The following is a 72,089-nucleotide window of genomic DNA, read 5'->3' as shown; positions in this document are numbered from 1 at the left end:
TAGGATTTTACACAACACGGAGGAGATCTTCAGTGACACCTGGAGACCATTGCAACATTTTGGCCCAGATTCTCGTAGAATGGCGTAAAACTGGGCGGGCGTAACGTATCTGATTTACGTTACGCCGCTGCAAGGTTTTTCAGGCAAGCGCTTTATTCACAAAGCACTTGCGTGTAAAGTTGCGGCGGTGTAACGTAAATCACCCGGCAGAATTCAAATTCGGCGGGTAGGGGGCGTTTCATTTAAATGAAGCGCGTCCCCGCGCCGAACAAACTGCGCATGCGCCGTCCCTAAAATATCCCGGCTTGCATTGCTCTAAATGACGTCGCAAGGACGTCATTGGTTTTGACGTGGACGTAAATTACGTCCAGCACCATTCACGGACGACTTCCGCAAACAACGTAAATTTATAAATTTCGACGCAGGAACGATGGCCATACTTAACATTGGTTGCGCCTCATATACCCAGGGGCAACTTTACGCCGGGACAAGCCTAACGTAAACGTCGTAACTTTACTGCGTCGGCCGCGCGTACATTCGGGAATTCGCGTATCTAGCTAATTTGCATACTCGACGGGGAAAACGACGGAAGCGACACCTAGCGCACAAAAAAAAAAGAGACTTACGCCTGTCGGATCTAATGGATATCTATGCGTAACTGATTCTAAGAATCAGTCGCATAGATACGACGGCCCAGATTAAGACTTACGACGGCGTACATGGCGCTGCGCCGTCGTAAGCCCTTTGAGAATCTGGGCCAATGTATATACTGATGCCTATATTCAGGGGTCTCGCAATTGGGCGGAACCTTTGAGATACATTCCTTGAGCTAGAGGCTCCACCCCTCTCGCTGAAGCTCATCTCTCCTCTTCTGTACATTGGACGGTCGATCCCCTACTTCTACTCTTCACAACTGCCTCTTACTTTTTCTTTTTCTCCCTTTTCTTTTCACATGTGCTCCCCTTCCTGTTTTAATCAGCTCGCTCTGGGTGCTGATTTTTTTCAGATATCCAAATATCCTGTTCTACACTGACTCACTTTCATGACTTCCAGTATGGGTCCACCTGGCCACCGGAAGCCCTGCCTCTCTGCAAAATATATTATTCCGTTAAAAAATGGTTTCACAGTTTTAAGCTTACGAGTTTATTTTCTATTATAATATTTTTTATTCTATTTTATTCCTTTCGGAAATTTAAATTTAATTTGAAAAGTATATAAATTCGATTCGAAAAGTATTCAAATTCGAACTTTATTATATTTTTATTTTATTTATTTACTTTATTTGATTTTTATTTGATTTTAAAACTATTCAAATTAAATTTTTTAGGTGGATTCAGATAGAGTTAGGCCGGCGTATCAGTAGATACGCCGACCTAACTCGGAATCTGCGGCAGCGCTAATTTAAGCGTATTCCGGAAAACAGATACGCTTAAATTAGGCTCAGATACGAGCGGCGTAAGTGTCTTACACCGTCGTATCCTAAAGTGTAATTTTTAGGCTGACCGCTAGGTGGCGCTTCCATTGCGGTCGGCGTAGAATATGTAAATCACTAGAGACGCCTATTCACGAACAGATACGCCGTTTACGTAACGCATTATCAGGCCTAAAGTTATTCCATCAAATAGCTGGAATAGTAATGTTAAGTATGGCCGTCGTTCCCGCGTCTAAATTTTTACGTTGTTTGCGTAAGTCGTCCGTGAATAGGGATTTACGTCATTTACGTCCACGTCGAAACCTATAGGACCGTGCGGCGTACATTGCCGCAATGCACACTGGGATATGTAGGTGGACGGCACATGCGCCGTTCGTAAAATACGTCAATCACGTAAGGTCACCCCCCATTACTATAAAACACGCCCACTCAGCTAAATTTGAATTAGGCGCCCTTACGCCCGCCCGATTTACGCTACGCCGCCGTAACTTAGCAGGCAAGTACTTTGTGAATCATGTACTTGCCTCGCTAACTTACGGCGGCGTAGTGTAAATGCCATACGCTACGCCGCCGCAACTATGCGCCCGCCATCCTGAATCCAGCTATTTGTCCGTAATTTCGATTCATTGTTTTGGAATTGATGAAATTCGTTATAATTGTAATTCAGAGATTTGGATACATCCGAATTTCTGAATAACGAAAAATGTATCCGAATTTCAATGACCAATATAATTTATGATCTGCATAGGGTACCATGTTTTATTTTTCATACTTACTTGCAGAACTCATATCCTTTTTTGAAGGCTGTAGTAATTTCATCCAGAGTCGCCAGTCGGCTGTAGTGCATGGCACAGGCGGTTTTGGCCCCGTCGTAGTCCACATTGATGTTGTTCGGCATGAACACTCCAGAAATAACTGTAACACAGATATGAAGAAACGATAAAGCCACCTATATGGTCACAGTCACCAAACAGCCATCGGGACCTGCTCACCCGTGCCCGCCTACATTTTACAGCATTACAGTGCATTTTGTATAGAAGTGTCATTCATTACAATGCATCTAATTCTCATCTTTGACATTTGTCATTTTTACCAGAATAGGATATGAAGCATTTTTGCCGTACACAGGGCCTAAACTCTTTCGCTGCCAGAGCCGCATCACATCAAGTAGGTAGGAGGCAGACTGCCTCCCCTGTGTATCTATCACTCTCAGTGCCATCATGGGGCCCCCAATTACGGGGCAGCGTGGGCTCAAGGACCAGCTGCTTTGTGGAAAGTGCAGGGGCCCCCCATGCAGCTAGGGCCCCTGGGCAGTGTCCAGGTGTGCCCTCTCATTAAGACAGCCCTGTCTGACTGAGGTATAAACCCATTCCATACAACTGTAATAACAATAGGCACTCATAAGTAATGAAAGGCCTCTCCATACGACCTGGCCAGCAACTAAAAAAAAATTCAAGTCAGGCTTTACTCCAGCCTTTCTCATCCAGGGTTCCATAGAACCCTAGGGTTCCTCCAGAGGTTGCTAGGGGTTCCTTGAGCAATTTTCAAATCTCAGATAATCAACCAATGACAACAATGATCTTATAGGGCAGGCTATCTGTCAGAAGGAAATGTTCCCATTGGCCACAAATGTAAGGCGTATTCTCGACCATCTTGCTAATGTACGGTGATCTATAGATATAGTCATTGTTAGTAGGGGTTTCTTGAGAACGGAAAGTTATTTAAAAGGTCCCTCCACATTAAAGGGGTTGTAAAGGTTTGTTTTGTAGTTTCTAAATAGGTTCCTTTAACCACTTAACGCCCGCCGCACGACTATTTACGTCCGCAAAATGGCACGGACAGGCAGAAGGGAGTATATATACGTCCTTGCCTTCTAGCGGGTGGGGGGTCCGATCGGGACCCCCCCCCCCGCGCTGCGGGCGGATTCCCGCGGGGAGCGATCCGGGACGACGGCGCGGCTATTCGTTTATAGCCGCTCCGTCGCGATCGCTCCCCGAAGCTGAAGAACGGGGAGAGCCGTGTGTAAACACGGCTTGCCCGTGCTTCACTGTGGCGGCGTATTGATCGAGTGATCCCTTTTATAGGGAGACTCGATCGATGACGTCAGTCCTACAGCCACACCCCCTACAGTTGTAAACACACACTAGGTAAACCCCAACTCCTACAGCGCCCCCTGTGGTTAACTCCCAAACTGCAACTGTCATTTTCACAATAAAGAATGCAATTTAAATGCATTTTTTGCTGTGAAAATGACAATGGTCCCAAAAATGTGTCAAAATTGTCCGAAGCATCCGCCATAATGTCGCAGTCACGAAAAAAATCGCTGATCGCTGCCAATAGTAGTAAAAAAATAAAAAAATAATAAAAATGCAAAAAAACTATCCCCTATTTTTTAAACGCTATAAATTTTGCGCAAACCAATCGATAAACACTTATTGCGATTTTTTTTACCAAAAATAGGTAGAAGAATACGTATCGGCCTAAACTGAGGAAAAAAAATGTTTTTATATATGTTTTTGGGGGATATTTATTATAGAAAAAAGTAAAAAATATTGAATTTTTTTCAAAATTGTTGCTCTATTTTTGTTTATAGCGCAAAAAATAAAAACCGCAGAGGTGATCAAATACCACCAAAAGAAAGCTCTATTTGTGGGGAAAAAAGGACGCCAATTTTGTTTGGGAGCCACGTCGCACGCCCACGCAATTGTCTGTTAAAGCGACACAGTGCCGAATTGTAAAAACGCCTTTGGGCATTTAGCAGCATATTGGTCCGGGGCTTAAGTGGTTAAGCTAGTGCATTGTTGGCTCACTTACCTTTTCCTTAGATTTCCCTTCTACATTTATTTTTTTCTTTGTCTGAATGTCTCACTTCCTGTTCCTGCTCAGTAAACTTGCCCCCCATCATCCGAGTCATTCTGGCTGGGGGTTAGTCAGCGTGCTCACCCCCTCCCTTGGGACTATATCTCTGAGGGGAGACAGCATTTCCCCGCAGGGATGTAGTCCCAAGGGAGGGGGCGAGCATGCTGACTAACCCCCAGCCAGAAGGGCTCGGATGGTGGGGGTAAGCTTACTGAAAAGGAACAGGAAGTGAGAAATTCAAAGCAGGAACAAAAATTGTCTCTGGACAGCCGCACTCTCAACAAATTGTAGCCTTTATTGAAAGAAGGACAGCACTACAAGTCACAGCAAAGTAAAATAAAACCCAACTGCTGACGCGTTTCGCACTGCTTAGTCATAGCTAAGGTGAGAAAAGTGAAAAATTCAGACAAAGAAAAAAAACATTTAGAAGGGAAATGTAAGGAAAAGGTAAGTGAACCAACAATGCACTAGCTTAAAGGAACCTATTAGGAAATAAAAAACGAACCTTTACAACCCCTTTAAATGAGGTTGAGAAAGGCTTTTTTAACCTAATGCCCCAGTCCTAGCTTGATAAACAAGCTGCCTGAATATAGATTTCCTTGAATAAGGATGTAAGTCAATACACAAAGAAGAGATCCTCAGAAAACATATATGTAAAAGAATAAAGTTTTTGTTACCTGGGATGTCATCTGTAGAACATATCCCAATTACGGCAAGAAGAAGAGAGAGACACAAAGTTTGCTGAAGCATATTGTCAGTGTCTCTCCAAAACCTAGGTGTGTGATAAGACAAGCGAGGGAGCGTACCTGTGTCTATAGTGGGAGGGGTGGAGGATGGGCAGTATGTGAACATGACGCAGGTATGCAGCTGCACCTCTATGCGTCACCCCCCTCCAATCCTACTAAAGTCACCACAGTCAATGTTTATAAAGAGTTTCTCTTGGCACAGACAGTACAATTAGTACCTTTTCTTAGGAACTCACCACTTCCTACTAACAGCAATTAACACATTTTTTTTTTTTTTTTCAAAAAAGGATGTTTATTGAATAGTATAACAATGCATGGTTACAAATATTACATCAGTTTCATTTCTCCTTCTCTTTAGTACATCCATGCATAAGTGTAAAATAATAAAATAACAAGAAAAACAAGCCACACATAAACTTCCGGAATGCTACATTCTCCGCCCGCTAAACCAGCAATTAACACATTAGTACAAAAATAAACAATATACCATTTAGAGAGAATAAAAAAATATACAATATACTTTTTTAGATATAATACAACATGTACAATATACCTTTGGAGATAATTACAGTTAATTATATTTACAGAAGTGAAAACATTTCACTTTCACATTTCACAGTAAGAACATTTGTTCTCTCCAAATATAAGCGACATTTAAGGGTGACATTAATAATTACAAAATACAATTTTTTTTTTTTTTTAAAGAGTCAAGTCACCACTCTTCAAACTTATATTATATTCACAGCCAGGACAATCCGGCTCTTCAAAGCTTAGATTTGGCTAGAAGTAAAATTTATATTAGGTTAGCATTTTTTACATTTTAAAGCAGTGACATCACCAGGGCAAGACTTAGGGTGGTGGGGGACCCTGGGCTTGAGTGTTGAAGGGGCCCCCTGGAGCCGAGAAATTGGGGGGGGGTTTGAGATGTTGAGCGAGGGGGGGATCATAGTTGTTTAGCGCGGGGGGGGGGGTGCGCATTAAAGTTGTTAAGTTGTTTGAGCGGGGGGGCGAATTGAAGTCGTTGAGCGGGGGGGGCGCATTAAAGTTGTTGAGCGGGGGGGAGGTGCGCATTAAAGTTGTGGGGGTGCCTCTCACCTGTGCACAGAATGTGTCGGCTCTCTTCCCTTCAGCAGACATCCGCACACTGCTCCGGTTCCTCCTGGGGGGTGTTTTGCAGTTGGGAGTGCCTTTCACCTGTGCCGACAGCCGGGGCTACAGACTGTCATTAGCCCGGCTGTCGGCTTTCTTCCCTTCAGCAGCCACAGTCCTCCACACACCGCTCCGGTTCCTCCTGCTTCCGTGCTGCCGCCTCTTGCAGTGCAGGAAAATTAACCCTTTTGCGGGACTGCGGAAAGAAGTTGTCTGTGCGGGAAAGTCCCGCAGAATCCGTGCGTGTTGGGAGGTATGCGCAGGGCCGCCATCAGGAATTTGGGGTCCTCTTACACAGCTTAAGGCATGGGCCCCCTGGAGCAGGGGGGGGTAGCCATCCGGGGCCCTGGGGACCTCTGGGCCCTTTAATAAAAAGAAAATAGAAACCTCTGGGCCCTTTAATAGAAAATAAACATTTATAAAAAAAATACATTAAAAAAAAGGGAGGTTTCCATCCGGGGCCCTGGGGACCTCTGGGCCTTTTAATAAAAAAGAAAAAAATAAACATTTTTAAAAAAACATGGGGCCCTGGGGACCTCTGAGCCCTTTAATAAAAAAAAAAAAAAAAAGGGGGGGAGGTTGCCATCCGGGAGCCCTGGAGACCTCTGGGCCCTTTATTAAATGTATAATATATATAAAAAAAACATCTGTGGGCCCTGAAGATCTCTGGGCCTTTTAATAATAATAATGTATATATATATATATATATATATATATATATATATATATATATATATATATATAAAACATATAACATATAGAGGTCCCAGCAGTACCCTCCAAATATGTTGTATAGAGGGGATATCAATACCCCTAAATTATTATATGTTATATTATATAGGGGTGGTCTTAATACCCTCCCAATTTATACTATATAGGGGTGACTACTCTCTAAATAGTTTTAATACAGGTGACATCAATACCCTACAAATTTTATTATATAATGGGGTGACAACAATACCCTCTATATGTTATATAGAAGTGACATCCCTACTCTGCAATATGTTATATTATATAGGGGTGACAATATCCTCCAATATTGTATACTATATATGGTTGACACTGTTACCCTATAGATATGTTATATTATATGGGGGTCCCAGCAGTACTTTCTATATGTTATATAGAAGTGTCATCACTACTCTCCAATAGGTTATACTGTATTTTATATGGGTGACAATACCCTCCAATATATTATATAGGGGTCCCAGCAGTACCCTCCAAATATATTTTATAGAGGTGAAATTCATACCCTTAAAAATACTATATGTTGCATTTAATAGGGGTAATAATAACACTCTCCCAATTTATATTATATAGGGCTGACATCACTGCTCTCCAAATATATTTTATAGAGATGGCATCAAAACCCTACAAATATGTTATTATATAAAGGGGTGACATCAATACCCTCTATATGTTTTATAGACGTGACATCACTACTCTGCAATATGTTATATTATATAGGGATGACAATATCATCCAATATGGTATATTAATATATATGGGTGACACTGTTACCTTTTGGATGTGTTATATAGGGGTCCCAGCAGTACTCTCCAAATATGATATATAGAGGAGGCATCAATATCCTCTGAATATATTTTATAGAGGGGACATTGATAACCTTAAAATACTGTGTGTTATATACTGTAGGGGTGATCTTAATACCCTCCAAATATGCTGTATAGAGGTGAAATCACTACCCGCCAATGTGTTATATTATATAGAGGTGACAGCAATACCCTCCAATGTGTTATATAGAGGTGACATCACTACCCTCCAATGTGTTATATTATATAGAGGTGACATCACTACCCTCCAATGTGTTATATTATATAGAGGTGACATCACTACCCTCCAATGTGTTATATTATATAGAGGTGACATCACTACCCTCCAATGTGTTATATTATATAGAGGTGACATCACTACCCTCCAATGTGTTATATTATATAGAGGTGACAGCAATACCCTCCAAGATGTTACAGGGGGGGGGGGGGGGGCAATAATGCCTTCCAAATATAATATATTTTATACTGGTGACACCAATTCACTTCAAATATATATTATATAGCTATGACAATATCCTCCAGGTATGTTATAAAGTGATGACATCATTCGCTTGCAAATATGTTATCTTATATAGGGGTGACATCAATGCCATCAAATGTATTTATATTATATAGAGGTCACATCAATACCATCCAAAAAATGTATATAGTGGGTGACATCAATATGCATCAAATATATTATATTTTATAGATGCAATATCATTACTCTCCCGATATTAAAGTTTACAGTAGTAATATCACTACACACCAATTTTATATTACATTTTACAGAACTACAATACTACACCCCAGTTATGTGTTAAATCTTTACATCACTACCCTGCAAAATGTTATATTTCATAATGTTGAAAACCCTTCCAGTTTAAAAAATTCTAAATTTTATATACAGTAAATGACATCACTACTGCAAATGCTATATTTACAAAATGACATGACTAATTTACGTTTATTTTTTTTATAACTGAAATGTATAAGTCAGTGTGACGCATTGTCTTTATCCTGGGTGACCTGCATACTTTTTGAACCTCCAGCTGACATAGAGACTGGTTTAAAATGTTATGACAAGAGTCTGACTAGTCACATTCCTTCTCGGCCAACTCCTACACACCCCAATATGAAGTTCACACAGCGCTCCTGCCCACAGGCACAGCCCCAGAATACCTTCTAAGTCTGCTATACCAGAAGCACTGAGGACACAGCGCTCACCATAGGGAATGTGGAAGGACCTGTTTTGGTGTTAAACCTGCCTCTGGCTATCATGTAAGATTATGATTTGTGTATACATGCTACAGTCTTATATTTAAAGGTGTAGGGTTGGGGTGAACGTGGAATCAAATATACTCCTACAGAGGCACTGTAACAGGATGACCCGTGACACCCAGAGACTTTTGAGGGATGGGGGATACTCCTGTGCCAGCGGCCCTAAGAACTCTTGGGTCTAAGTTCACCCTGTGCCCCTTTTGGGCATAGGGTGGCTAATAAATCATAATTCATGTATTACATGAGATGGGACATTAATAATAATTCATGTTTGCATGATGTCTTGATATATCACAAGTTGTTGGCTATTCAACCTGGGGACACATTCTTTTGAAAGGTGTTAATTGCATCTACTCCTAGACATTTCATTGTCCATTGTGTAAAGGTGTTAATCCAGGTCTGCTCCCAGACCTCTAATTATGTATGCTAAATACTGTTTATGTGTGGAATGTACTTGTCTGAGACAGAACGTCTATCTAGGGATGTGGATTGAGAAGAGATCATTGTGTGATGGTGTTTTGTTTGAGTTCTGTTAATGAAGGAATGTGCAGTGATTAGATCATGATAATTATAGGCCGGCGCCGACATGTCTAGAATGTTTAGTAATTAGCTCAAAAAATGTGATTGAAGCCCCCCCAAGGTGTGATGTGTGGGTGGGGACAGTTTGATTGTTCCTGTGATTTCTGTAACCTGTGTACTGCATATAAGCAAGCTAAGTGTACCATTAAAGTAGTCTTCATTTTGAAACCAGTACCAGAGCTGTGTGAGTCTCGGTTATTCTGGCAAATGGGATGGATCGGGTCCTGTTGGTTGGAGTGTCGATAAGCTGTCTTGGATGGGATGGAAGGTCGTAAACGGCGGTGACCGTTACAGGCACCATCCCCCAAAAATATGCAACTATATTTCAAAAAAGGTAGAGTGGGATGGGACTTTAACCAGTTCCCGACCCCCGCATGTACATATACGTCCACAATATGGCACGTACAGGCACATGGGCGTACACGTACGTCCTCGCCTATTAGCGGGTGGGGGGTCCGATCGGGACCCCCCCCGCTACATGCGGAGGTCGGGTCCGCTCGGGGAGCGATCCGGGACCACGGCGCGGCTATTTGTTTATAGTCGCGATCGCTCCCCGGAGCTGAAGAACGGGGAGAGCCGTGTGTAAACACTGCTTCCCCGTCCTTCACTATGGCGGCGCATCGATCGCGTCATTCCCTTTATAGGGAAGACACGATCGATGACGTCATTCCTACAGCCACACCCCCAAACAGTTGTAAACACATACTAGGTGCACCCTAACTCCTACAGCGCCACCTGTGGTTAACTCCCAAACTGCAACTGTCATTTTCACAATAAAGAATGCAATTTAAATGCATTTTTTGCTGTGAAAATGACAATGGTCCCAAAAATGTGTCAAAATTGTCCGAAGTGTCCGCCATAATGTCGCAGTCACGAAAAAAATTGCTGATCGCCGCCATTAGTAGTAAAAAAAAAAAAAATTAATAAAAATGCAATAAAACTATCCCCTATTTTGTAAACCCTATAAATTTTGCGCAAACCAATCGATAAACGCTTATTGCGATTTTTTTTTACTAAAAATAGGTAGAAGAATACGTATCGGCCTAAACTGAGGAAAAAAAATGTTTTTATATATGTTTTTGGGGGATATTTATTACAGCAAAAAGTAAAAAATATTGCATTTTTTTCAAAATTGTCGCTCTATTTTTGTTTATAGCGCAAAAAATAAAAACCGCAGAGGTGATCAAATACCACCAAAAGAAAGCTCTATTTGTGGGGAAAAAAGGACGCCAGTTTTGTTTGGGAGCCACGTCGCACGACCGCGCAATTGTCTGTTAAAGCGACGCAGTCCCGAACTGTAAAAACCCCTTGGGTCTTTAGGCAGCAATATGGTCCGGGGCTTAAGTGGTTAATTGTGCCTCGGAGGAGTATCAACAAAAGGAAATACAATTCTGCAATTATAGAAAAATAAACAAATTTTTAATTGACTGCCATAAGCGACTCGGCTCTGTCTATTCTGGCGGATGTGCAGTGAGAGTCATGCCGCATACACAGACTTCGTGCATGCACACTGCAGGCTTGTCACACGCCAATTCGGAGGTGCCAGACAGGAGCCACACATATATACAGGTGACAACACGCAGTCCTACCGCTGCTGAAGCCCTGGGACAGTTTCCGCTCCGGATGGCAGGTGAGCTGGAGCTCTCTATGGACTGATAATATTGTTGTACACATCCATTGTGATTTCAGACCATTATTACCACTGCACTCCTCTATCCTTAGGGTAGTTCATGGGAGATGTGCACTGGATTCTGACCTAATCATTCTCTCTATCTATGCTCTTGTCAACCTTTGTAAGGTGAGCCCTAAATATGAAAAAATATATGCTATTATGGCAATACTATATGCTAGTGATGTCCCGTTACCGAGCTTTTTCACGGGTACTTGTATTCGGGGAAATGCTCCCATGCTTCACTCGATACCTGGGCAGTCAGGGTGATCGGTGTGGCAGGAGAGTTACAAGCACTGATCAGCCCCATTTTGAGCTGCTTTAGTTAAAGTTATACAGCGGTGATTGGTGCTTGAATGGAGGAGCTTCTCTCCATTCATTTTAGCTGAGGCTGCAGAGAAAGTGACTGGGGAATCTGTGTCCTTAGTCCCTTTCTCTGTCTCAAAGGGGAGATGTCTTATTGACACCGCATCTCTCCATAAAGAGGACCTGTCGCACACTATTCCTATTACAAGGGATGTTTACACTCCTTGTAATAGGCATAAAAGTGATAAAAAAAAAAAAAGTAAAAATTATACACATACATACTCAAAATATATATATAAAAAATATATATATATAAAAAATATATATATATAAAAAATATATATATATAAAAAAAATATATATATAAAAAAAATATATATATAAAAAAAATATATATATAAAAAAAATATATATATATATTTAAATGCCCCTGTCCCCCGTAGCTCACGCTCAGAAGCGAACGCACACGCAAGTCCCACCCACATACGTAAACGCTGTTCAAACCACACATGAGGTATCGCCGCGTGCAATAGAGCGAGAGCAATAATTCTAGCACTAGACCTTCTCTGTAACTCTAAACTGGTAACCTGTAAAAAAAAAATTAACCGTCGCCTATGGAGATTAAGTACCGAAGTTTGGCGCCATTCCATGAGAGTGCGCAAATTTTAAAGCGTGACAAGTTAGGTATCTTTTTACTCGGCGTAACATCATCTTTCAGATTATATAAAAAAAAAATTGGGCTAACTTTACTGTTTTGTTATTTAATTCATGAGCTCCGAGCTCACCTAGGCTGCTGCCGGGTGGACCAAGAACCTATGGCCGAGGCAGCAGCAGAGCTCCGCGGATCACGTGGTGTGCCGATCCGCATATGGTGACCCGTTCGGATCGCGGATCATTTACGATCCTTGCACCACTAGTACCGATCAAAAGAATTTTGATCAAAAAAAATGTACGATTAATCGAGGAATTAATCTTCAATTTCCACAGCCCTACTAAATAGCTTTGCAAAAAATCACACAAGCTCTCTCTCTCTGCTGAATTGAATAAAACAGACGCATTAAACCAAGCCATTTTGGTCTTAAACTTTTTTTTTATTTGTTTTAAAACATATTTACTGTATTCAATATCATAAAATTAGGTTATATAAATTAGGAAAAATTGCATTTTTTTTTTACACACAAGCCTAAATTCGCAATAAGCTGCGTTATTGAAAGTTTCTGATCCGATATACACAGCAGAGGACATGTCCACCTTTACAAGGCAAGAAGCTGAATAGCTTAAAAAGGGATGAAATAGGCCTTGACAACAAGGATAGATGTCCCTCTTCCACCAGATTGCCGCAGCAGTGTTGCAGGATGTAAATATTCAGTCGCAGCCATTTTGAAGCATCAGCCAATATTCACAGGATATGGCAAAATTGCTGCAAATATTGCTTCCGTATATTTACAAAAAAAAAAAAGATTAAAAATTAAGAAGGCTGCTTTGGCTTTTTTGGAATACGGAGTTCTGAACATTTGCAGTGTAAACTCCATGTTACTCTGTAATGAAGCAAACAAGTATAACAAAAAAAAAAACACATTGCAACTATATCAACATACATGTAAAAAATATTGCCACAAATGAAAGAATTGAGATTTTAGAAACTTGCGGTTTAAAAAGGAAATATCCACCTAAAGTAACGCCAGGACAAGGGCCCTTTACCAAAGAAGTCTTCAGTAATACTTGCCTAAACCTGTGGCTATGGTGGCCTCACTGCCCAACCGGTGCAAAGCCTCCGCTTTTGGTAGGTGCTTGTGATATAAAAATCGAAAGCCTGGTACACACGATCGGATTTTCTGCGGACAAAATCGTAGGACTTTTGTCCGAAGGGCGTTGGCCATGAACTTGTCTTGCATACAAGCGGCAAAGAATTGTAGCCCAACAAACACAAAACTACATGTTTTTTCAGCTCTTTAGCAGTTATGGTGAGCATGGTTTCTGAGCATGCGTGTTTTTACTTTGTACACAAGTCCTTTGGACAAAAATACACACGATCGGAAAATCAGACATGACACATATGTTGTCGGAAAATTTGAAAGCATGCTATCCAACATTTGCTGGCAGAAAATCCAACAACAATTGTCTGATGGAACATAGAAACGGTCAGATTTTCCTACAACAGCCTGTCATCACACAATTCCCATTGGAAAATCCGATCGTGTGTATGAGCCTTAAGGATTGGAATATGGTCTGGCCTATATACAGCCTAGCTGGTCCTGAACTGGGTGCTTGACCTGTTGCAGTGGATGGAGCACTAGAGGCAAACGACCTTGTGTCAGCTGCCTTAGCAGTGGGTTCAGGTACTAGTGTATGCATTTATAAAGCCCAACTAGGAGCCATACTAGCTCATTATGAATTACTTAGCCGAGAACGAAGCCCCCGCAGCGGTCCTCAGACACCTCCTCCGTCGCCGCCATGATACCCGGAGTGACTTCCAGGTATCGCTGCTCCGGCGCTGTGACTGGCCAAAGCAGCGATGACATCACTCCCGCACATGCACACGGGAGCCGCCACTAAAGACATGATGCCGTTAGTAGCGGCACGCTCTGTGCGCCATAGACATCGGTGCCGTCTTTCTTGGAAATATCTCCTTAACCGTGTAGGTAAAGGAGATATTTCTTGCACCTACAGGTAAGCCTTAATCTAGGTTTACCTGTAGGTCAAATGGGTCTGTAAAGGTTTACAACCACTTTAAAAAGTTTCATGTTTTTTTGTATTAAAACCAACATGTTATACTTACTTGCTCTGTGCAATGGTTTTGCACAGAGCAGCCCCACTCCTCCTCTTCAATGAGTTCTCCCACAGAAAGCTGCTTCCAAGGGGGGCACTCGTCCAGGTGTAGACTTGCTCCCAAGCTGCCTTGTCTGTGTCCATTAATAGACAGGCTAGGCCCCACCCCCTCATCACAGAATTTGATTGACAGCAGCAGGAGCCGTGAGAGCTGCTGCTCTTGTGTACAGTGCTGGATCAAGATCAGGCTCAGGCCCAGGCACCTATAAGTGGGGGCTGGGGGGAACACATGCAGCACAGAAGGTGCAGAAGTTTTTTTTTCTGCATCAAAAATAGGTTACATGGATTTCAATGGCAAAGTTCACACCACTGCACTGTCTTCCAGTACAGTCAAAAGTAAAATGTGCTGCATTTTTTTCAGCAAGGAACTGGACTGGAGCTTTGCAAAATGCATCAAAACGCATTATGAAAGAAAATACCCAAGAGGGGGAAATAAAAAAAAAAAACACATACTGGGAGGCATCAAAAATGCAACGGAATGCATAAAAAAACATGCATGCAAAGACACATATGGAAAGCGTATGGACTGCATTGGTTGTAGTGTGAACTGGCCCTTAGAACCAATTTAAATGTCCCCCCCCCACCAGGAGAATACATAAAACAGTAGGGCAGGCTGCGATATTCACTCTTAATCTGGAGACATCCTCTGCATTACTCTCTTTTCACCACAAGATATCCTCAGTCATCCAGGTTGAAGACTACCCTGCATTTGTAAGCAATGATGCAGATAAGTGACCACTCTCTCGATCATTGAGGCCACAAATTGCTGGGTAAAGAAGACCAAAGAGGCCCTTACATAGGTAATAAAGCTTTGGCCCTCCAGCTGTCCCATGAAGTATTGCAAGGCTGACCGTTACAAACATGACTTCCAAAGTCAGAAGCATGATGGGGCTTGTAGTTCAGCAACAGCTGGAGGGAGACAGGTTCATCTCCCACGCATTCCCTTTGATGCCTGCTGTACGGTCCTGGGACCCCAGTAGTTAGTAGTGGGAGTGGCAGCGTTTAATAGCATTTTAGTCATGGAAATGATCTATACTTGCCTCAGTTAATAATCCCCCCCCCCCAATCTCTTACTGTCTTTTGCAGCATGTGTCCAGTCGCCAACCAAACCTGTAGAATGTTCATCCCGACCATCATTTCCTCAAGTACAGGGGTGTCAAACTCAATTTCATCGTGGGCCGCATCAGAATAATGATTGCCCTCAAAAGAGCCGGTTGTGTCTGTAAGATTAGATGTCCAGCGCATCCCCTCCCCTTACATTAGCTGCCACCCCACTATCAGAAGTTGAGTCCCCCACTCTCCCTTACATCACAGTGCACCCCCCTTTCCTTAAGCTGCTGCTGGGAAGAAGCTGGATGCATTGCTTGAAAGCAGAAAGTAGGGGTCTGCAGGAGGACCAGAGGAGGCCTGGAGCTCTCCTGCAGCTGCAGGAGAGATGCGAGGGCCACATGAAATGGCCTCGAGGGCCAGATTCGGCCCGCGGGCCTTGTGTTTGACACCTGTGCTCCAGTATGTCTGCGGACTCAGTTCTTTTTAGCATTACATATATTGAATATTATGTGTGGTCAAACAAGGGACTGCAGTTGACATTCCCTACTAGTTGATGACCCAGCCTGTCACATGACTAGTCAGCATAAACAGACAAGTATAAAAAAAATAATAATAGGGGAATATAAAATACTACTGTGGGAACTCTGGGGGTCAGGGATTGCACTATAAACTCTGGCCCTGTTAGACCAGGGACGATCTACTGAAAGTGGGCTTCATCTTTAAACCAGTTTTACTTCAGTGTTGCACTACAAGTATGCAAATTGCTCAATGTAAATAAAACTAAATCCTTAACAAAAGACATTTTTTTATTTTGTCCTAAAGAGCCCAACACCCATTTCTGAGTCAAACTGAAATTGCACACCATAAAGGTTACTTTAGAAATATTAAAGATACAAAAAAAAAGTGGAATATGTCTGGGGTGTCCATTTGTTTCAACTGAAAACAACCAAGAATTCCATCTCCTGATGTCATAAAAATAAAATACACAAATGCTAGAAAAATATGGGGATTATAGCTTATAAATAAAATGAACTGCATACCTTAAAAAAAGGGCAAGAACAAGACTGTCTCACCTTAGAGGTCGCTCCCTCCAATATTGTAGTGCCTGCCCCAGATATTTAATATTTAAGGGGTTGTAAATGTAAATGTTTTTGCACCTTAATGCATTAAGGTGAAAAAACAACCGACGGTACCAGGCCCCCCCGAACCCCATCCGATGACGCGGCGTGCCCGAGTCATACAGTCGGCGGCTATACCCGCCGCTGTATCACGGGAGTGCGCCCACAAAAGCTTTCCACCATGCAAGCTCGCTCGCATGAAGGTGGAACGCTTTTGCGAGGAGGAGCCGAGACAGCCGTCGAGGGACCCCAAAAGACCGGATTCGGGGACACTCTGTGCAAAACGAGCTGCACAGTGGAGGCAAGTATAACATGTTTGTTATTTTTTTTTAAAAAACATTTTTGCCTTTAGTGTTCCTTTAAGGCGGGGTTTACATATATGCGAATTGGATATAGTTTCCCCGCATCCAATTTGCATGACAGGTAAGTGTGACCTGCTCTCAAAGTAGCCGGTTCACACATGTCCGGGGCAGCCGCAGTCTGCATTCAAAAAAGGATCCTGTGCGTTTTTGGGTCTGATTCAGGTGTGCAATCAGGCAAAAATTGGGACCCGATTTGCAACTGAACCGGTGGCCAGACATGCACCGGACCCCAGGCACGAACCTGCGGCAGCACATATATGTGAACCCGGCCTAACGGGAGATTCAAAACTGTGTAAATTCAGGTACAACTTGGTAACAGATAGATTGCCAGGAAGTACCAGGACCTCCACAAGCTCTTAAAATCCTCAGCAAGCAATAGATTTAAAGAATTTGCTATACAAATAAATGGATGGAAAGAGGGTCTTTAAAGTGATTTACAAAAAATAAAAACTGCAGGTTTACAAAAAGGACAAACATGTCATTCTTACTTGTTCTGTGCAATAGTTTTACACAGAGAAGTCCCAATCCTCTATTTCTGGGGTCCCCCGCCAGCACTCCTGGCTCCTCCCCACTGAGTGCCCCCACAGCAAGCCGCCTGTTATGGATGCACTCGTGCAGATTCACTACCAAGCCATGCTGTGTGCGTGTGTCTATGGACACACAGCATGGCTTGGCCCCGCCCCCTCATCACTGGCTGTCTCTGCACCTATGAGGAGGGGAGAAGTGGAGAGCCGCTGCTCTAGTGCTGGATTGGGATCGGGATCAGGTAAATATAAAGGAGAAGCTGCACACCTTCATGCAGAGAACGCACTAGGGTATTCTAGCTGTACAACCACTTTAACAAGTGTGCATTATTATTTTTCACAGTACAATATATGGAGGCCTAGATTTCCGCTTCAATACATAGCTCTTCTGGGTCAACAATCAAATGTTAACAGCTCTAGCCAATTAGGTGCTTGCATACTATTATAGAAAGTGAGGTCTATGGGTTACAGCAGATAGGGCAGCCTTACCTTATGTTTCTAAGCTCATGGGGACCCAAAAAATTATTCTTGATGTAGTATAAGTACTTAAAGGAAATACAAAGTGCCTGAACAGAGATAAATGTTGCTTTGTTAAAAAAAAAAAAAAAAACTCTCATAATAGGACAGGTTGATTACTCAATGGATATAGATGCTAACAGCAAGGCAGCAGAATACATAAGCACCGCCTTCATGTTCCACAGTGCTTGTAAAGAACTGTACCCGTTAGGCACATGTTCACATGGGATCTATGACAGGCCTGTACATCTCTTCCTTCACCGATGGGGAACCTTATGCTCTATTATGGCCTGCCCTATGTAAAAAGTCCAAAAAAGGGAAGGGAAGGGGGGGGGGGGGGTACAGGAAAGCAAGAAATTGGCCATGTTGATAATACGCAAGGCATCTGTCCAATATCCCTCCAACAAAAAAATTGTGAAATCTTGCACAAGTCGCTCTTCCAGAGCAGCCGTTAGCCATTCAGGTGAAGCGTGGGCAGTGGACTGGGGGGTTGGGCATATTGAAGACTCGCCTCCTCTCTTCATCATCAAAGTCATCGCTGTCATCAGGGTCATAGTCATCTAGGACGCAATCATTGCAGCTCTCCCTTTCATGCTGCAAAGCAGAAAAGAGCGATTTAGGTCTTTAATGCGCCAAAATTTACCAAACCCAATGCAAAAACAAATCTCCATTGCAAATCTCAGTATGCAGTTTCAACTTAAAAGACTAAGGCCCCGTACACACGGCCGAGGAACTCAACGTGCCAAACACATCGAGTTCCTCGGCCAGTTCAGCCCTGAAGCCGCCGAGGACCTCGGCGGGCCGAGAGCTCCCATAGAACAACGAGGAAATAGAGAACATGTTCTCTATTTCCTCGCCGAGGTCCTCGTCGGCTTCCTCGGCCGAAAGTGTACACACGGCCGGGTTTCTCGGCAGAATTCAGCCAGAAACTCGGTCGGAAGCTGAATTCTGCCGAGGAAACTGGTCGTGTGTACGGGGCCTAAGCCATAAATAAGCACTAATTGGAGTGTGAAACGCGTAGGCTGTATTCCATGTGTTCTGTTGTTTTGTAGTGCATTTTGTATCCATTTTTTACAATAAAGACAACCTTATGGTTTTTCTTGGAGTGCGGCTGTCCATCCCGTCTTTCCTTATATCAATTGCTTTGTGCATTGCCAGCACCCTTGATTTCCTGAACTGCTGCCGATTTTCCCAACACACCCACCTGGAGCGGTTACTCCCTTTCCTTCGTTTAGAAGAGGGAAGGTCTGGACAGCCGCACTCCAATAAAAACGCCTTATTGTACAAAATAACAAAAGTACAAACCACAGCAGGGTACAGGATAAAAAACGGACGCGTTATCACACTCAACTGTGCTTAGTCATAGCTATGACCGAGCACTGTTGAGTGTGAAACGCGTCAGCTTTTATCCTGCAACCTGCTGTGGTTTGTACTTTTGCACAATAAAGGCGTTTGATTAGGGAAGGTCTGGACAGCCACACTAATTGCTATATGCTTAGCCTGCACCTGATGCTTTCACCTTGAGGAGAAGTGTCATTTCCACGCATCCACCTGGAGCGGTGATCCCTTCCCCATGCAGTTTCAACAAGATCTATATGGCAACATGTATAGATGTACAAGGAGTCTCCATGCTAACTGTGAAACACATGAATTTGACAACGGTTATGGATTGCAACTCCTAGTCTCTGGGGTCTGCCCAGATAAACAGGAAAAGCAACCCTCATGTCCACTCTGTATGATCCTGGGTAACATTAGCCAATATCCCCCGTAAGCCAGCATTAGTAATCCTGGGTAAGGATGAGCTCTGGCGTGTTCGCATGCTACACGTGCAGAGCCCGCCAGGAAGTCTGCACGGCGCTGCGCTAATCACAGCCAGGGAAACATTGTCCCGATGTTTGGCTGCAGAGATAGGGAAATGTCTCCCTGGCTGTGATTAGCGCAGCGCCGTGCACACTTCCTGGCAGGCTCCGCACGTGTAGCATGCAAACACGCCAGAGCTCATTCTTAATCCTGGGATACCTGCAGAAGTGTTCCTAAATGAATGGAAAGAGTGCCAAAATGAAGAATCAGTCATTATACTCATGCCATTAGAGAAGGGGGCGCTGAAGTTAGAAACTTGTACAATTTCTTCTCTAACAAAAAACAAAAAAAAAAAAAAAAACACAAATACTCCACTGGTGGGTAGAATGTATAATGGGAAGAAGTTATCAGGAGGCAAAGTTGTGTTTAGAATTGTTGTAAATGTGTTTTCAAATTTAAAAAAAAAAAAAAAAAAAAAAAAAAAAAAAAAAAAAAAAACTTAGGAGTTGAGACAGCAAAGTAACCAACAACTAACCAATGATATGATTTATTTTGCTCCCAATAGTTAAACCCTAATGTGGGTGGGGCCAACTTCACCCAACGGCTGTAACGGAGCCACATTTACTATTGTTCACTGCTATATGGGGGGCAACTTAAACTATTGATTACAGCCCTATGGAGGCCAGTTTTACCACGGACCACTGCTGTAGGCAACCACTTCCCTAGTGTGGTTATTTCCTAAAGTATATTCCAGACACTCAGAGGAAGCATGGGAGTTTGCATGTTCTCCCTGTGTCTGCGTGGATTTCCTCCAGGTACTCCGGCTTCCTCCCACACTGCTGGTAGGTTAATTGGATTCTGTCCGAATTGGCCCAGTATATATGTATACATGTGTGTACGACTGTGTTCCAAGGGTGTCGAGATCCTACGGGGTAAATGACCGCACCAGCCAGGAAGACACTGGCTGCAAAAAGCGCCTAGAGGCGATTCAGTTTGCATGTGTAGCGCTATACAAGTCACTCATTTATAAGTGTTCAAATGTTCAACATCTAGGACCCATGGTTACAACTGTTTGATACTTGAACATGATGGGACTTCATGCTTTGGGAACAGTTTAGTAATCGCACCTTTCATATTTAAATTTTGTGGAATGCACTACCTTTTTTTACTTGGTTTTGTGTGTGGAAAATCCATCTGACACAAAAAAAAAAAAAAGTACTGTTACAATGTTATGTTTTCTTTCACTTTTTGTTGGTATGTACTGTCTTGTACATTTTCCTAAATAAAGTTTTCTGGTAAAAAACAAAAAACTTTAAACATCCCCAAATGGGTGCAGTTGGACGTGGCCAAGTACAACTATCCTTTATCCACATTACTATGAAATCAGAAACACTCGGGATGTTCAACATACTTTTACTGTGGCAATGTTAGATACTCGAAATGTGGGGCATTTCATATGGAAACGAGGAATGGTTACATTGAAGACCTCGCTCTTCTTGTCCAGCCGGTGGAATGTGTAATAGCCCTCCATGTAGCCAGAGGTTGTTGAGAATGTTGTGCAGCTTGTATACTCGTATGTCTGGCCTGGTCTCAGAATGGGGTAATCACCTGCAGGTACAATAAAAAGACATTAGATTAACTTATTACATAAAAAAGGGAACAAAACCCTGGAAGGCTGAACTCCAGGTATACAGCTACAGAGTTGAGATACAAATATATGGTCATACCTGCTTAAGAACTTATAATTCTGTCCAGCCACTGTTGTGATTTATAAAATAAGTGTGACATGATTTTCTATGTTGAGCGGAGCTCCACCTAAAGGGGAATTTCCACTTGTCTGCCCCCCCCCCTTCGGTGCCACATTTGGCACCTTGTGGGGGGGGGGGGGGGGAGAGAGAGTAGGGAGCGGGTACCTGTTTTTGACAGGTACTCACTTTGCCTGCTGAGATCACAGCAGTGAACTCAGCCAAAGTTTGGCCCCGCCGCAGCCGGCCCATTGAGAAAAAGCAGCACGTTTCACGCATGCATGTAGGAAACTGGCTGTGAAGTACCCAAAATGGCAATGCCAGCACCCGAGAGCCGATTTAAGAATCGGTTTGAGTGAGGACACCGTGGGATCCCTGGACAGGTAGGTGCCCCAATAGTAAAAGTCAGTAGGCTGGAGCTCCGCTTTAGGGACTTCAGAGGTGGCACCTCCCCACTTGCAGCCTGCCAATTTAGCAATGAAGGAACAGCAACACACTGACAAGTTATCAACTCAGCTCATTCTACTTGGTCCTCCCATCAACACACATGCATGCAGCAGAGGCTAGTTGGCCCTTAGTGCTACCTCTCCCTTTTGGTCTGAGAGGAGCTTTGCGGGAATTAAGGAGATTATATAAATACAGACTGAGATACATATGTTAGTTGAGTTGTATCCAACGATTTTTGCACTCACTGTAAAACCTCATCTTTGAGTTCAATTGAGGTTTATACTGCTGCATAAAAGGAGGATTGGCTAAGGACAAAAAAAAAAAAAAAAAAAACAAACACACACACACGCCTTCTACTACATGCAAGAACATGAAATTTTGCCCAGGACAGAATCCGATCTACTTGTCTTGCCATGCTGGTTCATTTCTGATTACCTACTTTAAAATGCTGCGTTTTTTTAATATTTGCCTGATTACTAGGGGTGTATCAAGACCGTGATTGGATTAAAAAGTTTATTCATTTGCAAATGTCTGCAAGATACGGGAGGATTCCATTATCTCGGGTAAATGATCCAAGTTAATAAAGCCAGAAGTTCAGCATGACAGTCAAGCAACCTATCGTAGCATGAGAAATCCACAAGGATAGCCTCCATGAAATCATTTCTCATGTGAACCAATACAGGATATGCACAGAAGGTACACCTACTGTAGGCCGGCTTGTGAGTAAACGTGCTACTTTGCATTGGGATAGCACAGAATATCCAACATTATGCAATTTAAAAATATATAGAATAAGCCTGAATTCTGCATTACGAGCACAAGACAGGTTTGGATAAATTATGCCAACTTCGAACCCTCACCTACTACTCCTGGGCCTTTCACCTCTTCCACGTGCCCTTTGGCATTGGTTATTCTCCAGTAGCGGGTATCCAACTGACATGCCTTCTCTGGTAAAGCATCTTTGGCCATTTGCAGTCTGGTGATCAAGAGAGAGAGCGGACATTACTGTCTGAAAGGTTGACAAGTATTTGCAGACAAAAACAGTTTATTATGTCGAAGCAGCATAATTTGCATTGTTTGGTACAAACATTAAAGTAAAGTGGAACCTTGGATTACAAGCATAATCCGTTCCAGGAGAATGCTCGTAATCCAAAGTACTCACATATCAAAGAGAGTTTCCCCCATTGAAATCAATGGACTTCAATGGCATGCAATACCGCATACAGCCAGAGATGGGGGGGGGGGGGGGGATAAGTTTCGGAAACGGACAGAAAGGCCCGAGGACAGTTCGGCTGACCTCGAAAAGGCTCCGTTTAGGAGCCTCTCCAAAAGGTCAGCCAAACTGTCCTCAGGCCTTTCCAGCCGTTTGCGAACCGCACCGATCGTCTACGTCACACCCCCCCCCCCACCTCAGGCCAAATGTGGTACTGCAGGCTCCATTAGCATAAATTCTGCTAGTTTTGCGAGACAACACTTGCAAACCGCGTCAGAATTATAAAAAAAAAAAGTTAGTTACTCGTCTTTCAAAAAGCTTGTTAACGAGTTACTCGCAAACTGAGGTTCCACCGTACATGTAAATCCTATCAATGACATTTCATTTGCGAAATACTTTTTTTTTTTGTGTGCAAAATAACAAATCTTGGTTGCAATTAATGTGCCTACATTTGTTGGAGTATTTTGTAGTATAGCGTCCCATAGAAAATGTTGATTCTGAAAGAAAGGTAAAAGGTTTTTCGAAAAATCTGTTGGGGTGTACTCATTATGCTAAGCACTGTACTTTTGGTCTCTGTATCCTCAGAGAATCGTGTAACCTTTATTCTACAAAAAAAAAAAAAAAACGTGCAATGTTTTTTTAGTAAAACCACCACAGGACAGGTTTGATGGTAACAGAGGACCATTTCAGTGCCATGTGTATTGGCACAGGCACTCATAGGACTTGACTGGGAGAGTGTGTGACCAGGCACGGTTGGGAACTCAGCAAGACCCCTTTCGCACTGGGGTCACCTGTGCGTTAGCATTTTAGCGGTGCTTTAAGTGGAGCTTTTCGGCCACTAGTGGGGCTTTTAACCCCAAAATAAGGGGGTTAAAAAATGCCCGCAAGCGCACAGGCCCAGTGTGAAAGCACTCGGGCGTTATTATAGGCAGTTTTCCGGCGCCATTTCTAGAGCTAAAAACACCTGAAAACTGCCTCAGTGTGAAAGGGAACAGCAAAAAAATGAAAACGGGATACACAGCTGACGTTTCGGAGTGGTGCTCAGTGCTCATATGGACTAAGCACCGAGCACCAGTGCGAAACGTCAGCCGTGTATCCCGTTTTAATTTCTTTTTGCTGTGGATTGTAGTGTATTCCATTTTTCACCATTAGAGGACATTTTAGGAACTTTTTTCAGGAGTGCGGCTGTCCAAATATTTCTCTTTTGTTCTCTCCTATATGCATTGCCAGCAACCATGGTCTCCAGGAGGCAATCGATCAGCCAAGCATTTTTATTTGGAGCATCATTTCCATTCTTTCTCATTGTGAAAGGGGTCTTAGACTTGATTCACACTTGTGCATTTTTAGTGCTTTTTGCACTACAGCCCATTGAACATGGTTTCCTATGGAACATGTTCTGTAGAGCAAATCTGCAAAATGCAAAAGGCATTAAAAATGCATAGATGTGAATCAAGAGAGCAAACGGGTTTTTGTTCAAAAATGTGTGTAGTTGTACCATTACTAGCTAGTAACCAATTACTAATGGAAAAAAGAGTACCGCTCCAAGCCCTGCGACCTATGCTGTGCTCCCGCCCTATAGTACTGACAGGTGCAGACTCTGCGCTGATCCGTGGAAAAAAGAAATGTTCCTGGACTGCCGCACTCTGATAGGCGATTTATTGAAACAAAATGAACAAAGGATAAAATCCAAAACTGTATAACATCCAAAAATTCATGCAACACTGCAATCAATTGCAGCTATGACTAAGCATCTATCCATGATGTGAAACATGTTAGCTTTTTTGTCCCCTATGTCCACTTTCTACAATAGATTGCAGTGTTTGAATACATTTTTGGATGTTATACAGCTTTGGATTGTATCCTTTGTTCATTTTGTTTCAATAAATCGCCTATCAGAGTGCGGCAGCCCAGGAACATTTCTTTTTTCAACTAATTACTAATGCTAAATTACTACGGTAACTAGTAACCTCTGTGGTCCCTCTGGTTTTGGGTTTAATGCTGCTGTCACAGAATCATATTACCTTTGTTTTTTAAATGATTAGTACAGTTTTTCACGCTTACTTGATTCTGTAGGTGAAGAAGAAGTGCGGTGGGTGAATAGAGCTCAGCTCAGGGAGGAAGGAAGTGGAGACTGACACTGAGAGCGCATCAGTAGTGGCCACACAGTCCTGATCATGTTCATACCTGGGAGGGGGAAGAAAAAGTAAAAAAAAGAAAAAAGAAAAAAGAAAAATCTGTTAAAAAGGACTCCATATACAACATGAACAGGCGGATTCTCAGGTACAGAATACTTTGTTTTAAATATTCCAAACACAATATACACAAATACTAACCACACACAAAAGCCTCTGGTTTATTCCACCAGATGAACACCATAAAAAGGATAAGTTCACCTTTTGACCAAAAAAAAAAAAAAAAAGGAATTTTTCGTTTAGGGAGCCTGTAAAGCATTGCACCAGTGATGCAGGAAGACTCAATGAACTACCACAGCGCTCTCAGTCCCTTGGTAGTCCATTGAAAACTACAAGCTGACAGCCGCAACTTTAAGAGGGCTGTGAATGAGTGAAGCCAGCATGACCAAGTCTTTTTTGAATTGTTGCAGCAGACATGGGGAGAAGATTCTCTGTCTGCTGTCACAGTGGAGGGGGGAGGGTGGTTTGAAGGAGCACTTGCAGGGGCCAGTACATTCAGGTTATGAAAGGTGAACTTATCCTTTAACAAGCTTGTGGTCAGGGCTCTGCAAATCCAAGTGCCAGGCCCGGTACATTTCGTTTTCTGTACCGTTTTTTTTTTTTCAATACATACAGTGCCTTAAAAAGGGGTTGTAAAGGTTTGTTTTTTTATTTTCTAAAATGGGTTCCTTTAAGCTAGTGCATTGTTGGTTCACTTACCTTTTCCTTCGATTTCCCTTCTAAAAAAATATATTTTTGTCTGAATTTCTCACTTCCTGTTCCTCCACAGTAAGCTTGCCCCCATCATCCATGGGGGTTAGTCAGCCAGAACAGCTTACCGAGGAGCAACAGGAAGAAATTTAGAAGGGAAATCAAAGGAAAAAAAAAGGTAAGGGAACCAACAATGCACTAGCTTAAAGGAACCCATTTAGAAAATAAACGAACCTTTACAATTCCTTTAAAAAAAAGTATACCTTTTGAAATTTTCCACATTTTGTCATGTTACAACCAAAAACGTAAATGTATTTTATTGAGATTGTATGTAATAGACCAACACAAAGTGGCACATAATTGTGAAGTGGAAGGAAAATGATACACTGCACAGGACCCTAAACACACCATTCCCACTGTGAAACATGGTGGTGGCAGCATCATGATGTGGGGATGCTTTTCTTCAGCAGGGACAGGGAAGCTGGTCAGAGTTAATGGGAAGATGGATGGAGCCAAATACAGAGCAATCGTAGAATAAAACCTGTTGGAGTCTGCAAAAGACTTAAAGGGGTTGTAAAGGAATTTTTTTTTTCATAATAAGCATCCTTTACCTGCAGACATTCCTCTTTTCACTTCCTCATTGTTAGTTTTTGCTCAGAAGTTGCTCTATTTCTTCTCTGTTCTGTTCACTTCCTGTTTGTCTGATTGTTACTGACCACCGTGATGGGAGGCTTTACTGCGGTGGTCAGTAACGTGCTCACCCCCTCCTGGGAACTACATCTGTGCGGCAGGACGCTCTCTACGTGTTAGAGACCTCAAGGAGGTGTGAATTACTGGGCGTGCCGCAATTCATACTGGGAAATGTAGTTCTTACATGAACAAACGATGCAAACCAGGAAGTGAATGAGAGAACAGAAACTAGAATGCCGGAGGTAATATAGATGAAGGAATTTAATAGGTATTTACTCGTTTTTTAACAGAATCATTATACTATTCTGTCTGTCTACCTTGCAGACATTCATTTTAGGCAACATTTTTTTTTCCTTTAGTGACCCTTTAAGACTGAGGCGGAGGTTCATCTTCCAGCAGGACAACGACCCTACACATACAGCCAGAGCTACAATGGAATGGTTTAGATCAAAGCATATGCATGTGTTAGAATGGCCCAGTCAAAGTCCAGACCTAAATCCAATTGAGAATCTGTGGCAAGACTTGAAAATTGCGGTTCACGGATGCGATTCTTCCAATCTGACAGAGCTTGAGATATTTTCCAAAGAATGGGCAAAAAATGTCCCTCTCTAGATGTGCAAAGCTGGTAGACACATCCCCAAAAAGACTTGCAGCTGTAATTGCAGTGAAAGGAGGTTCTACAAAGTATTGACTGAGGGGGGCCTGAATAAAAAATACATGCCTTTCACATATTTAATATATATATATTTTTTTTAAAGCATTTAGCATTTTCCTTCCATGTCACAATTATGCGCCACTTTGTGTTGGTCTATCACATAAAACACATTTACGTTTTTGGTTGCAACATGACAAAATGTGGATAATTTCAAGGGGTGTGAATACTTTTTCAAGGCACTGTACAGAGACAGTGGCAGCACAACTCTAGCCAGAAGCAAGCACAATTCAGATCTTATGAAAACCTTTAAAAAAAAAAACTTGCAATATATACCAATGTTCCACTATAAACAAAGCGCCTGGACTGCCCGCTTTCCCATCTGATCCCATATGATTGAATACGATAAGTTATGCATTTTGTCCATGCTACCTGAAGATCTGGTCCCTGATGATGGGGTAGTCACATGACACCACACGCTCCACATAGGTGGTGAACCACTGAGAGAAGGAGGTGCCTGATATGGAGAGAACAGACAAAGACTGACATCAGATAGTCTTATAAATCGAATAAAGAGCCGACGCGGCCTAATCTTCAAGTCACATGTAAAGGGAAACCATAAGGGTTTGGAGTTAACCTTTTTTTTATCCTTTTCAATATGTACACAGTACATGCACCACATCCATACACACAACACATTTAATAAAACATTAAAAAGCAGAAGTTTTTAAAAGAAAATGAAAAAGAAAAACACCCGGAACAATGCAGAGTCAGTCTGAGCAGCGCTCAGCCATTCATAGGCAGCTTTGTATTCTGTGAATTAAAACAAAGCTCCTCTGATTGGCTGAGGCAGAGGGGCAAGCTGAGGAAATCACGATCTCAGACTCAGCCAATTGGAGAAAGCTTTGTATTCAGTCACAGAATACAAAGCTGCCTATAAATGGCTGAGCACCGCTCAGACCTACACTGCATTGTTCTGGGTGCGAGACGGGAAGTCTCTGTCTTACAGCTGTAATCCAAAATGATGTACTATTTGTAGCTGATAATTACATGTAATACATACAGTGCTTCGAGCCAGTGCAGCACTTGGTGAAGGAAATAGCCAATTTGGGCCAGCTTGATCCAAGTGAACTATTTGAAGTCAAGCTGTTGAGCCAGCGCAACACTTAAAGCGGAGTTCCACCCTAAAGTTGAACTTTAACTCATCCGATTCCTCCCCCCCTCCGGTGAAACAATTGGCACCTTTTGGGGGAAGGGGGGAGGGGGGGACAGGGACAGGATACCTGTCTTTGATGGGCCGTGGCGTCGCCTCGGGGCTCCCTCCCCCAGGCCAATAGGAGAGAGGAGCGGGGCCTTGTGCATGTGCAGTAGGGTTCCCTTCCCTTGGAAACATCAGCTGCAGTGCCGACATCGAGGGACTCCAGGACAGGCAAGTGTCAGTTTATTAAAAGCCAGCAGCTACAGTATGTGTAGCTGCTGGCATTTACATTTTTTTTTGGCTGCAAAACCACCGCTTTAAGTGAAGGAAATAGTTTGTTTGGACCAGCTTGGTCCAAATGAAGTATTTAAAGTCACAGAAAACCTAGAGGTCAGCTTTAAATACAGATTGTGCTTTAAAACATGACAAAGGATACCAAAAGCACTTTGGGTTAGCCAAGGACAGTAGAAGGAGCAAGAAAAGCTGTTTCACTGACACTTTGGACCAAGCGGTCTAAAAAGATCACAACAGTAAGCATTTTGCTAAAAGTTGAAAGACAAAAGGAATCTGACTGGCTGCCATTATACTAATGGCACGTACACACGATCATTTTTCGGCATGGAAAAAAAAATAAAAAATAAAAGTTTTTCAGCATGTCCAAAAAAAAAAACAATGTTTTTCCAACTTCATCATTAAAAACGACGTTGCCCACACACCATCGTTTAAAAAAAATGATGAACAAAGTGCAGTGACGTACAACATTTACGACGGCACTCTGAAGGGGAAGTTGAATTTGCCTTTTGGCTGCTTTAGCCGATTCCTTGTTAGTAAAAGACGATTTGCGCTTTTCTGTCTGTTACAGCGTGATGAATGTGCTTACTCCATTATGAATAATAGATTTACCAGAATGAGCGCCCCCGTCTCATAACTTGCTTCTGAGCGTGCGCGGGTTTAAAATGTCGTTTTAGCCCACACACGATCATTTTTTTTACAACATCGTTTTAAAAAGACGTTAAAAAATGCAGCATGTTCGAATTTTTTTTTGGTCGTTTTTCAGAACCTGAAAAATGATGTGTAGCCCACACATGATCATTTTAAATGACGTTTTTCAAAAACAACGTTTTTTCCATGCCAAAAAATGATCGTGTGTACGCGGTATAAGAGCATTGCAAGGACCTCTCCAAAATTAGTATAGAACTGAAATACACATCATGCTAAATCTCGTCTCAGAAGTACCCGTTGTAAATGTTAAAAAGTACCCCTCTAAGTTAGAACCAAGAACAGCGTATCTTACCCGTGATGAACATATCCAGGGCAGCCGGGTTATGTGCAGTTTGGTCCTAAAATACAGAACACAAGCACTTACACTCAGTGACGTTTTAACACCCCACCCCCCTTTTTTTTTTTTACTTGTACGTTTCTTGCAGGATTAGTCAATTATCCCAATACATGATCCAAGAACACATTTCTATTTCACTTGACAATTACCATCAACCAACCAATATGCTGACTTCTCATAAGTTGGGAACTCAAGCAGCAAAATCACTTCTGAACTCCTAGCTTTGCCCAAACATCATTATAAAAATAAATGATGGCATCCTTGCCCAATACAGTCTTCATAATGTAGACCAGGGGTCTCCAAACTGCGGCCCGAGGGCCAGGTGTGGCCCTTTGCTAGCCTTTATCTGGCCATTTGGGCACAACTCCTCCCACTGATATGAGGCACTATTCCTCCCACTGACACCAACAATGGGGCACTATATCGTCCACCAATACCAATGACGGGATACTATTCCTCCTACTAACAGGGGGAATACCCCTCCTCCTATTGACCACCAACCCTGAGGCCATATTTGTTCTCACTGATGCCGGGCCCATGACATTTTCTTCAACTGCTGGCCACAATCCGGCCTTCCTAAAGTCTGAAGGGCAATAAAATGGCCCTTTGTTTGAAAAGTTTGGAGACCCATGATGTAGACAAACAGCTGGTGAACAAAATGTTCCTGGTAAGTTTTTTTGAGACGATGGATTTTAGAGCAAACTTGTTCGTTGCCCATACAGGCAAAGTTATGAGAGCATGTTGTAATTGGAAGCACTACAAGGATGTGCGCTTTTTATTTTTTATTTGCTCACGGATGCCTCAAAAATACCTTCAGGGAATAAGGGTGAAATGTGCATAATGCACACCCTTGGGTGCCCGAGTGGCCAAAAGCCCAGGCTTGAATACTACCATACGACTGTGAAGAGCAGTCACTTTGCAACACCCTTGCCTCATCAATCAAATCTTTACTTATCGGATATAAAATGAAGAGTCTATACTTAGACAGCCATTTTTTTTGGTAGAAGCACGAGACCTAAAGCAAAATTAAAAACATCAAAAAGTCCCTGATCTTTCTACCACCTACTGCATTAAAGCGGGGGTTCACCCGGACATACAACTTTTTAGCCTTAGATTCCTGCTCATTTTGTGAAGGGGAATCGGCTATTTTTTTTTTAAATCGAAGCTGTACTTACCTTTTTAGAGAGCGATCTTCTCCGCTGCTTCCGGGTATGGGCTGCGGGACTGGGCGTTCCTATTTTGATTGACAGTCTTCCGACGGTCGCATCCATCGCGTCACGATTTTCGGAAAGTAGCCGAACGAAGGTGCGCTGGCGCAGTATAGCGCCGCACCGACGTTCGGCTACTCGTGACGCGACCGTCGGAAGCCTGTCGGAAGACTGTCAATCAAAATAGGAACGCCCAGTCCCGAAGACCCATAGCGGCACCGGAAGCGGCGGAGAAGATCGCTCTCTAAAACGGTAAGTACAGCTTCGATTTTAAAAATACTAGCCGATTCCCCTAGACAAAATGAGCAGGAATCTAAGGGTAAAAGTAATTTTTAGGGTGAACTCCCTCTTTAAATTAGTATTTATGGATCCCATCTTTGACTAAAGCTCAGAGAAAGTTAGGGGTTTGTGCTCTTGGCAGCCCGGCAGACCCTGGTGACAACCATACACAACTTCGACACCTACACCAAATTTCTGAACATTTGGGATCTCTGGATAGCCTATAATGACCACATGTTAACCAATTCTTTACTCTCCATTTGACCATTTCAACGGACATCTTGTGCGTTTAGTAACCAGCTGGTCCTTATAGGATTCATGCCCGACGAAGGGGTCCTGCGTGTCTCAAAACGTTACTGTATGTTAATCATGTGACCTCGGAATATATATCCCTTTCGAGGAATCCTTGTGGTGTGCCTATGACCTTTTCTTCACTTCTAATTATATAAAGGGGCTATGCCCCGATGGTGGCAGTAGAAGGAATAGTCTAGTCAATATGCCAATCACACACGTTCCTGTAAAAGCGGCTCATAGAGGAAAAGTGGGTGCTGAAACGATCACCAGCTGGGCACTGGAACCATCAAACAAACAAACATATTCGCCAGCACACCATGGATCGTAGATTACGTCCAAAAATTTAATGCAAAACAAACATCACAATAGTGCAACGTTTCGAGGTCACACAGGATCTCTTCGTCAGGCGAGTAATGACGAACATTCGCCACTGGCCTGATGAAGAGGTCATGTGTGACCTCGAAACGTTGCACTATTGTGATGTTTGTTTTGCATAACATTTTTGGACGTAATCTACGATCGATCCATGGTGTGCTAGCGAATATGTTCGTTTAGTAGAAGGAATAGGGCATCCCTGTTGATGACATTTTCTTAACTTTGATCATCCGCGGTTTCCAGCCTATGTCTGAGCCACCCAGAGATGGAGGAACGAGAAGCCGGAAAAGGAAGTCATAAAAGGAACAGTCCACTCCCAAGGTGTAGGGGAGCATCTGAACCACCTAGAGATGGATGAACGAGAATCCAGAACAGGGTGTCATGAGAAACAGTCCACTCCTAAAATATAGGGGAGCATCTGAGCCACATAGAGATGGAGGAACAGGAAATTATGAGGAACAGTCAGTCCACTCCCGATGTATAGGGAAGTGCCTAAGCCACCTAGAGATGGTGGAACAAGGAGCCAGAACAGGAAGTCACGAGGAAGAGTCCACTCCCTAGGTAAAAAAGGGGAGAAGAGGACAGCGTTGGCTGCTGGGGGAACGCAGGATCTGGCAAGTAAAAGTTCTATATCGTGCCATCTTAGATGCAAATGAGCAATTAACCCTTTTCAGTGCATGGGGCAGCCACAATGCAAGGGAGAAGTTTTACTTCTCCCAGAGACGGGCTTTAATTGCAAGTCTTCCTGCGTCAATGGATAAGAAAAACTGAAAGATCACTCTGAATAAGTTGACCCTTTACTGTGGGAGTGATAAATAGAAATGCATGTCGGTGTGTTATCCCAGGACATAGGTACACCAGAAAGGAGGCCGAGACAGCACTACGTCTGTGTGTACCTGCCATAGGTTTCTACTGTATATATGAATGTAGTGCCCACTACCTTCTTAACCGGTGCTAAAAATGCTTTCAAACCCTCCGTGTTCTAGCCAAATGAGTTCAGTGATATTGAAGGAATTCGTCGGCATTACCAGCTTGATTTACAGCAGATTGCTCATCTTTAAACTGACCCACAAACACATCTACATACAAAGAAAAACATACATAAGTGCTCATGTAGCCTAAATTTAATAGTTACTGTAAAACGAACAAAATGGCAATGAAATGGTCTGCCGTGGGCCTTAGCAATTGTTATACATTAGTTCCCGTTACCTTCTCTAATCTGTAATAACACATTTGCATTCAAGTCATGCAAAAAAATAATTCCTTACTGGACACTGATAGAAGATTTCATTGCAATTTCTTCCTTCTGCATCTGCCAGTGCCAAGTACTGGCTGAGCCCTGTGTGGATACAGAAGGTGATAGGCAAGCACTGGTTGAGCCCCGTCCTGCGCTGGAATCCGCCTGCTGCCGTGTCGACGTCCAGCAAGTCCTCTGACCGGTAATGGTTTGACAGAGCCATGCTGCCCATTAAACTAGAACAGAAAAAAAAAAAAATGGAACATGGCATGAGCAACAAAAAACACCAACCAACCAGCGCAGGTTAAAAAGCATTTCACCAATAACAAATTAAACTAGTCTATGAACTGCTCAATATATATAGGACACATCATACATGCCAAATCCAAAAGTCCCCTCAATCTTTCCACCACAAAAAAAAAAAAAAGTGCATTTACTATTTTTTTTCCCTCTTAGGAGCCTGTAAAGCATTGCACCCGAGCTCAGATCATGGGTGCAATATCAGGCTCCTACAAGTTACTGCAGTCCAGGAAGCTCAATGGACTACGAGAGCACATTTGTGAGGTCAGGCACTGAGGACGAGAAGGCCTGGCTGGCAGTCTCTGCTCCAATTCATCCCAAAGGTGTTCTATCGGGTTGAGGTCAGTCAAGTTCCCCCACTCAATGTTTTGATATGCTGAAATCTTACGAGTTCCCTTCACTGGAACTAAGGGGCCAAGCCCAACTCCTGAAAAACAACCCCACACCATAATCCCCCCTCCGCCAAATGATTTGGACCAGTGCACAAAGCAAGGCCCATGAACAAGTTTGGGGTGGAGAAACTTGATTGGCCTGCAGAGACCCCTGATCTCAATCCGATAGAACCCATTTGGGATGAATTAGAGTGGAGAATGCACTTCTGGAAGAATGGTCAAACATTCCCATAGACACACTCCTAAACCTTGTGGACAGGATTCCCAGAAGAGTGAAGCGGTTATAGCTACAAATGGTGGGCCAACTCAATATTGAACCCTACGGACTAAGACACCATGTGCGTGTAAAGGCAGGCGTCCCAATACTTTTGGCAATATAGTGTAGCTGGAGTAATTACCCTACACAAGGTCCCTACCACTGATCCAACTAAATGCCCTTCTCCAGCTCAAAACCCGTAATCCACATTAGACACAATCAGGCTCAAAAAAAAAAAAAATGAAGAAAGAAAAAGAAGAAGATCTGCCAGGTGCAGCCATATAGAAGTAACAAAGCATCCTCAACACTACACACTAGGTGAAGCTTTTTGCCTTCTTCCCAGCTGGTTGGAAAGCAGTTGATGCTCCGTTAAGAAAATGGCACAAGGCTCGCTCTCCATTACTCACCCAGGCACCACAAGCTTCTGTCCATTGTGAATTCGCAACGAGCAGCGATAATCGTCGGGAAGTTTACAGCCTACCCTTTCTTCAACAGCATCAAGATCTTCCTCTGGAACCCCAGCTGTCAAAGCATCGCAAGAAGGTCAACAACATAAAAAAATTCAATTTCAATCAATTTTTAAATATTTGCATTAAGGCCTTCCTGCCGACCCTGGACACATGTGGCCTCATGGAAGTAGGTATTTTTCTGTGGGTCAGTAGGCCAGTGGCTGGTGCCCCTTTCACATCGCACCCCTTCCCCCACAGTAGTGCCCCCCCCCCCCCCAATATTGCCCTCTGTAAAGTCAGAAGTTTTTGTTATCTTAATGCATTAAGATAAAGCCTTCTGTCTGCAGCAGCCCCCCCCCCCCCCAATACTTACCTGAGCCCCCTCTATGTCCAGCGATGTCCACGACACTCCCTCCTGATTGGGAGAGACACAGCAGCGCCATTGGCTCCCAACTAGTTGGGAGAGGGAGAATCCAGGCTGCTCTGTGCAAATCCAGAGCAGGCAAGTATAACCTTTTTCTTTCCCCCCTAAAAAAAAAAAAAAAAAAAAAAAAAAAAAAAAGAAGAACAAAAAACACAAGACTTTACAATCAATCAATCACTTTCAGTGCAAGAAAGGAGCCCCACTGCAAGGGTATTTGTTTCCTAAAAAAAATTAGTAAAATTCTCGAATGCCAAAAGGTGCATAAAAGTTATGTGTAAAACCAGTGGTTCCAAAACGGTGGCCCGTTGCTTGCCTTTATCCAGCATTTGGGCCGCCATTCCTCCCACGACACCAACGTTGGGGCCACAACCAACGCTGGGGCCACCATTCCTCCCACGGCCACAACCAACGCTGGGGCCACCATTCCTCCCACGGCCACAACCAACGCTGGGGCCACCATTCCTCCCACGGCCACAACCAACGCTGGGGCCACCGTTCCTCCCACGGCCGCAACCAACGCTGGGGCCACCGTTCCTCCCACGGCCGCAACCAACGCTGGGGCCACCGTTCCTCCCACGGCCATACCAACTAAAGTTGCTAGGTCATTTTACACGCCCTTTGCTTGGAAAGTCTGAGGACCTCTTGGTGTAAACCAGTGATATGCAATTAGCGGACCTCCAGCTGTTGCAAAACTACAAGTCCCATCATGCCTCTGGGTGCCATTCTTGTGGCTGTCAGTCTTGCTATGCCTCATGGGATTTGTAGTTCTGCAACAGCTGGAGGTCCGCTAATTGCATATCCCTGGTGTAAACTATGGAAATGGAAAAGAGAATGTGAGCAGAAAGAGGTGGATCACACAAAGTGGGCAGGGACACCCAAATGGACAGCAGAGTCAGAAATTATGGTAACACTATGCCAAGCATACAAGATTTAGCCCACCTGGCCCCATCTATACCAAGCATCCTCTAATAAATCCATCGCTCCAGTCACATAATTATAAATACACTGTGATAGTTGCACTCCATTCTCCCTTTACCCATGTCTTGTAAAGCCTGGAGGAATACCTTTTAGAGAGCCGATCATCCGTGGGCAGTTTTCACTCAAATATTCCTTGAGGGAATCCCAGGTGGCCTTTAGCTTGGCATAGTGATGTATGTATCGCCCCATATCAAAGTAATGCGCCATAAATGTTGCCTTCCAGCTTCTGTTCTTTTTCTTGTCACTGGAATGAGAAATTATTAAATGTAAAAAACTACCGTATGAGAAAAAAAAAAGAAATTAAGGCATTCTAAGGCAAAAAAACAAAAACAAATAAAAAAAAAAAAAAAACACTACAGAGCAAAGTAGAACTGAAAGCACAAGTTTCTTTTGTTTGTTTTGGAGAGATTACAGGAGGGTTACAACCCCTGCCAGCTGTTTCCTATTGGAGAAATTTCACTTCACTTCCTGTCCCAAAGCCACATCAGGAAGTAAGAGGAACACCCCTCCAAAGTGAGGGAATCCCTTGCTTACCAAAACCAGTGTCCCCATTGTGTCTAAAGAGGGTGCTATAAATAGATTAGCAGAGAGCTTGTCTTGTCACAGCACAGCTCTGCAAGTCTCTGCTTATGTGGAGGGCAGTGTGTGCCTTTCCTCCAATCAACTGTCTCCCAGTGTAAGCCAAGACTACACTCACAGTACAGAAAGAGGAAGTAAAAAAATTTGAACACAACGCAAAAATTGTAAAGAATATAGAAAAGGGAAAAGCGGCAGATATACATGTAAAACTTATGTAGGAAGATTTGTTCATCTCTGTATCATCTGAGGCTGTTCACTTCACTGGGTATATGTGAGGGTTTACATCCACTTATGTGGCTGGTGTCATAACAGATTACATGTGCAGTACCATGGCAACAGCAGATGCCGAGATAGCAGCTTCCTTAGCTGTAAAGGATAGGAGGGTTTAGTTCCATTTTAACGTCAAACAAAAGCTGGAATTCACTTTAAAATGCAGCAATACAGGATTATAGATCTTCGAGTGTCTCGAAGAGATTTTTCAAGTTCTAAGTAGATATTCCTCTAATGTTTTAGATCTAAAAGAATCAAGTGTTTACCTGTCCTACTTCCTTCACAGCATTGTGTAGATTACAAAGATCCTTACCCACCGGGCCTATTTTTGCACTTCTCCCCTTCATGTAAAAATCTAAATTTTTTTGCTAGAAAATTAATCAGAACCCCCAAACATTATATATATATTTTTAGCAGACACCCTAGGGAATAAAATGGCGCAATCATTTTTCAAAGGCCATTTTTTTGGGGAAAAAATAACGGTTTCATGAATTAAAAAATATAACAAAACAGTAAAGTTAGCCCAATTTTTTTGTATAATGTGAAAGATGATGTTACACAGAGTAAATAGATACCTAACATGTCACGCTTTAAAATTGCGCACACTCATGGAATGGCGCCAAACTTCGGTACTTAAAAATCTCCATAGGCGGCGCTTTAACATTTTTTACAGGTTACTATTTTCGAGTTACAGAGGAGGTCTAGAATTGTTGCACACGACGATATCTCACATGTGGGGCTTGAACAGCGTTTACATATGTGGGACTTGCATGCATGTTCGATTCTGCGCGCGAGATAGCGTTTGGAAAAAAAAATATATTTATTTTACTTAATTTTACATATTTTTTTTTTTATCACTTTTATACCAATTACAAGGAATGTAAACATCCCTTGTAATAGGAATCAGTGTGACAGGTCCTATTTATGGAGAGATGTGGGGTCAATAAAACCCCACATCTCTCCTCCAGGCTTACAAGCATAAAATCGTAGAGGAGAAAAAAAAAAAAAAAAAAAAAAAAAAAAAATCACCGATCACATGCCGACAGCCGCGGTTGCGGCTTTGTTTACGTCCGGGTAACGGGTGTGACGTCATAACGTCGCACCCGGGCCTCCGACGGTAAAAGAGATGACTGGTGACCATCTGGTCACCAGTCATCTCTATGCTTTCCAGGCAGCGCCGACCGATTCGCTCTCCCGCTGCCTATAAGAATGATCAAGCAGCGGAACCGCCACTTTGATTGTTCTTATTATGCACAGAATCGGTGGCTGAAGACGGTGATATCTGAATGATGCCTGTAGCTGCACCCATCATTCAGATATCACCGCACAAAGTCGAGGACATCATATGACGTCCTCCGGTGGACAAGTGGTTAAAGGGGTTGTAAAGGTTTGTGTTTTTTCACCTTAATGCATCCTATGCATTAGGGTGAAAAAACACCTTGCAATCACCACCCCCCCATTTTACTTACCTGAGCCAGTTCACCTGCTCGGCGCATTTCTGCGTCCTCTTTTCCGCGGAGTCCTGGCGTTGATTGGATAGATTGACAGCAATGGCTACTCTGCCATCAATGAAATCGAATGACGGCAACCCCCTCGGGAGAGCTCTTCTCCAAGGGAATTATCTAATGCGGGGAGGAGCCGCCGAGGGACCCCAGAAGAAGAGGATCGGGGCCACTGTGTGCAAAACGAGCTGCACAGTGGAGGCAAGTTTGAAATATATATATATATATATATATATATATATATATATATATATATATATATATATATATATATATATATATATATATATATATATATATATATATATATATATATATATATATATATTTAGTATCCCTTTAAAACACAGCTGTAAACCACATGAGGAAAAAAAGGAGGATATACAGTAAACTTACTCAGACACAAGCCAATACTTCCGGCACGGTCGCTTCCATAGAGGATCATGGTTGGACAGCTGGTTGAGTCTTCGGTTAACAAGACTGCAGCTACAAAAAAAAAAAAAAAAATATCATACAGACAAAATATGCAGAAACATGTGATGTATACATTGGTGGAGAGGTTTTATCATTTGAATTTGCTACCCAAAACCCCTCCATCATTGGCTGATGGTACATTTGTCTCTTTTTTGTACCCCTGTAAGAGATACAAAATGAGAAAAATTAAACATAAAAAAAAAAAAAAAAGGAGAGCGAGTAAGGGCCAGTTCACACCATAGAAACGCAGTCGGTATGCGTTCCAGATGCTTTTCCGCATGCACGCTTCTGATGTGAACCAGTGCATTTTTGATGCAGTCCAGTGTATTTTTTCCCCCCTCTTTTTTCTTACACTTAAAGAGAAGGTTGTGGGAAAAAAATAAAAATAAGCAGTTACACATACTGCAGCTGCTGGCTTTTGATAAATGGACACTTACCTGTCCTGCTGTCCCTCGATGTCGGCAGTAGGGTTCCCGGCGTGAAGCCGAAAGGCTACACTGCCGCCGCCATTGCGGGTAAGGGAACATGGCAGCCTAGCCTTTCAGCTTCACGCCGGGAACCCTACTGCGTATGCACGAGGCCCCGCTCCTCTCTCCTTAGCCCGGCGGCCAGGGGAGGAGGAGGGAGCCCCGCTGTGACATCACGGCCGGACTCCCTGAAGTGGGAAAGGATACCTGTCAAAGACAGGTATCCTGTCGCTTTCCCCCCCTGAAAGGTGCCAATTGTGGCACCGGAGGGGGGGGGGGATCCGATGAGCGGAAGTTCCACTTGAGGGTGGAGCTCCGCTTTAAATAAGGACATGTGTGTTCCGGTGCATTTCTGATACATTTTACCAAGTACAGTTCTGTGCAGGAAAAATGCAGCATGTTCTACTTTTTTTTTCTGGAATGCCCTGGTGTGAACTAAGCCATTGAAACCATATAACCTACTTTCCATGCAGAATTTTTTATATATATATATATATATATATATATATATATATATATATATATATATATATATATATATATATATATATATATACACACATAAACACACATCATAATAATAATATTATTATATATAAAATAAAAAACACAAAAAAAAAAATGTAGTGTGAACTTGCCCTTAAAGCGGAGCTCCATCATTTAAAAGTCAGCAGCCTACAATAAGTGTAGCTGCTGACTTAATAATCTGACACTCACCTGTCCCATGATCCAGCGATGTGAGCGCAGAAAGCCTCGGACCTCTCCCCCTCCACTCCATGGCATTCTAACTGTGGGCGCCCGGCTGTGGCTTCACAGCCGGGTGCACGAGCCGCGCTGTGAATTGCCGGGCAATCTTCTGGGACCTGTGTCGTGTCCCAGAAGATTGGAGGGAGAGGTGAACTTCCTTTCGGCTTTGCAGAGCCAGATGAGGAAGTGGGAGCTTGGTGCCCTTAAAAACTGGGCCCGCCCCCCCCCCCCGCCAAAAAAAAAATGACATGCAAAATGTGGCATGTCAGGGGGTCACCATCACTTAAAGGGGAAGTTCCATTTTTGGGTATAATAGAAAAAGAGGAAACGAAAAAGAAAGTGATGACAGTTTAGTCCCGTGTTTAATGTCCCCAGATTCGAGCTAAAAGGTCAGCGCAGTTTATGTACACGTTAAAACGGTTGAAGAGTTTCAACCGTTTCTGTGTTTATTAAAAGTCAACCGCTACAAAAAAAATGTATCTGCTGACTTTTAATAAAACACACTTACCTGTCCCAAGGTCCATTGATGCAGCTGTCCGAAACCTCACTCCTCTCTGCGGCATCACAGTCAAGTACGAACTGCACATGCGCGAGTCGCGCTGCACGTCCTGAATGGCCGGGCAATCTTCTGGGACCTGTGACGTGTCCCAGAAGATTGTAAGGAGAGTGGAAGTAGGAGCAGGTACCTGTCAAAACTAGGTAGCCCCCCACCCCCCCAAAAAAATATAACATGACAAAATGTGGCATGTCAGGGGGCCAGGAGTCATTAACCACTTAGGCTCCATTCACACCTAGGCAGACAAATTTGCGGCGTTTTGTCGCCGCAAATCGCGGTACAAATAGCATCGTTTTGTACCGCGATTTGCAGCGACAAAACGCCGGTATTGTCCGCCTAGATGTGCCCCAGAATGACCCCCTCTATGGAGATGGTTCCCATCTCCTAGCCGAACGCTGCCTGAAAAAAAGGTTTCAGGCGGCAGGCGTCCAGCGTGGAGATGTGAACCATCTCCATAGAGGGACATGTGTTTTCATCCCTCTGGCGGCAGCGGCGTAGCACTACAGGCGTAAAAACGCCTAGGTGTGAATGGGGGCTTAAGACCGGACCATTATGCAGGTAAAGGACCTTGCCCCTTTGTGCGATTCGGCACTGCGTCGCTTTAACCGACAATTGCGCAGTCTTGCGACGTGGTTTCCAAACAAAATTGGCGTAATTTTTTCCCCACAAATAGAGCTTTCTTTTGGTGGTATTTGATCACAAAATAATGTTTTATTAGTAATGTCGGCGATCAGTGATTTTTTTTCGTGACTGCTACATTATGGCTGACACATCGGACACTTTTGACACATTTTTGGGACCATTATTTTCACAGCGATCAGTGCTATAAAAATGCACTGGTTACTGTGAAAAATTACACTGGCAGTAAAGGGGTTAACCACTAGGTGGCGCTGTAGGGGTTAAGTGTTCCTAACTGTAGGGGGGGTGGGCTCTGTGTCACGTGACACCAATCTCCGCTCCGAGTACACAGAGCCGAGATCAGTGTCATTCTCACTAGGCAGAGCAAGGAGAGGTTTGTTTACACAAGCATCTCCCCGCTCTGTACCGCCGCGAGACGATCGCAGGGATCGAGTCCGTGGGACCCGTTGGCCGACTCACGGGGAAGGCAGTAGGGCCGTCAGGCATTTAAAGGGCCACGTACAGGTACGCGACAATGCCTGTCTGTGCCATTCTGCCGACGTATATATGGTGTGGGCGGTTAAAATGCAATTCAATTTATAACTTTTTTGAAATGCGTTTTTCTGGATATTTTTCTTGTTTTTCTGTCTCTCACTGTTAAAATAAACCTACCACCATTAAAATGATAAACTGATCATTGCTTTTTCAGTGGGCAAACGTACAAAATCAGCAGGGGGATTAAATACTTTTTTTCCCTCATTGTACACACAATTAGTTTTTAAAATTGTATTTTTATTATTTTTACCATAAAAGTGGAGTTATCCTTTAATGACTTCTTTTCCACGGGATTTTAGTGCGAGTTTATACAAACGTGTGTCTTTTGTTATGAAACAAAACAGCTGCCAGGAGCTGCGCATCCCCAAGTCAATTTTATGAAAGTCATTCCCTACAGTCAACCAATCACAGCTGCTGCAGATTGGCACGGTGCCAGAGCACCAATTTCGTACCAGACTGTACTGGGGAGTGGACTGTACTTGATGGTGACGTATGACGAAAGGGGCGGAGACGGGGGTGGTTTACTTCTCCAAGGATCTGTCCCTGCCAGATAACAAGCCTGGATGTGTCTCCGATGATAGTCACATTGCATATTTATCTGCCGGCACCACACCAACGCTTTGCATGCAAACATCACCTGCAGGGTTACATAACATCAAGATCTATAGAAATAACACACACACGCCATTTTTATTATAGGCGCTGGGAAGCCATTTCCAGCGCAACATATCTTTGATCCCTATGGGGGCAGTTCACTCCTCTGCATTGTAGTAGTGTGCATACAAATAAATACATTTATTTTTTTTAAAACATGCAAAATCCCACGTCACAACTTTTCTGTATCAACAGAGCTTAAAGTGGAGGTTCACCCGGAAAAGTAAATTTTTAACATTAGATTGAGGCTCGTTTTGGGAAGCAGAATCGGGTGTTTTTTTTACAATCGAAGCTGTACTTACCGTTTTATAGATAGATCTTCTCCGCCGCTTCCGGGTATGGGCTGCGGGACTGGGCGTTCCCATTTGATTGACAGGCTTCCGACGGTCGCATCCATCGCGTCACGATTTTCTGAAAGTAGCCGAACGTCGGTGCGCACGCGCCGTATAGAGCCGCACCGACGTTCGGCTTCTCGTGACGCGATATATGCGACCGTCGGAAGCCTGTCAATCAAATAGGAACGCCCAGTCCCGAAGACCATACCCGGAAGCTGCGGAGAAGATCGCTCTCTAGAAACGGTAAGTACAGCTTCGATTTTAAAAAAACTACCCGATTTTCCTAGACAAAATGAGCCTCAATCTAAGGGTAAAAAATATTTTGGGTGAGCTCCCGCTTTAACTGCTTCAATACCGGGCATTTTCACCCCTTTCCTGCCCAGACCAATTTTTAGTTTTCAGCGCTGTCGCACTATGAAAGACAATTGCGGTCATGCAAAACTGTACCCAAATGAAATCTGTATGGGTTTTTTTTCCCACAAATAGAGCTTTAATTTGGTGCTATTTGATCACCTCTGCTTTTTTTTTTGCGCTATAAACAAAAGAAGACCGACAATTGTTAAAAAAAAAAAACACCACCACAATATTTTTTACTTTTTGATTTAATAAATATCTGAATTTTTTTTTCCCTCAGTTTAGGCCGATACGTATTCTTCAAAAAAATTTTTTACCAAAAATAATAAAAAATTTATAAAATAAATCGCAATAAGCGTATATTGATTGGTTTGGGCAAAAGTTATCTAACAAAATAAGGGATAGATTTATGGCATTTTTATTTTTTTACTAGTAATGGCGGCGATCTGTGATTTTTTTTTTTTTTTTTTTTTTATTGTGACCGTGACATTGCGACGGACATATCCCACAAATAGAGCTTTCTTTTGGTGGTATTTGATCACCTCTGCGTTTTTTTTTTTGCGTTATAAACAAAAATAGAGCGACAATTTTGAAAAAAAAATGCTATATTTTTTGCTATAATAAATATCCCCAAAAGAGATATATATATACACACACACACACACACACTAATATATAATATATATATATTTATTAAAAAAACATGGTTTTTTTCCCCCTCAGTTTAGGCCGATACGTATTCCTCTACATATTTTAGGTTAAAAAAACGCAATAAGCGTTTATTGATTATAGTGTTTACAAAATATGGGATAGTTTTATGGTATTTTTATATATATAAAAAAAATGTTTTATTAGTAATGTCGGCGATCAGTGATTTTTTTCGTGACTGCAACATTATGACGGACACTTTTGACACATTTTTGTGACCATTGCCATTTTCACAGCGATCAGTGCTAAAAAAATGCACTGGTTACTGTGAAAAAAGACACGGACAATAAAAAATAAATAAATCGCAATAAGCGTAAATTGATTTGGGCAAAAAAGTGATCTACAAAATAAGGGATAGATTTATGGCATTTTTATTTTTTTTTACTAGTAATGGAGGCGATCTGTGATTTTTTTTTTTTTTTTTTTTTTTTTTTTTATTGTGACCGTGACATTGCGACGGACACTTTACACGGTTTTGGGACCATTCACATTTATACAGCGATCAGTGCTATAAAACTGCACTGATTTCTGTGTAAATGTGACAGGCAGGGAAGGGGTTAACACTAGGGGGGTAGAGGAAAGGGTTATATATGTTCCCTAGGGAGTGATTCTAACTGTAGGGGGAGGGGGACTCACGAGGGGCGGAGACCGATCAGGACCGTGGATCTGTGTGTTTACACACACACAGATCCACGGTCCTGCTGTGATCATGGGCAATCGCGGGTGCCCAGTGGACAATGCGGCCACCGGGCACGCGCACTGGGTCCCGAGTGATGCGGCAGGTGCGCACGCCCGCTAGCCGCCTGGGAAGCCCAGGACGTCATATGACGCCCACCTGAGGGGAGGAAACTTAAAGAGGAAATATGGACAGCCGCACACCAGAAAAAAAACCTTAAAAAGGTGGCCTTTAATGGTAAAAGGGAAAAAAGGTACTACAAAGCACAGCAAGCAGTGGAGTATATAGCTGACGCGTTTCGCACTAGGGTTCAGTGCTTAGTCATAGCTATCCATATTTCCTCTTTAAGTTTTGCTTCGTGCATTGCCAGCACCCATTTGGTTACGAGAGGACACTGATTGCACAGTGCGCTCACCTGGAGCGGCAGGTTTCCCCTCCCTGATGGGAGGGAGGGTTCCTGCTGACGTCGTTTTACAATGACTTGGTAAGGAAGTGGTTAAAGTTGTAAACCTCGGAAAAACAAAAACGAAACAAAAACATTAAAAACACACACACACACCAAACCCTGCAAGACAAAGGCATAATGAGCTAGCATACATCACATACTAGCTCATTATGAAATACTCACCTTAGACCGAAGCCCCGAATCAGCGTTGGCCCTCCGAGTACAGTGCGGACATCTTCCACCGAACTTACTTCCGGGTTCGCGGCTCTGGCGATGTGACTGGCTGGAGCCGTGGTGCAACTCCTGTGCATGCACGAGCAGACGGTCACGGCACGACTCCTGAAGAAACAACACCAGCGGCCTGTTTTTTCAGTGCGCATGCCCCGATGACGTCGGCATCAGAGCATATTCTGAATATCCCCTAAACTGTGCATTAGGAGATATTTAAAGTGGAGTTCCACCCATAAATATAACATTACATCAGTAATTTTAAAAAAATGTCATTAGTCCTTTACAAATTTTTTTTTTATTTTTTTAGATGCCTTCAAAGTGTTGTTGCTAGGCAGAATAGTTAATCTTCCCACTTCCTGCACCTAGGTGCTTAAGCTTCCTAACCTACACCGCACAGACTCCAGGGAATGTAGTGGGTGTAACTTTCCAGGAGTCTGTGCATTCCCCAGTCTCAAAGAATCATGTGACTTGGACAGCACAGGTGCTGAAACCTGATCTGACACTGCTTGTGCAGCACTGAGCATGTGCGAGATCTGCAAGGCTGAAATCCAGGAAGTCATACAGTCTGGCTTCAGGATGCCCACACTTAAGATGGCCCCAGTCAATTTCTATTTTATAAAGTGTCTAAATGCTGCAACAACCTAACAAAACGGACCTTAGTTTACAGACTAACTTTACTAGAATACATTAAGCTTGTGTATTACAGGGGTATTTATATTTAACAAGTGAAATTGTGGCCGGAACTCCGCTTTAAAAGGTAAGCCTACAGGTAAGCCTTGTTATACTTGTGGATGACCATGTAATTGTCCTGTGCTTCCATTATTAAACATTGAGACATAGTCCCATGCACCTCCATGTAGGGGACATGTTTAATAGCCCTTGTTATATTGTAATTCTACTTACCCATAGCAAATATTCATTACCATTTTTTATTTTCAGAGGTGATCAAATGCCACCAAAAGAAAACTCCATTTGTGGGGGAAAAAAGGACACCAATCTTGTTTGGGAGCCACGTCGCACGACCGCGCAATTGTCAGTTAAAGCGACGCAGTGCCGAATCGCAAAAAGTGGCCTGGTCTTTGACCAGCAAAATGGTCCGGGGCTTAAGTGGTTAACAAAAAGCTAAAACTCTGCATATGTGTTGCACTAAATTTGAATGCAGTGCATTTTAGACACCCCACCCTGCCCAGAAACCTGGGGGGGGGGGGGGAATGACACCCCAGCCCTGCGCAGAAACCGGGGGGGGAGGGGATTGACACCCCAGCCCTGCGCAGAAACCAGGGGGGGGGGGGAATTGACACCCCAGCCCTGCGCAGAAACCAGGGGGGGGGGGGGATTGACACCCCAGCCCTGCGCAGAAACCAGGGGGGGGGGGGGATTGACACCCCAGCCCTGCGCAGAAAACCGGGGGGGGGGAAATTGACACCCCAGCCCTGCGCAGAAACCAGGGGGGGGGATTGACACCCCAGCCCTGCGCAGAAACCAGGGGGGGAAATTGACACCCCAGCCCTGCGCAGAAACCAGGGGGGGGGGAAATTGACACCCCAGCCCTGCGCAGAAACCAGGGGGGGGGGGGGAATTGACACCCCAGCCCTGCGCAGAAACCAGGGGGGGGGGGAATTGACACCCCAGCCCTGCGCAGAAACCAGGGGGGGGGGAATTGACACCCCAGCCCTGCGCAGAAACCAGGGGGGGGGGGGAATTGACACCCCAACCCTGCGCAGAAACCAGGGGGGGGGGGGAATTGACACCCTCACCCTGCGCAGAAACCAGGGGGGGGGGGGAATTGACACCCTCACCCTGCGCAGAAACCAGGGGGGGGGGGGGATTGACACCCTCACCCTGCCCATGACCCCAGGGGGGGGGGTGACACCCCCAACCTGCCTGGGACCGGGGGAGGAGCAGATTAAACCCCAAACCTGCTCGGGTCCAGAGGGGGGAGCAGATTACACCCTCAACCTGCCTGTGACCAGGGGGGTGAAGCAGATTGCACCCCCCAACCTGCCCAGGAACGGGGGGGGGGGGTGAAGCAGATAACTGCCCTAATCTGCCTGGGAACAGGGGGTGGAGCAGATTACACCCCCAAAGGAACCAAGGGGGTGGGGTGACACCCCAAACCTGTCTGGAATCGGGGAGGGGGGGGGGGGAAGCTGCTGACACCACAACCTGCCTGGGGGGAATATGACACGCCAACCTGCCCAGAACCAAGGGGGGGCAAATTACACCCCCAACTTGCTCAGAACCAGGGGGGGTGAGCAGATGATCCCCAATGCCCCCAGACACAAAAGGGGAGAGGATGACCCCCCCAGGATGAGGGTGTGATCCTCATACACAATGGTAGGGCTCCTATCTACAGACACAAGGGGGCCCCATGCAGTGAAGGGGGGGGGGGGGGGACACTGTGGCTGTACATTGCACACACAGGTGACCCCGCACATCATAGCCTGTCATGGTGAAGACTGGAGATCAGCTGACCGGGGGAGGGACATACAGGCTGCACATTACAGTGGGGGAAGCATATCCAAGGAGGACACATGTTGAGCACAGCTCCCCGGGGGAGACACACAGCGGCTCTCTGTACCTGAGAAGCTCCCGGAAGTCCAGGTAGGACAGGATCAGCAGCAGAGGGTCAGACGGTAGATCGGCCAGTCCCAGCTCCCCGGCCCCCGCCATCTTGGTGGCGACCCGCAGAGCAAGCGCGACTCCTCCCCTTCCCACCAACACACCACGCCCCCCCTCCAAGAAGCATGGAGGACGTGCCTGCGTCTCGTCATCTGACGAAACACCTGCCCCTTCCAGCTGTTTGTAACCACGCCTCCAAAACGCTGCCACGGACCAGCTGCCTGGCCACACCCCTCTTGCCCTTGGGGGATGAGCCATGGGGCCTTGCGTGCTGGGTGCATGCGCAGTAATCACGGTTGGAGAATTTGATAGGTTGGAACTTTTGACAGAACATCGTCTCCGTATTTCTTGTATCTTATTGCGCCCTTACGCGCTCGCAAACAAGTGGAAAGTGACGTGAAGTGTTTAGGCAACACGTTCCCGCCTAAACTGTCTGCTGTGGGTCCAGTGACCGCATTCTGCACCTGTAACCTGATGTTAACACGTTCTGTTCAAATATCAGTGAAAATGAACCTTTACACACCGTGGCAGCCTTTTTTTTTGTATTTCAAATAAACCATTATTTTCTCAGTGTCTCTCCCCAAATGGTACACTAACCCGTCTCACAGCACTGCTTTAGCCGTCATACCGCCATCTTTGTCCCTTTCCAGATGAAGCTTTGCACCCAGTCATGTCATTGATATATTTCTCACACATGCCGTGGCTATATGTGGAATTGTACCCCAAAATTAATTTTGCTGCTTCTGAGTACAGGGATTCCACAAGTGTGGGACTTTTTGTGAGCTTAGCCATGTACAGGGGCCCCGAAAACCAAGCACCGCCTTCAGGATTTCTAAGGGCGCATTTTTTTTATTTCACTCCTCACTACCTATCACCTAAAATGCCAAAATAGCACAACCCCCCCCCCCCCAAATAACCCCATTTTGGTAAGTAGACACCCAAGCTATTTGCTGAGAGGCATGGTGAGTATTTTACAGCTCTCATTCGTTTTTGAAAATGAAGAAAGAAAAATATATATATATTTTTTTTCAATTTTCAAAACTTTCGCCTTGTATCGTTTTCTGGCCATGGAAGCAGAGAACATGGGCATATAGTCATGTGGACCAATACGTCCGAAACTTCGGAAATTGATGTATGCCCATGTTGAGGCAAAGGCCCAGAAAGGTCTTAAATTCGGAAAACGTTAGTGGTTTCCATTCTCTGGCAAGGACAGACTGGGGATTAGTGGCAATGAAATGACCAGCATATAAATTACTCTGGTCCACAATAGATCTATAGAGATCTTCCGTGAAAAACAGCGAATAAAAATCAAGTGGCGTAAAACTTTCTGTTTCCACCTGAATACCGGGTTGGCCAGTGAATGGGGGAAGTACGGGTTCTGCAGAAGTAATGAAGACCCAATCAGGATAGGCGAATTCTGCAGGAAGGGCACTATGGGCAGGACGGGCCTGTCTTTGTCTTCTTCTTGGTGGCAGCGGGACACTACTTGTGCTTGCCACCTCGCCAGCTTGAACTGCACTTATGTTTCATCAAGAATCTTGCCCAACTGCCAAAAAGGAAAACGGGAAGTGGTGCAACCATCTCCTAGCTTCAGGTCTGGTGTGGATTTTAAGGGGAACTCCACCCCAAACGTAAAAAAAAAATGGCGTGGAGTTCCCCCAAAAATCCACATCAGACCCCTTATCCGAGCACGTTAACCTGGCCAGCCGCAGAAAAGAGGGGGGGACAGAGTGCGCCCCCCCCTCTCCTGAACCGTACCAGGCCACATGCCCAAACACTTTTTAGGACAATAACTTGCATATTAGCCTTTAAAATTAGCACTTTACGAGGGAGGCTAGGCATTTGCCACGGGGAATCTCTGATCATGCCCCTCTCCTCGTCACTGTCGCTCTAGCCAGGTCCCCTGGTTGGAAACTTTGGCGTCTGTCAAGGTTCTGGGCTATAGATGATAGGCTACAGGAACCCATGGCTGAGGCAATCTGTAACTACTGGTTGCAAAACGGGCAATCCGCAGGTGGTCTGGTGCTTTGGGATGCCTTTAAGGCTTGGGTACGGGGAGAATATATATCCAACATTTCTTCCCTGCGAAGGGAGGCTTCCCAGTCCTTGGAGGACCTGGAGGCTGAGGCCGCAAGGTGTGAATCCGCTTATATTCAGTCCCCTAGTGTCTCTGCCCACATACCCTGGGAGAGGGCCCTCCGGGACCTCTCCTTGCATAATGTGGAACAGACGCAGAAATCTATGCTGTACTCTAAGCAGAGAATTTTCGAATATGGTAATAAGAATGGGAGACTGTTGGCTTGGCTAGCGAGGACCCAGGCGGCCTCCACGCACATTGCGGGCGTGCGGGACGCCCAGGGTACTCTGGTCTCCTCCGCGGAGGACATTAGTGCCAGGTTTGTCGAGTTCTTTCGGGGTTTGTATTCCTCGAGGGTGTCTTTTTCTCCGTCGGAATTGCAGGACTACCTGGACTGTGTTCCCTTTCCTGCCCTGTCGGATGAAAATAGGGAGCTCATGGACAGGGCCATTTCCCTAGAGGAGGTTCAGGCTGCAATCGGAAGTCTGCAGAGTGGTAAGACCCCGGGTGCGGATGGGCTCCCTACGGAATTCTATTCCCAGCATGCGGAGCTCCTTGCCCCCAGGCTCACATCCCTCTTCTCTGGACTATTGGAGACAGTCTCTGTACCTGAGTCTATGGAAGAGGCCATTATTGTTCTGATCCCCAAGCCTGGTAAGGACCCCCAGGACTGTGCTTCCTATAGGCCCATTTCTTTATTAAATGTGGACGCCAAGATACTGGCGAAAGTGCTGGCCACCCGCCTGTCGTCGGTCATATCCACCCTGATTCATGTTGATCAGACCGGATTCATGCCGGGCAAGGGCACGGATATAAATATCCGGCGTCTATTCCTAAATCTGTCTGTCACTCATGATAATGCCGGGTCCCGGGTGATTGCCTCCTTAGATGCCGAGAAGGCATTCGACTCGGTGGAGTGGGATTACCTGTGGGGAGTGTTGCAACATTTTGGCTTTGGTCCTGGTTTCCTGCGATGGATCCAGCTGCTCTACCGGGCGCCAAGGGCCAGGGTGCGCACCAACGACTGGGTCTCCGAATCCTTCCCCCTGCATAGGGGCACTCGGCAGGGGTGCCCTCTGTCCCCCGGTCTGTTTGCTCTGGCCCTGGAGCCCCTGGCGATTTTAGTCAGGGAGTCTCCGGGGGTCCGGGGGATGCAGATTGGTGGTTTAGAGGAGAAAATCTCCCTTTATGCAGACGATGCCCTTCTCTATCTAAATGATGCTGGTCCTTCCCTATCCGCTGCCCTTAAGTTGTTTGACACCTTTGGATCCTTCTCCGGGGTCCGTATAAATTGGTCTAAATCGGTCCTTTTTCCCCTGGACGCTCGACCTCCGGATGGATTGACCCCTGCTTCTTTACAGTGGGTTTCGGAGTTCAAGTATCTTGGGGTGATGGTTGCTAGGGCTCCTTCCCAGTACCTCTCACTTAATATACTTCCGCTACTTCAGCTGCTGAGGGAGCGGTGTCGGTCTTGGTCTGGTCTACCACTAAATTTGATTGGCCGCATTAACATCATAAAGATGATTTTACTACCCAAATTTAATTACCTATTTCGGAATAGTCCGGCCTGGATCCCGGCATCGTTCTTTCGGGAGGTGGACAGTTGTATTCTCTCATTTCTCTGGAATGGGACCGTCCCTCGGTTGGCGAAGTCCACGATGCAGTTACCAACTCACCTGGGAGGCCTGGCTCTCCCGAATTTTAGGGTTTATTACTGGGCAGCGATGCTAGTTACAGTCTACTGGTGGTTTGAGGCCAGCCGCTCCAACGCTGCGGTGTGTGTGGAGGCGGCTCGGCTGGGTTCCCTGCAGGGGCTTCAGAATCTGGTGTATAGAGGGCCGAGGGCCTATGAGGATCTCCCGGTCTCCACAAAGTCGACGCTTAAGGTGTGGAATATGGCCAGGCGAAGATTCCACCGGACGGAGAGCTGGTCCCCGGTCCAGCCTCTCTGGGGGAATCCTAATTTGCCCCATTTCAGATCTATACCAGACCCACAGGTCTGGGCAAGGTTTGGTATCAAGACGCTGAGGGACATTATGCCGGCTGGCATACTGTTGTCACTCCCCCAGCTGACTGAGAAATACAGCTTGCCCGGTTGGATGTATTTCCGATATGCCCAGCTTCGCCATGCGGTTAGGGCGCAGTTCCCGGTCCCCCCGTGTATCCAGTTGGACCCGGTTGAGGAACTGTTGTCGGGCGCAGACTTGCAGAAACCTCTTTCTGCCTTGTACGGCACTCTGCTCCCTATTGATTCTGTCAAACTAGATAGACTGTGGGAGGCGTGGAGGGCGGATGTGCCGGGACTGGATAGGGAGGACTGGGAGGACTGCCTGGAGCAGGGCCCGAGGTTGGTTATATCTGCGGGGGATAAGCTGGTACAGACTAAGTTTCTACATAGGGTCTACTTTACTCCAACACGACTGTCTAGAATTTACCCTGATAGGGACCCATGCTGCCCAAGGTGTAGGACACAGCGGGGAACCTATATTCACATGTTTTGGTCCTGCCCGGCTCTGGCACCCTTCTGGTCGGGAGTGTTTGAACAGCTAAACGTCCGCCTGGAGCTTTCTGTCCCCATGTCTCCCGAATTGGCTCTGTTGGGTGTCATTGATGATGAGCAGCGGTCCCATCATAGTAAGCTGTTAATCTTTTACCTTCTCTTCTACGCCAAAAAGGAAATTTTATGCAGGTGGACCTCCTCTGACCCCCCTAGGGTGTCTAATTGGGAAAATAAAATTAATGCTGCCCTTCCACTCTACAAACTGACATACATTAACCGTGGTTGTCCCTGGAAATTTGACAAGGTGTGGTCACCGTGGACAGCTATCTAAAACTGTTTGTGGCGGACTGGGAACCTGCCCCCCCCCCTCTCTTCTCTTCCTCTTCAGCCACCCTTCCTTCCCCTCCCCTCTCCTCCCCTGTCTTTTCTTTCCCCCTCTGCTCTTTCCCCCTTTTTTCTCTCATTCCTCTTCATCTCACTTCCCCATTCCCCCCCTTTCCCTCCGTGTAGCTCCTGGCCACAGTCCGACTAGGATCCTCTATCAAATCTGAGATGATATTTTGATAGTTTACTGTTTTGTACCATGCTACTGTGTCTATCTGCTAAATTGGCTGCATTATGTGATCCTTATTTTTTCTTTTGTACTGTATATTGTCCTTCAATAAAGCACTCCTGATTGTTAAAATTAGCACTTTAGATTTCTCCCATAGACTTTAACAGGGTGTTCCGCTGCTTTTCGAATATGCCGCGAACACCCCAAATTGTTCTTTGTACGCCGAATAGGCAATGTTCGAGTCGAACATGAGTTTGAATCGAACTCGAAGCTCATCCCTACTCCACAGTATTTTAATTGCTCAAATGGGCAACTTGTTCCTCCAAACTGTTCCTGATACTCAACACCTTGAGCTGTTCCAAAACTCTTGGGTGGGCTCCAGACGCAATGCTCTGCGCCCCGAGCCCACCCTATTTTGAAGCCTATTAGAGCCTCTGGCTTTAATCAGGTGCTTCAAAATACACCCCCCCAGGGGGAATGTATGTGTTAAGAGGGGGGTGAAAATTTCTGCTAAGGGGGGGACGCTTTGAGTTGGGAAGAGGGATTGGGTGGATTTGTGCTGGGAGGAGGGATTGGGTGGATTTGTGCTGGAAGGCGGGATTGGGTGGATTTGTGCTGGAAGGCGGGATCGGGTGCATATATGCTCTTTTTTTAAAACTGTGGTGGTGAAATCACCTCCTACAGCGCTGGAGTCACGGCTTTATGTATCGTGAGAGCAAACCCTGTTGCTGTCAGAATAAATAAACCCTTGCTGTAGCTGAATGGCATACCTGCAAAGCAAATAATGGTTAACAATAAAACAAAATAACATTACAGTATAACAGTAGGACATACCATACCTGCAAAGCAAATACAATAAAACGAAGTAACAATAAAACATTAGAGTTAAGCATAAAATACAGTAACAATAGAGAGAGCACAATAGAGAGCATAATAGATAGAGAAGAAGAAGACAACCATTTTGGGCTTTTTTATTTTTCTTGTGTTTTCTTTTCTTTTAACTGTAAATGTTCCAGATTAGGGTCTTTCAAAATGTGTTTTCCATCTCATCTTTGGAGACCCTGTGTGATAGTGTGCTCTAGGACTGCCCAGTGCTGTACCCTATGCTCATACTCCACTAGTGTGTGGTAGTGACGGAAACATTCACAGATGCAGAGACCAGGTTGGTCAGGACAGGCGGAAAAATAATAGAGGGTGTCACGCCTATATCAGAGTTTGCTGCAGACACAATATCTTCTTTGGGGTGGTCTTTGGGCAGGGGTACCACAGAAGACTTCTGGAAAGTGCCTTTCATGCAGCCGGCTAACTGCATTTGCATTGGGAAGTTGGGCCACAGCACCGTCTGGAAACAAACTGCATTTGCATTGGGAAGTTGGGCCACAGCACCGTCTGGAAACAAACTGCATTTGCATTGGGAAGTTGGGCCACAGCACCGTCTGGAAACAAACTGCATTTGCATTGGGAAGTTGGGCCACAGCACCGTCTGGAAACAAACTGCATTTGCATTGGGAAGTTGGGCCACAGCACCGTCTGGAAACAAACTGCATTTGCATTGGGAAGTTGGACCACAGCACCATCTGGAAACAAACTGCATTTGCATTGGGAAGTTGGGCCACAGCACCGTCTGGAAACAGAAGGGCAGTGATGATCCCTTCCTGGAATTTTAGGAAGGATCCAGTTCGTCCTGACGCTTTGTATAGCACATAAGCGTTCAGCAGAGCCAATTGAAATAGGTATACAGACATTTTTTTATACCAGCGTCTGGCTCTACGGGCAATTAAGTATAGCGCCATCATCTGGTCATTGAAGTCCACCACTCCCATGTTAAAGTGGAGTTCCGGCGGAAAAAAATTATTAAAAGTCAGCAGCTACAAAAATAAGGACACTTACCTGTCCAGGGCGCCCAGGATGTCCTCACCCAAAGCCAACCCATCCCATGGCTCCTGGGGGGAGGCGCTGCCATCTTCAGTAAGGGTATTAGTAGGTGAAGCCTTGCGGCTTCACAGCCTGGTTCGCTACTGTGCATGTGCAAGTCCTGACTGGTCCCTGCTGTCTTCTGGGATCTGTGTGTCTCCCAGAAGTCAGCAGGGGGACGGAGGAGGGGCCTGACACTAAAACCTAACTGATGTCACCTGTGACACCAATACGGTCATCAGAAAAATATCTGTACACTATACTAGTGACCCTGTGACAGGGGGTGTTACCAAGGGTTAACTGGGGGCGATCAAGGAGTTAACCCTTTATTAGGAAATATGCGGCAGGTACCCCGACGCTATAAAAAAAAAAACTACTACCTGGGCCTACTACTAACTGCCCCAACGCTGATTAGTGTCACAAGTGTTTACAATACACAGGCAGAGAACAGTCTCTCATTCCCCAGAACCAATCGCCAGGTCCAGGCCAGAAATCATTGGCATAACCAGCGGACATGTCCGATGAGTCGTACTAACCATCGGACATGTCCGACGGACATGTTTCCAGCGGACAGATTTCTAAGCATTCTAAGAAACTTTTGTCCGCTTGAAAACGGTCCGCTGGAAAAATGACCACTGGAAAACGGTCCGATAGGCCGTACACACGACCGAACATGTCCGATGAAACTGGTCCGTGGACCAGTTTCAGCGGACATGTTCGATCGTGTGTACGCGGCCTAAGAAGCAAGAGATTTTAAAATTGAGAATTTTACAATTATATTGGAGACTAGAGAAAGGCTTAATACTAAAGTATAGATTATGAGGGAAGGAAAACACTTCTTCTGAATAAAGCAGATCCTCTAGCCCTGGATAACAGGAAAGAATTCCCTATATATTTTGTGAGGAGAATGTGTAGGAATAGAACATTTATTAAAAATGTATATAAAATTCCCTGAGAACTCGATATCTTTTCCTAGTTAAGGGGAATGTTTCTGTACAGGATTTAATTGTAGATCCTGTTCTTGGGGTGAAGCTAGAAGATCCCTGATGTCTCCATTGAGAGGACCTTGTTGTCACTACTGTCACATAAGGGGCTTGTCAGTACATACATATATACATGGTTAGGACACATGTTAATACATAAACACTTATTACACATCCCTACACACACCACAAGAGGAAGAAGTAGCCATAGAGCCCCTTCCAGACTTACAAACGTGGCCTGTGCATCCAAGTGGTAATGAGCCCCGGTCATGAAAGGATTAAATAAAAGGAGGAAGCAATTCAAATGTAAATATACCAAATTTGTATTGTGTGTTTTATGAAAGTATAATTATGGACCTATACACATTTTTTCCTTTTCCAACTATAAATACTCTGAATAAACCAAGAGTCCTTTGGTAAAATCAATTGGCCAGAAGTGAAGATCTAGTGATCCTCTCGCCCAATCACTGACACACTTTTGACCAAGAGATTCGAAGCCTGCCCACCACGGCAAGGTAGACTCTTCTAGGGCAGGACCTACACTAACTACACTAATCTACCCTACTGGATGCTAGTCATCCTTTTTCTAATGTTTGTAGTAGGCGCATATCAGATGCGCTACGCCGCTCTAAAGATACGCCGCTGACTGTGAATCTGGCCCTATCTATTTAGCGGTTTATATTATCTATAAAAATCTATCTATTTATCTATCTATATATTTTTATAAACAAGACCAAAAAACATGCATACTATCTTATCTTATCTTATCACTATCTTATCTTATCACTATAAAATATAAATATTTTCGTTTTTTTGTATTTTTTTTTTTTTTTAAACAGAAGTGAGGGGAAAGGGAGAGGTTCGGGAGTTAACAGAGGATGTGACAAGGAATCGGAGACACACAGATAAGATATTATTTAATTAAAAATAAATTACAGCGACATTGTGGATCTCTATGGATTATTTAAAAAATTATATATTATTTAGTGAAAAGAAAAAATGTAGCGCCCAAGAGTATGAATAAACCCTTAAAAAAGGTGAATAAAGTGTGTACCCTGAGGGTAAATGACCAGATATCTAAGTCTGATACTTCTTAGTACACAACGGCAAAAATGTGAAGTGAATGATGGGAGCTGAAATATACAAAACTGCTCCTATATAGCAAAATGACATATAGATCTGTGCTATAAAAACAACAAGCAAATATGCATATGTGAAACCAATGGTGTAAAAACCATACATGTGTAAAAATATATAACAAAAAAAGTTCAGTGATAAGAGCAGTCCTCCAAGGTCAATGTTACACTGTAGATCAAGTGTGCCCTGATTGTAAAGGCATAAACCCAATCCTGCAATATTACAAAGTCTGCTAGGAAAAGTGGAGTCTGAAATTATATATATGAACTTCCAATGTTGGGTGGAGCAAGTATCTTCAATATCAATAACTCTTCAGTGCTGGACACGTAATTATAAATAAATGGGTGGGTACCCTTACCAGAGCTGGTGGACCCTCTCAACCACCGTATAGTGGGAGGGTCGTCAAGGCTTTTATAGACCGATTGTCTGGGTCAAATGGTCCTCACTCCGCGTGTCAGATCCAGAAATGGTTAATGAAGCACTTGTTCTTCCAAGATAGACAGCCATGGTTGGTTGATCGATAGTAGCTCAAAACACCCAAATTGGTAAAAAAAGGAAAATATAGAGGTGCTCCTCATAGTGTAAAAACATTTAATAAAAAAGGCATTGCAAATACACACACGTGACAAAAAATGCAATGAAAATGTAAAATATAAAAACTTGGAATGACCACACGAGAAAATAGATTGCTCTGCTAATAATCAAATGAAAAAATAGCAAAAGCAAAAAATAAAAAATATAGCAGCAAACTCCCACCTTGGATGAAGGTGTAGGGAGCGTTCCAACAAAGTTGAGAGTGCAATGGGGATGCAGTGGAGTAATCACCCGACCGGTTTCGTCGCTAACGGACTTCTACTGGGGTATCTGGTCCTCCTCTGCTCCCCCCATTGCATTAAATACCTTCCATCCAGGTCCCTGATTGCCAGCATCTGTTCCTCCATGTTTGACTGGCGTGCGTTCCACCGCCAGGAACCGGAAATGACGTCTGCGTTTCAAAGGCCGGAAGTGAGGCGGGGCTTAGCGTCAAAACGCCAGCTTGTAGACGTACTAATCGTCAGGGCATTCAGGATGACTTAGTCACTCCCCCTCTCCTCCTCTATGACAGGCAGGAGGTGTGGTAATCCGCCGACCAATGGGCATTAATCAGCCGCCCTTTCACAGCGTCATGACGTCAACGCCATGCGCTGCGTTCCCTGATGCGCTCCAGGCATATCACAAGAAAACGTCCATGTCAGCACATAGACGCTCCAGGGCCCACAGCGTCATGTATCAGCCCAAAGATGGCAAAGAAATCACCGGGGTTATCCGAGGTCATCCTAAGTCATCACAGTCTAGTTGGACTTTATAAAGAACCAATAGAGGCAGTGTATGAATACTATATATGGATCAGATAAAGGCAGGCAATCAAGGAGGTGAACTAAAAGGTTCCACTTAGAAATATAGTAATTAAAGAGACATGTACATAGAAAATTCATATTTAAACCTCTACATGAACTTATTGACCTATTATCCCAGAACCTCAAAAAATTGACGAATCAGAAGAAAATAAAGTCAAATTTGACAAAACAAATAATCACAGGAATCGAATAAATAATAAATTAGGACTGGTTGATAAAAGCATTCACGTCCCATTCGACGTTGAGTCCAAATGGGGCGTAGCTCTTGAGGGTGTAAATCCAATATACCTCTAGCTTGGAGACCCCCCTGGTACTCGGTTCACCCCTCCAATGAGGAACGAATTTATCGATAATCAAAAAGGAGGTACCTGTCAATGATTTGTTATGAACCTGTAAATAGTGTCTGGGCACTGTGTGTTTATCGTTGCCTTTCTTAATTTTTGCAACATGTTCACCTACCCTTGTGGAAAAACTGCGGATAGTACGCCCCACATATTGTTTTCCACAAGGGCAGGTGATCAGATACACTATATATGTAGAAGCACAGGTAGAGAATTGCTTCATGGGATAGTCCATCTGAGTGACACTGGACCGAAAGGAAATACTTTTCTTTCTCCCATCAATATTCTCAAGGCACACTTTACATTTCCTGCAAGGATGAAAGCCCTTGGATAAGGGAAAAAAAGTTGGTTTACTGGGCGGATCAATAACATTGGGGGCAACCTGATTTTTTAGGGAAGGGGCACCCCTATAGATAACTGTGGCTTTGCTTGGTAGGGAAGGTCCCAGAACTTGATCCTCCTTGAGGATTCCCCAATGTTTGCAAATGATATTCTTAATTTGCTTATGTTGACTCGAAAACGTAGTAAAAAATGCGTTCCTAAATTGAGGGTCTGGTGACTCTCTAGTCCTTTCAAGTGTAAGTGTTGTACGGTCAACCCTTCCAATACGTTGAATTTCATCCTCAATTTGTTCTTCCAAATAACCCTTATCCAGAAACCTCTGTTTTAAGACTTCTGCTTGTAGGTAGAAGTCCCTAGTATCAGAACAGTTACGTCGTATACGCAACAGCTGACTCTTAGGGATAGATTTTAGCCAAGCCGGATGATGACAACTATCCGTAGGGATATAGCTGTTACGATCGGTGTTTTTAAAATATGTTCTAGTTATCAAACGGTCATTTTTGGCCTCAATGACGAGGTCTAGGAAATGGATGTTGGAGAAACTTGCCTCATATGTAAGAACAATCCCTACTTCATTATTATTTAATGTGGCCATAAAAGAGGCCAAAGAGTCCTGGTCACCCTTCCATAGGAGGAGGATGTCGTCTATGTACCGAGCCCAGAGGACAATTTCTGGTCGGTTTAAAGCATAGACGACATCCTCCTCCCATTTGGCCATAAAAATATTGGCGAGGCTGGGGGCAAATTTGGCCCCCATTGCGACCCCTCTTTGTTGCAGGAAAAAATCACCGTTATACCAGAAATAGTTATTGGTGGTTGCAAACCTTAGCAGGTCCATAATGAAATATTTTTGTACAACCGGGAGGTTGTCGTTCCGACGAAGGAAACATTCCACCGCCTGGAACCCCAAATGGTGGGCAATGCTGGTGTAAAGAGAGGACACGTCTGCCGTGACCAGCATAATGTCCCCACTATACTCAACGTCATTGAGGCGAGCAATAGTATGTCTCGTATCCTTTAAGTAAGACGGAGCATCTTTGACCATGGGTTGCAAATGAAAGTCAATATATCTCCCTATACGGGAGGTGATGGAATTGATCCCACTAATAATGGGTCTTCCAGGGGGGTTGGCAACATCCTTATGTATTTTTGGCAGAAAATACATAGTGGGGATACGAGGAACTTTAGGCATGAGATATGCTCGTTCCTTCTTGTCAAGTATCCCTTTTTGTGTTCCTGCAATAAGTAACTTGCACAATGAGGCTTTAATTTTAGAGGTGGGGTTGGAGGGTAATTTAATATAGGTATTAGTGTCACCCAAAATCCGGAGCATCTCAGCATGGTAGGCAGATTTGTCCAACACGACAATGCCACCCCCTTTGTCCGCTGGACGGATCACCAGATCTTTATGTTCACAAAGACTTTTCAAGCCAGTCCTGATATTAGGGTCTATGAAAGTTTTCTTTAGAGGTAACCCCTCAAGGTCCTTGAGGACCATATCTCTAAACACCCTCACATTTGGAGCCATAGGACAGGAGGGGTTAAAAAGAGAAGGATTAGAGAATCCTGTGTGAACAATTTGGGACGAGGTATCTGGAAGGTTGGGTCTACAAGGATTACTAATAAAATATCGTTGTATGTTTAGTTTCCTTATATATTTTTGCACGTCAATAAACGTAGCAAACTTATTCAATGTTTTGGGTGGAACGTATTTCAGTCCCTTATCCAGTAGTGCTTTCTCTGTATCTGATAATATGACTTTACTGAGATTAAAAATCCCTGTTCCTTTTAGACTTTTCTTTTTTTGCGACCGGGCTCGTCGCCCCCCTCTCGAGCCCCTTTTGGTTCTCTTCCCCTGGGATAATCTTCCTGGTCCCGACGAAAATCCCCTTGGTATTCCAACCTGGGTTGATCTTGATTGTACGTATATGGGGACCTGACCTGACGGTAGTCCTCTCTTTCCATATAGCCGTATGTATGGCTAGACTGTTTGTGGGGGTTGGGTGGAGGGGGTCTCCACCCCCCATAACCAGGGGTAGACTGTGGATATCTGGTGGAATAATCATGATAATTATGACCACCATAAGGGGAAGAATCATAGGGCCGAGGATCATGGGAGTTATCCCTTCGGTTCTTGGATCTCCCCCTAGGTCCTTTGCCCTTGCCTCTAGTAGGCTGTCCTCTTTGTTGAGGATTGGGGGTTCTTGGGCCTGTACCTCTGTTGGTAGAGCCCTCATTCCTCCCTAAGGGGCCTGATGATGGACCGGGTTGGGAAAAAGCCAAAACTTTACCCTCACTGGAGGAGGGTTGAGACACCTCCATATCAAGATCAGGATGTTCGGTTACATCGTTTCTAGTAATAAGACTCTGCCATCTAAAAACTATACCATCTTTGTAATCAGCAACATCTCTGGTATACTTTTTTTGTTTTTTTATCTTTTGGTCTCGTTCTTCTTTATCTAAGTGAGTTTTTAAACTTTGGGACAATGTGCTATATTCAGGTGTGGACTTGGAAGTGGATAGTTTTTCTTTGATGTCTTTAATCTCTTTATCCAATACATCCATTCTAAGTTTTTTCTTATCGTTTAAAAAATTCAAAAGTGATACCCCTTGATTATTAAAAAATTGGTACCAGGATGTTAGATCGAGTTCCCCCTGTTGTGGGTGAACATCCCATCTCAATCCTCTGGGGACCATACGTTCCTTAATGTATTGTTTTAAGAACGCCTGGTCCCATTGTAGGTGGAGTTCTGAGGTCATAAGGTTTTTAAGCCTCATAAAGAGCCCCCCAATCTCTGAATCATTATCTGAAACAGAGAATACCCCCTCCGTATTCAAAACCCGACTATTACGATAGTCGAATATGTCCATGAGGGTGGTTGAATCTGGTTGCTGCAATATAAATAATCCAAAGAAAATGTGAAAAAAAGTGTATATAAAAGAATGCGCAAACCAGATATTTAACGTAGATCAGGCTGCCAACATACCATATGGATATAAGGTGAGAAATGTGAAAAGAAAAAATGTAGCGCCCAAGAGTATGAATAAACCCTTAAAAAAGGTGAATAAAGTGTGTACCCTGAGGGTAAATGACCAGATATCTAAGTCTGATACTTCTTAGTACACAACGGCAAAAATGTGAAGTGAATGATGGGAGCTGAAATATACAAAACTGCTCCTATATAGCAAAATGACATATAGATCTGTGCTATAAAAACAACAAGCAAATATGCATATGTGAAACCAATGGTGTAAAAACCATACATGTGTAAAAATATATAACAAAAAAAGTTCAGTGATAAGAGCAGTCCTCCAAGGTCAATGTTACACTGTAGATCAAGTGTGCCCGTTTTCTTGTGATATGCCTGGAGCGCATCAGGGAACGCAGCGCATGGCGTTGACGTCATGACGCTGTGAAAGGGCGGCTGATTAATGCCCATTGGTCGGCGGATTACCACACCTCCTGCCTGTCATAGAGGAGGAGAGGGGGAGTGACTAAGTCATCCTGAATGCCCTGACGATTAGTACGTCTACAAGCTGGCGTTTTGACGCTAAGCCCCGCCTCACTTCCGGCCTTTGAAACGCAGACGTCATTTCCGGTTCCTGGCGGTGGAACGCACGCCAGTCAAACATGGAGGAACAGATGCTGGCAATCAGGGACCTGGATGGAAGGTATTTAATGCAATGGGGGGAGCAGAGGAGGACCAGATACCCCAGTAGAAGTCCGTTAGCGACGAAACCGGTCGGGTGATTACTCCACTGCATCCCCATTGCACTCTCAACTTTGTTGGAACGCTCCCTACACCTTCATCCAAGGTGGGAGTTTGCTGCTATATTTTTTATTTTTTGCTTTTGCTATTTTTTCATTTGATTATTAGCAGAGCAATCTATTTTCTCGTGTGGTCATTCCAAGTTTTTATATTTTACATTTTCATTGCATTTTTTGTCACGTGTGTGTATTTGCAATGCCTTTTTTATTAAATGTTTTTACACTATGAGGAGCACCTCTATATTTTCCTTTTTTTACCAATTTGGGTGTTTTGAGCTACTATCGATCAACCAACCCTGGCTGTCTATCTTGGAAGAACAAGTGCTTCATTAACCATTTCTGGATCTGACACGCGGAGTGAGGACCATTTGACCCAGACAATCGGTCTATAAAAGCCTTGACGACCCTCCCACTATACGGTGGTTGAGAGGGTCCACCAGCTCTGGTAAGGGTACCCACCCATTTATTTATAATTACGTGTCCAGCACTGAAGAGTTATTGATATTGAAGATACTTGCTCCACCCAACATTGGAAGTTCATATATATAATTTCAGACTCCACTTTTCCTAGCAGACTTTGTAATATTGCAGGATTGGGTTTATGCCTTTACAATCAGGGCACACTTGATCTACAGTATAACATTGACCTTGGAGGACTGCTCTTATCACTGAACTTTTTTTGTTATATATTTTTACACATGTATGGTTTTTACACCATTGGTTTCACATATGCATATTTGCTTGTTGTTTTTATAGCACAGATCTATATGTCATTTTGCTATATAGGAGCAGTTTTGTATATTTCAGCTCCCATCATTCACTTCACATTTTTGCCGTTGTGTACTAAGAAGTATCAGACTTAGATATCTGGTCATTTACCCTCAGGGTACACACTTTATTCACCTTTTTTAAGGGTTTATTCATACTCTTGGGCGCTACATTTTTTCTTTTCACATTTCTCACCTTATATCCATATGGTATGTTGGCAGCCTGATCTACGTTAAATATCTGGTTTGCGCATTCTTTTATATACACTTTTTTTCACATTTTCTTTGGATTATTTATATTGCAGCAACCAGATTCAACCACCCTCATGGACATATTCGACTATCGTAATAGTCGGGTTTTGAATACGGAGGGGGTATTCTCTGTTTCAGATAATGATTCAGAGATTGGGGGGCTCTTTATGAGGCTTAAAAACCTTATGACCTCAGAACTCCACCTACAATGGGACCAGGCGTTCTTAAAACAATACATTAAGGAACGTATGGTCCCCAGAGGATTGAGATGGGATGTTCACCCACAACAGGGGGAACTCGATCTAACATCCTGGTACCAATTTTTTAATAATCAAGGGGTATCACTTTTGAATTTTTTAAACGATAAGAAAAAACTTAGAATGGATGTATTGGATAAAGAGATTAAAGACATCAAAGAAAAACTATCCACTTCCAAGTCCACACCTGAATATAGCACATTGTCCCAAAGTTTAAAAACTCACTTAGATAAAGAAGAACGAGACCAAAAGATAAAAAAACAAAAAAAGTATACCAGAGATGTTGCTGATTACAAAGATGGTATAGTTTTTAGATGGCAGAGTCTTATTACTAGAAACGATGTAACCGAACATCCTGATCTTGATATGGAGGTGTCTCAACCCTCCTCCAGTGAGGGTAAAGTTTTGGCTTTTTCCCAACCCGGTCCATCATCAGGCCCCTTAGGGAGGAATGAGGGCTCTACCAACAGAGGTACAGGCCCAAGAACCCCCAATCCTCAACAAAGAGGACAGCCTACTAGAGGCAAGGGCAAAGGACCTAGGGGGAGATCCAAGAACCGAAGGGATAACTCCCATGATCCTCGGCCCTATGATTCTTCCCCTTATGGTGGTCATAATTATCATGATTATTCCACCAGATATCCACAGTCTACCCCTGGTTATGGGGGGTGGAGACCCCCTCCACCCAACCCCCACAAACAGTCTAGCCATACATACGGCTATATGGAAAGAGAGGACTACCGTCAGGTCAGGTCCCCATATACGTACAATCAAGATCAACCCAGGTTGGAATACCAAGGGGATTTTCGTCGGGACCAGGAAGATTATCCCAGGGGAAGAGAACCAAAAGGGGCTCGAGAGGGGGGCGACGAGCCCGGTCGCAAAAAAAGAAAAGTCTAAAAGGAACAGGGATTTTTAATCTCAGTAAAGTCATATTATCAGATACAGAGAAAGCACTACTGGATAAGGGACTGAAATACGTTCCACCCAAAACATTGAATAAGTTTGCTACGTTTATTGACGTGCAAAAATATATAAGGAAACTAAACATACAACGATATTTTATTAGTAATCCTTGTAGACCCAACCTTCCAGATACCTCGTCCCAAATTGTTCACACAGGATTCTCTAATCCTTCTCTTTTTAACCCCTCCTGTCCTATGGCTCCAAATGTGAGGGTGTTTAGAGATATGGTCCTCAAGGACCTTGAGGGGTTACCTCTAAAGAAAACTTTCATAGACCCTAATATCAGGACTGGCTTGAAAAGTCTTTGTGAACATAAAGATCTGGTGATCCGTCCAGCGGACAAAGGGGGTGGCATTGTCGTGTTGGACAAATCTGCCTACCATGCTGAGATGCTCCGGATTTTGGGTGACACTAATACCTATATTAAATTACCCTCCAACCCCACCTCTAAAATTAAAGCCTCATTGTGCAAGTTACTTATTGCAGGAACACAAAAAGGGATACTTGACAAGAAGGAACGAGCATATCTCATGCCTAAAGTTCCTCGTATCCCCACTATGTATTTTCTGCCAAAAATACATAAGGATGTTGCCAACCCCCCTGGAAGACCCATTATTAGTGGGATCAATTCCATCACCTCCCGTATAGGGAGATATATTGACTTTCATTTGCAACCCATGGTCAAAGATGCTCCGTCTTACTTAAAGGATACGAGACATACTATTGCTCGCCTCAATGACGTTGAGTATAGTGGGGACATTATGCTGGTCACGGCAGACGTGTCCTCTCTTTACACCAGCATTGCCCACCATTTGGGGTTCCAGGCGGTGGAATGTTTCCTTCGTCGGAACGACAACCTCCCGGTTGTACAAAAATATTTCATTATGGACCTGCTAAGGTTTGCAACCACCAATAACTATTTCTGGTATAACGGTGATTTTTTCCTGCAACAAAGAGGGGTCGCAATGGGGGCCAAATTTGCCCCCAGCCTCGCCAATATTTTTATGGCCAAATGGGAGGAGGATGTCGTCTATGCTTTAAACCGACCAGAAATTGTCCTCTGGGCTCGGTACATAGACGACATCCTCCTCCTATGGAAGGGTGACCAGGACTCTTTGGCCTCTTTTATGGCCACATTAAATAATAATGAAGTAGGGATTGTTCTTACATATGAGGCAAGTTTCTCCAACATCCATTTCCTAGACCTCGTCATTGAGGCCAAAAATGACCGTTTGATAACTAGAACATATTTTAAAAACACCGATCGTAACAGCTATATCCCTACGGATAGTTGTCATCATCCGGCTTGGCTAAAATCTATCCCTAAGAGTCAGCTGTTGCGTATACGACGTAACTGTTCTGATACTAGGGACTTCTACCTACAAGCAGAAGTCTTAAAACAGAGGTTTCTGGATAAGGGTTATTTGGAAGAACAAATTGAGGATGAAATTCAACGTATTGGAAGGGTTGACCGTACAACACTTACACTTGAAAGGACTAGAGAGTCACCAGACCCTCAATTTAGGAACGCATTTTTTACTACGTTTTCGAGTCAACATAAGCAAATTAAGAATATCATTTGCAAACATTGGGGAATCCTCAAGGAGGATCAAGTTCTGGGACCTTCCCTACCAAGCAAAGCCACAGTTATCTATAGGGGTGCCCCTTCCCTAAAAAATCAGGTTGCCCCCAATGTTATTGATCCGCCCAGTAAACCAACTTTTTTTCCCTTATCCAAGGGCTTTCATCCTTGCAGGAAATGTAAAGTGTGCCTTGAGAATATTGATGGGAGAAAGAAAAGTATTTCCTTTCGGTCCAGTGTCACTCAGATGGACTATCCCATGAAGCAATTCTCTACCTGTGCTTCTACATATATAGTGTATCTGATCACCTGCCCTTGTGGAAAACAATATGTGGGGCGTACTATCCGCAGTTTTTCCACAAGGGTAGGTGAACATGTTGCAAAAATTAAGAAAGGCAACGATAAACACACAGTGCCCAGACACTATTTACAGGTTCATAACAAATCATTGACAGGTACCTCCTTTTTGATTATCGATAAATTCGTTCCTCATTGGAGGGGTGAACCGAGTACCAGGGGGGTCTCCAAGCTAGAGGTATATTGGATTTACACCCTCAAGAGCTACGCCCCATTTGGACTCAACGTCGAATGGGACGTGAATGCTTTTATCAACCAGTCCTAATTTATTATTTATTCGATTCCTGTGATTATTTGCTTTGTCAAATTTGACTTTATTTTCTTCTGATTCGTCAATTTTTTGAGGTTCTGGGATAATAGGTCAATAAGTTCATGTAGAGGTTTAAATATGAATTTTCTATGTACATGTCTCTTTAATTACTATATTTCTAAGTGGAACCTTTTAGTTCACCTCCTTGATTGCCTGCCTTTATCTGATCCATATATAGTATTCATACACTGCCTCTATTGGTTCTTTATAAAGTCCAACTAGACTGTGATGACTTAGGATGACCTCGGATAACCCCGGTGATTTCTTTGCCATCTTTGGGCTGATACATGACGCTGTGGGCCCTGGAGCGTCTATGTGCTGACATGGACGTTTTCTTGTGATATGCCTGGAGCGCATCAGGGAACGCAGCGCATGGCGTTGACGTCATGACGCTGTGAAAGGGCGGCTGATTAATGCCCATTGGTCGGCGGATTACCACACCTCCTGCCTGTCATAGAGGAGGAGAGGGGGAGTGACTAAGTCATCCTGAATGCCCTGACGATTAGTACGTCTACAAGCTGGCGTTTTGACGCTAAGCCCCGCCTCACTTCCGGCCTTTGAAACGCAGACGTCATTTCCGGTTCCTGGCGGTGGAACGCACGCCAGTCAAACATGGAGGAACAGATGCTGGCAATCAGGGACCTGGATGGAAGGTATTTAATGCAATGGGGGGAGCAGAGGAGGACCAGATACCCCAGTAGAAGTCCGTTAGCGACGAAACCGGTCGGGTGATTACTCCACTGCATCCCCATTGCACTCTCAACTTTGTTGGAACGCTCCCTACACCTTCATCCAAGGTGGGAGTTTGCTGCTATATTTTTTATTTTTTGCTTTTGCTATTTTTTCATTTGATTATTAGCAGAGCAATCTATTTTCTCGTGTGGTCATTCCAAGTTTTTATATTTTACATTTTCATTGCATTTTTTGTCACGTGTGTGTATTTGCAATGCCTTTTTTATTAAATGTTTTTACACTATGAGGAGCACCTCTATATTTTCCTTTTTTTACCAATTTGGGTGTTTTGAGCTACTATCGATCAACCAACCCTGGCTGTCTATCTTGGAAGAACAAGTGCTTCATTAACCATTTCTGGATCTGACACGCGGAGTGAGGACCATTTGACCCAGACAATCGGTCTATAAAAGCCTTGACGACCCTCCCACTATACGGTGGTTGAGAGGGTCCACCAGCTCTGGTAAGGGTACCCACCCATTTATTTATAATTACGTGTCCAGCACTGAAGAGTTATTGATATTGAAGATACTTGCTCCACCCAACATTGGAAGTTCATATATATAATTTCAGACTCCACTTTTCCTAGCAGACTTTGTAATATTGCAGGATTGGGTTTATGCCTTTACAATCAGGGCACACTTGATCTACAGTGTAACATTGACCTTGGAGGACTGCTCTTATCACTGAACTTTTTTTGTTATATATTTTTACACATGTATGGTTTTTTACACCATTGGTTTCACATATGCATATTTGCTTGTTGTTTTTATAGCACAGATCTATATGTCATTTTGCTATATAGGAGCAGTTTTGTATATTTCAGCTCCCATCATTCACTTCACATTTTTGCCGTTGTGTACTAAGAAGTATCAGACTTAGATATCTGGTCATTTACCCTCAGGGTACACACTTTATTCACCTTTTTTAAGGGTTTATTCATACTCTTGGGCGCTACATTTTTTCTTTTCACATTTCTCACCTTATATCCATATGGTATGTTGGCAGCCTGATCTACGTTAAATATCTGGTTTGCGCATTCTTTTATATACACTATATTATTTAGTGTCACGAAAAAAAAAAAAAGGCCCCCTTCTCCCCTAATAGCCGGCCAATCACGCTCCTTTTTTGTTAGATGGTAAAGAATTAATGCTAAATTCTGGTATTATGCAGGATGTTATAGTACAAGGAAGCAGAAAATGTATTGATTTTTACTGGAAAATAAGGATATTGTTTAGCGTTGCAAAAAAAAAAAAAAATCCGACCTCCTCCCTTTATAGCCAGCCAATCACGCTCCTTCTTTGTAAGATGTTAATAAAGTGACCCTAAACTCTGGATTTAAAGTAGAGCTCCACTCTAAAGTGGAACTTACGCTCATCGGATTCCTCCCCACCCCGCCTCCGGTGCCACAATTGGCACCTTTCAGGGGGGTGCAGATACCTGTCTAAGAGGTATTACACCTTTATATAGGCCTCTTATGACGTCACAGTCCCACCATGCTCCGGGTGGCGACGACACCACCCGGAGCATGCTGGAACTGTGACGTCATAAGAGGCCTATATAAATCATCGCGCACCGCACACAGGGAGCGGTCGTGGCAACATCGGAAGAAGAAGGCAGAAGGCGGCAAGGAAGAGCGGACCGGGCTGATCGCCGCTAGTAAAAGAGCTGCAAGAAGATAGCAGCGGCCAGCCCAGAAGAAGGCACCGGAGAGCGGGAGAAGAACCAGGGAGAGCGGAGAAGACCACCAAAGTCAGAAGAAGACCCCCGGAGAGCGGAGAAGACCCCCAGGGCTGGCTAATAAATTATTTTAAAAACCTGTGTTGTGTGTTCATTTTATTGACACTTTTCCTCCCGGTGAATGGGTAGGTGTACGATGTACCCCATACTCATTCACGTAGGGTGGGGGGCTGGGATCTGGGGGCCCCCTTATTAAAGTGTTTGTAGCTACATTTTGTAGTCTGGTCTGGAGTTCTCACCTGGGAGGTTGTGGTCCAATCAGAATGCAGAGACTCCTTTTTAGTGGTAATGGTCTAAAAAGTATATATATTATTTTCTAATCATTATTTACTATAATCAGAAAGAGGCAAAAAAAAATAGCCGGCCAATCACGCTCCTTTTTTGTTAGATGGTAAAGAAGTGACACTAAACTCGGGTATTATGCAGGATGTTACAGTAAAGGAAGCAGAAAAACAAAGTAAGAAATATATTCATGAAAAATAGATAGCAGGGCCATTTCCTAGTGCAGTGATGGCGAACCTTGGCACCCCAGATGTTTTGGAACTACATTTCCCATGATGCTCATGCACTGTGCAGTGTACTGGAGCATCATGGGAAATATAGTTCCAAAACATCTGGAGTGCCAAGGTTCACCATCACTGCCCTAGTGGATGTGTATTGATTTTTACTGGAAAATAAGGATATTGTTTAATAATGTTTTATTTATTTTTTGGATTTTGTTATGTTTTTTTATCAAACAGAAGTGAGGGGAGAGGTTCAGGAGTTAATAGAGGATGTGTCAGGGAATTCACCTGAGAGGTGGAGGTCCAATCAGGATTTAGAGACCCCTTTCAGTGGTAATGGTCAGGAGTCACCTGAGAGGTGGAGGTCCAATCAGGATTTAGCGACTCCTTTCAGTGGTAATAGCCTGGAGTCACCTGAGAGGTGGAGGTTCAGAGTCTCCTTTCAGTGGTAATGGTAATGGTCAGGAGTCACCTGAGAGGTGGAGGTTCAGAGACTCCTTTCAGTGGTAATAGCCTGGAGTGCTTACCTGAGAGGTGGTGGCTCAATCAGGATGAACAGACTCCTTTCCATTGGTAATGGTCTGGAGTGCTCACCTGAGAGGTGGTGGTCCAATCAGGATTTAGAGACTCCTTTCAGTGGTAATAGCCTGGAGTGCTTACCTGAGAGGTTGTGGTCCAATCAGGATGAACAGACTCCTTTCCATTGGTAATGGGCTGGAGTGCTCACCTGAGAGGTGGTGGTCCAATCAGGATTTAGAGACTCCTTTCAGTGGTAATAGCCTGGAGTGCTTACCTGAGAGGTTGTGGTCCAATCAGGATTTAGAGACTCCTTTCAGTGGTAATGGTAATGGTCAGAAGTCACCTGAGAGGTGGAGGTTCAGAGACTCCTTTCAGTGGTAATGGTAATGGTCAGGAGTCACCTGAGAGGTGGAGGTTCAGAGACTCCTTTCAGTGGTAATAGCCTGGAGTGCTTACCTGAGAGGTTGTGGTCCAATCAGGATGAACAGACTCCTTTCCATTGGTAATGGTCTGGAGTGCTCACCTGAGAGGTTGTGGTCCAATCAGGATGAACAGACTCCTTTCCATTGGTAATGGTCTGGAGTGCTCACCTGAGAGGTGGTGGCTCAATCAGGATGAACAGACTCCTTTCCATTGGTAATGGTCTGGAGTGCTCACCTGAGAGGTGGTGGTCCAATCAGGATTTAGAGACTCCTTTCAGTGGTAATAGCCTGGAGCGCTCACCTGAGAGGTGGTGGTTCAATCAGGGTGCGACTCCTTTCAGTGGAAATGGTCTAGAGCACAGGTGTCAAACTGGTGGCCCTCCAGCTGTTGCAAAACGACAAGTCCCATGAGGCATTGCGAGGCTGACAGTAAGAGCCGGTTCACACTGGGGCAGCATTACTTGCTGAGCGACTCGGCAAGGCGAGCTGCCCACGACTTCAGAGGCGACTTGCAAAGTGACTTCTGTATTGAACTCAATGCAAGTCACCCTGAAGTCGCCCCAAAGCCGTACAGGAACCTTTTTCTAAGTTGGAGAGACTTGAGTCGCTCCTATTAGAACGGTTTCCATAGTACAGAGCGGAGCGCGACTTGTCAGTGTGAACCGCCTCTTACAAACATGACTCCCACAGGCATGAAGGGACTTGTAGATTTGCAACAGCTGGAGGGCCGCCAGTTTGACACCCC

The 72,089-nt window shown here is 44.0% G+C and overlaps 2 protein-coding genes across 2 annotated transcripts in view; both read right to left on the bottom strand.

Annotated features, from left to right (window-relative positions):
- LOC120917093 overlaps positions 1-5,105 on the bottom strand; it is a 19,071-nt gene extending 13,966 nt beyond the window's left edge. Inside the window, exons 1-2 of the mRNA XM_040328107.1 lie at positions 4,969-5,105; positions 2,209-2,347 (exon numbers count right to left, since the gene is read on the bottom strand). Of these exons, the coding sequence (XP_040184041.1) occupies positions 2,209-2,347; positions 4,969-5,041 (212 nt within the window). The 5' untranslated portion in view covers positions 5,042-5,105. The remainder of the gene's footprint in view (positions 1-2,208; positions 2,348-4,968) is intronic.
- Positions 5,106-18,050: 12,945 nt separating this feature from the next.
- FBXO3 (F-box protein 3) lies at positions 18,051-48,028 on the bottom strand. Its single transcript, XM_040328106.1, has 11 exons — positions 47,884-48,028; positions 38,879-38,968; positions 36,218-36,375; positions 34,688-34,802; positions 33,364-33,568; positions 29,895-29,940; positions 27,835-27,919; positions 25,240-25,362; positions 22,826-22,941; positions 21,185-21,381; positions 18,051-18,567 (listed from the first exon to the last, which is right to left on the bottom strand). The coding sequence occupies exons 1-11, from the start codon at positions 47,973-47,975 to the stop codon at positions 18,433-18,435; spliced, it is 1,362 nt and encodes a 453-aa protein (XP_040184040.1). The 5' UTR covers positions 47,976-48,028; the 3' UTR covers positions 18,051-18,432.
- Between the last annotated feature and the right edge of the window lie 24,061 nt (positions 48,029-72,089).

The sequence above is a fragment of the Rana temporaria genome, chromosome 11 (assembly GCF_905171775.1).
Source record: "Rana temporaria chromosome 11, aRanTem1.1, whole genome shotgun sequence".
Taxonomy (NCBI): Eukaryota; Metazoa; Chordata; class Amphibia; order Anura; family Ranidae; genus Rana; species Rana temporaria.
Note: the sequence above shows the minus strand (reverse complement) of the source record. Positions and strands in the feature narration are given on the sequence as shown.

Coding starts and splice junctions, on each gene's coding strand:
- FBXO3 (XM_040328106.1), bottom strand. CDS start 47,975: ATGGCGGGGGCCGGGGAGCTGGGACTGGCCGATCTACCGTCTGACCCT. Junction 33,569..34,687: donor CAGAAGCTTGTGGTGCCTGG/GTGAGTAATGGA, acceptor TTTCTGTTCTAG/TTTAATGGGCAGCATGGCTC. Junction 25,363..27,834: donor ATCAGGGACCAGATCTTCAG/GTAGCATGGACA, acceptor TCCCCCTCCCAG/GTATGAACATGATCAGGACT.